The sequence below is a fragment of the Salvelinus alpinus genome, chromosome 22 (assembly GCF_045679555.1).
Source record: "Salvelinus alpinus chromosome 22, SLU_Salpinus.1, whole genome shotgun sequence".
Lineage (NCBI taxonomy): Eukaryota > Metazoa > Chordata > Actinopteri > Salmoniformes > Salmonidae > Salvelinus > Salvelinus alpinus.
This window is the reverse complement of record NC_092107.1, coordinates 27,150,476-27,222,564: the sequence shown is the minus strand read 5'-3', so window position 1 is coordinate 27,222,564 and position 72,089 is coordinate 27,150,476. Positions and strand designations below refer to the sequence as shown.

The following is a 72,089-nucleotide window of genomic DNA, read 5'->3' as shown; positions in this document are numbered from 1 at the left end:
CATGTAGCTGACGACCCTCCCAACTCCGCCCACCGGCATCCTAATAAGGAAACAAGAGCAAAGAGAGAGAAAACGGTAGACAGAGTGGGAGGGTCGTCACAGCTGGGTATCAGAATGGCGGTACCACGAAAGCACAGTGTTTCTACCCAAGGTTTCTCTGCGTTCAGGGGTATCAAGAGTACAGCATCGTCCAGATGTGGGCATAATAAAAAAAGTTCATTCCCCACATTCAGACACACGGTTGTTAAGGGTGGTGGATATGAAAACAAACATGAAAGAAAAATTATAAAACACAGTACCAGTCAAAAGTTTGGACACACCTACTCATTCCAGGGTTGTTCTTTATTTTTACTATTTTCTACATTGTAGAATAATAGTGAAGACATCAAAACAATGAAATAACACATATGGAATCATGTAGTAACCCCCCAAAAATGTAACAAATCAAAATATATTTTATATTTGAAATTCTTCAAAGTAGCCACCCTTCGCCTTGATGACAGCTTTGCACACTTGGCATTAGTTGGTTTTGCACCTGAGGGTTTGCAAGTTCAAAATGCTCACACTTTGCTGGCTATTGCAGTCGGCGCATCCCTGTGATTGGTTCATGTCCATAGATCTGAAGGATACGTACTTTCATGTGGCTATACATCTTCCCCACAGAAAGTTCCGTAGGTTTCATGTCGAGGGTGTAGCCTATGAATTTCTGGTCCTGCCTTTTGGACTTTCTCCCCGCACTTCTTCTATGATGCTGTGCCAGGGGATCAGAGTATTGGCCTATCTGGATGATTAGCTGGTCGTAGTGGAGTCAAGGGAACAGGTGGAGCTCCATACTGCCACGCTGTTTTCCCATATTCAGTCTCTGGGGTTCAGAGTGAATCACAGGAAAAGTGGTTTGACTCAGCACATTCAAATCCTGGACTCAGTTCTGAATCATGCGTTTTGGGCCCAACAAAGTAGGTTCGCATTCCAGCTCTGTCTGGTACAGTTCTTTTATGATAGCTATTGTGTCTCTCGTACTTCTGTTGATATGTCTGTTTCAGTGCTGTTGATGAGTCTGTTTCGCGGGATCTCTGTTGCAGGTGGTTCTCATGGGCCGGGTAGTGTCCCGCAGGGTGATCATGACAGAGTCATCCTTTATGAGATGGGGAGTACTGTGTGTGGGCTACTCGAAGAGGGATTTGGTCAACAGCGTAAAGGGAGTTGCATATCAATTACCTACAGCTACTGACTGTTTCGCTGGTGCTGAGGCGTTTCCTTCCAATGTTGGAAGGCCAGTATGTGATGGTAAGGTCCGACAAACAGGAGGGCGGTGGCGTACATCAACAGACAGGGGGGGTCTCGCTCTCTCCTAAACCTGGCCCGTTATTTGCTCGTATGGAGCAGTGCGCATTTCCTGTCACTCAGGGCAATGTATCTTCCTGGATCTATCAACTTGGGTGCGGATCTACTTTCCAGGGGGGGAGGGGGGGGGGGGTCCTATTGCACCCCTCGATGGTTGCCCAGATATGGAACCGGTTCGACAGGGCCTACGTAGATCTTTACGCTTCGTGAGAAAACACATGTTGTCATCTGTTCTTCTCAATGAGGGATCTGGGCACTCCGTTGGGAACAGATGCTTTGGCGCATCAGTGGCCTAGGATCCTGCTCTGTGCATTTCCTCCGGTGGACCTGATTCAGGCCACCGTGGAGAGGGACCGTCAGGAGGGTCAGTTGTTGATTCTGGCGGCTCCCTGTTGGCCCAGACAACCCTGGTTCCCGGAGATCATCCGCCTGTTGGGTGGGGACCCGTGTTGGGTTCTGTGTCATTGGGATCTATTGTCCCAGGCGCACGGGAGTTTGGCAACCACAACCGCAGATATGGGATTTGCGGGTTTGGCCTCTGAAAGGTTGAATTTGAAGGCTAGGGGTTTACCATCGAACGTGATTACGACTATACAGTCAGCGCGTGCGTCCTCTACAAGAGGGTTGTATACATTAGGGATGGTTAAAGGAGTTTCTCCATTTCGGAGCTCTTTGGTAGACATTTTGATGTTCTTGCAGGAGCTTTTTGAGCAGGGCCTTTCTTTTTCCACATTGAAGGTTTATATGGTAGGTGTCATGTAGGGATGGACAGCTCCACCCCGGGGACTCATCCTCCGGTGGTGTGGTTCCTAAAAGGCGTGTCGACTCATGGCGCCGACCAGGGACCGGGCCTTGGTCCTGGACGCTCAGCGTGAGTCTCCGTTTGAACCATTAGAGTCTGTGGACCTGAAACTCCTTACCTACAAGACTGCCCTGCTCGTGGCCTTGGCATCGGCCTAGCATGTTGGGGATCTCCACACACTCCTGTTTGGAGTCCGCACCTGCCGATTCCAAAGTGATGTAACGTCCTAATGCAGCTTTTGCTCCGAAGGTTGTGCCTATGTCTTACAGGTCCCTCACTTTTGACAAGGACAAGGGTTGCCTATAGGTTTGCATGCTCACTCCACTAGGGGTGTGGCGGCTGCTTGGTCATTGTTCAGGGGCATGATGATTGGTGATATCTGTGCTTCAGCGAGTTATGGTTCCCGACATACCCTTGTGAGATTATAACACTTGGATGTAACTTCTCCTCGTGTGGCTCATAGTGTTCTTAAGGTTGGGTCCAGGAGTGGGTGTTGGCAGCGTACAGGTTGCACATTTATCCGGTTTACCACAATTCCCTGTGGTTTGAGCCATGGGCTGCCTTGGGGTGCGGCAGCGCGTAAAGTGTGCATTATCAAGGTTACCACAGTAACCTTGCAGTGACTCATTGACTCTGGTTGATGCTATGCAGCACGAGGGTGCGCTTTACCATGTCACGACAGGTGTTCTGTTGTTTTGGACTTACGGTTCCTTGTACAAGTTCTGACATTTCAGGCTCACAAGGTAAGTATTGTTCTTGGAACCATGGGGTCTATGGACTTGGGCTGCAGTGGCAGCGTGTCAAGTTGCAGCAGATTCTGGTTCCCTATATGGGGCTCTGACAGTTCAGGCTTCATGAGGCTCTGACAGTTCAGGCTTCTCGGGTAAGTATTAGGGGGGAAAAGTGGCTTCTGTAGACCCTTTTTTGACCGGTAGAACGTGTGTATGCTTGGGCTGCCATCCGTCTCCTAGTTTGGTACCCAATGAGCCAGCTTGGGGTTTGATTGTATGTCCCCATAGCATGTTATACCAAGTGACCAACTGAAAGGGAATGTATGAAAATAACTACTGTTCAGTTAATGAGGTATAACATATTTTGCCCAGGGGATTTGGGCTCGCTGAAAAGCGTTACTGAATTGAAGAAATGAATGCCCTGGTATTATAGACAGGAAGGCGTGGTTTCCAAGGGCAGGCTTGGCATCCATTGGCCAGTTGGGCGTGATTTCAGTTTTCAGGGGAATATGAAAGGTTGTTGATTTCCCTTCAGGGAATAATAGTTGTATTCATAACTGTACGCTATCAATTTTGATTACAGAAATAATATTTGTATATCTGGCCAGTGGGCCATCCCCCAACATTCTCTGAAGCTCTAATTCTCAAAACAGTACTCAGAAGCCGACCTCCCAGTCTCTTCCATCTCTTTCCCATTGGCGTCTTCCTCTCTCACTCCCTGAATCCCAGGTCAACCCTAGTCCCTTCCCCCTCGACACTACATGTGAGAGGATTGGATAGGTGTCAGTAATATGGTGGAACCTTGCCCACTGATAGGTTAGGTGGAATTGCTGCTATATTCCTTATCTACAGTGCCATAAGAAAGTATTCATACCCCTTGACTTATTCCATATTTTGTTGTGTTACAGCCTGAATTCAAAATGGATTGTATTTTTGTTCTCACTCATCTACACATATTAACCAAGTAAAAACATGTTTTTTTAAATACAGATATATCACATTTACATAAGCATTCACACCCCTGAGTCAATACATGTTAGAATCACCTCTGGCAGCTATTACAGCTGTGAGTCTTTCTGGGTAAGTCTCTAAGAGCTTTGCACACCTGGATTGTACAATATTTGCACATTATTATTTTTTTAATTCTTCAAGCTCTGTCAAGTTGGTTGTTGATTATTGTATATTTGGCCTTGTGTGTTAGGTTGTTGTCCTGCTGAAAGGGGAATTTGTCTCCCAGTGTCTGTTGGAAAGCAGACTGAACCAGGTTTCCCGCTCGGATTTTGACTGTGCTTAGCTCTATTCCGGGTTTTTTTTGCCTAAAGAACTCCCTAGTCCTTGCCAATGACAAGCATATCCGTAACATGATGCAGGCACCACCATGCTTGAAAAAATTAAGAGTAGTACTCAATGATGTGTTGTATTTGCCCCAAACATAAATGCTTTGTATTCATGACATGTAGTTAGTTTATTCGGCCCATTTTTTGCAGTTTTACTTTAGTGCCTTATTGCAAACAGAATGCATGTTTTGGAATATTTTTATTCTGTACAGGCTTCCTTTTGTCATATATGTTAGCATTACGGTTTCCTTCCTCTCCGGCAACAGAGTTAGGAAGGACGCCTGTATCTTTGTATTGACTAGGTGTATTTATACACCAACCTCATTATGTTGAAAGGGATATTCAATGTCTGCTTTTTTATTTTGACCAATCTACCAGTAGGTGCCCTTCTTTGCGGGGCAATGGAAAACCTCCCCGGTCTTTGTGGTTGAATCTGTGTTTGAAATTCGCTGCTTGACTGAGGGAGCTTACAGATAATTGTATGTGTGGGGTACAGAAATTATGTGTCATTTAAAAAATCATGTTAAACACTATTATTGCACACAGAGTGAGTCCATGCAACTTATTATGTGACTTGTTAAGCAAATGTTTACTCCTGAAATGATTTAGGCTTGCCATAAGCAAAGGGTTTGAATTGACTCAAGACATTACAGCTTTTCAATTTTAATTCATTTATAACACAATTCTAAAAACATAATCCCAACTTGACATTATGGGGTATTGTGTGTTACGCCAGAGACCAAAAATCTCAATTTCATTTATTATAATTTCAGGCTGTAACAAAAAAATATGAAAAAGACAAGGGGAGTGAACAATGTTCCCTTTAAACTGCGCATGGGCGTGCAGCTGATCCGACACTTCCAAGCAGAAGAACCATCAGCCTACGCAGAGAAGGACGGGATTGAACTTCACTTAACTTTCTACAGTTTTTCCCCTTAGTTAACGTTTCCCTTTACTGTGGGAATTGTGATCAAATCAACGCAATATTAGTCACTTTCAACGCAACATACTGAAACAAAATGAACTACGCAAGACTTAGTATGCAAAGTTAACTATGCAAGAGATTTTGTTGGAAGCAGAACGCATCAGAGTACGATTCAGCACCAATCAGAGCTGCAGATAGACCAGTGCCATATATGGATCTGTGCCATTCTCTTTAAACTGGACTGTTTACAGCATGAGTGGTCGTGAGTAAATGCTCAGTTATAGATACACTATACAGTGCATTCAGAAAGTATTCAGACCCCTTGACTTTTTCCACATTTGTTACATTATTTTTGCGAAAGTATAAAAAAATACAAAACTGAAAATAAATCAAATAAAATCAAATCAAATCAAATAAATCAAATTTTATTAGTCACATACACATGGTTAGCAGATGTTAATGCGAGTGTAGCGAAATGCTTGTGCTTCTAGTTCCGACAATGCAGTAATAACCAACAGTAATCTAACCTAACAATTCCACACTACTACCTTACACACACACACAAGTGTAAAGGGATAAAGAATATGTACATAAAGATATATGAATGAGTGGTGGTACAGAACGGCATGGCAGATGCAGTAGATGGTATAGAGTACGGTATATACATATGAGATGAGTACTGTAGGGTATGTAAACATAAGTGGCATAGTTTAAAGTGGCTAGTGGTACATGTATTGCATAAAGATGGCAAGATGCAGTAGATGATATAGAGTACAGTATATATACATATGAGATGGGTAATGTAGGGTATGTAAACATTGTATTAAGTGGCATTGCTTAAAGTGGCTAGTGGTACATTTTTACATAATTTCCATCAATTCCCATTTTTAAAGTGGCTGGAGTTGGGTCAGTATGTTGGCAGCGGCCGCTAAATGTTAGTGGTGGCTGTTTAACAGTCTGATGGCCTTGAGATAGAAGCTGTTTTTCAGTCTCTCGGTCCCTGCTTTGATGCACCTGTACTGACCTCGCCTTCTGGATGATAGCGGGGTGAACAGGCAGTGGCTTGGGTGGTTGTTGTCCTTGATGATCTTTATGGCCTTCCTGTGACATCGGGTGGTGTAGGTGTCCTGGAGGGCAGGTAGTTTGCCCCTGGTGATGCGTTCTGCAGACCTCACTACCCTCTGGAGAGCCTTACGGTTGTGGGCGGAGCAGTTGCCGTACCAGGCGGTGATACAGCCCGACAGGATGCTCTCGATTGTGCATCTGTAGAAGTTTGTGAGTGCTTTTGGTGACAAGCCGAATTTCTTCAGCCTCCTGAGGTTGAAGAGGCGCTGCTGCGCCTTCTTCACAACGCTGTCTGTGTGGGTGGACCAGTTCAGTTTGTCCGTGATGTGTACACCGAGGAACTTAAAACTTTCCACCTTCTCCACTACTGACCCGTCGATGTGGATAGGGGGGTGCTCCCTCTGCTGTTTCCTGAAGTCCACAATCATCTCCTTTGTTTTGTTGACGTTGAGTATGAGGTTATTTTCCTGACACCACACTCCGAGGGCCCTCACCTCCTCCCTGTAGGCCGTCTCGTCGTTGTTGGTGATCAAGCCTACCACTGTAGTGTCATCCGCAAACTTGATGATTGAGTTGGAGGCGTGCATGGCCACGCAGTCGTGGGTGAACAGGGAGTACAGGAGAGGGCTCAGAACGCACCCTTGTGGGGCCCCAGTGTTGAGGATCAGCGGGGTGGAGATGTTGTTACCTACCCTCACCACCTGGGGGCGGCCCGTCAGGAAGTCCAGGACCCAGTTGCACAGGGCGGGGTCGAGACCCAGGGTCTCGAGCTTGATGACGAGTTTGGAGGGTACTATGGTGTTAAATGCTGAGCTGTAATCGATGAACAGCATTCTCACATGGGTATTCCTCTTGTCCAGATGGGTTAGGGCAGTGTGCAGTGTGGTTGCGATTGCGTCGTCTGTGGACCTATTGGGTCGGTAAGCAAATTGGAGTGGGTCTAGGGTGTCCGGTAGGGTGGAGGTGATATGGTCCTTGACTAGTCTCTCAAAGCACTTCATGATGACGGAAGTGAGTGCTACGGGGCGGTAGTCGTTTAGCTCAGTTACCTTAGCTTTCTTGGGAACAGGAACAATGGTGGCCCTCTTGAAGCATGTGGGAACAGCAGACTGGGATAAGGATTGATTGAATATGTCCGTAAACACACCAGCCAGCTGGTCTGCGCATGCTCTGAGGACGCGGCTGGGAATGCCGTCTGGGCCTGCAGCCTTGCGAGGGTTAACACGTTTAAATGTTTTACTCACCTCGGCTGCAGTGAAGGAGAGCCCGCAGGTTTTGGTAGGGGGCCGTGTCAGTGGCACTGTATTGTCCTCAAAGCGGGCAAAAAAGTTGTTTAGCCTGTCTGGGAGCAAGACATCCTGGTCCTCGACGGGGCTGGTTTTCTTTTTGTAATCCGTGATTGACTGTAGACCCTGCCACATACCTCTTGTGTCTGAGCTGTTGAATTTCGACTCGATTTTGTCTCTGTACTGAGACTTAGCCTGTTTGATTGCCTTGCGGAGAGAATAGCTACACTGTTTGTATTCGGTCATGCTTCCGGTCACCTTGCCCTGGTTAAAAGCAGTGGTTCGCGCTTTCAGTTTCACGCGAATGCTGCCGTCAATCCACGGTTTCTGGTTTGGGAATGTTTTTATCGTTGCTGTGGGTACGACATCGTCAATGCACTTCCTAATGAACTCGCTCACCGAATCAGCATATTCGTCAATATTGTTGTTGGACGCGATGCGGAACATATTCCAATCCGCGTGATCGAAGCAGTCTTGAAGCGTGGATTCAGATTGGTCGGACCAGCGTTGAACAGACCTGAGCGCGGGAGCTTGTTGTTTGAGTTTTTGTTTGTAGGCTGGAATCAACAAAATGGAGTCGTGGTCAGCTTTTCCGAAAGGGGGGCGGGGGAGGGCCTTATAAGCGTCGCGGAAATTAGTATAACAATGGTCTAGTGTTTTTCCAGCCCTGGTAGCACAATCGATATGCTGATAGAATTTAGGGAGTTTTGTTTTTAGATTAGCCTTGTTAAAATCCCCAGCTACGATGAATGCAGCCTCAGGGTGTGTGGTTTCCAGTTTACAAAGAGTCAGATAAAGTTCGTTCAGGGCCATCGATGTGTCTGCTTGGGGGGGAATGTATACGGCTGTGATTATGATTGACGAGAATTCCCTTGGTAGATAATGCGGTCGACATTTGATTGTGAGGAGTTCTAGATCAGGTGAACAGAACGACTTGAGTTCTTGTGTGTTGTTATGATGATCACACCACTTCTCGTTAATCATAAGGCATACCCCCCCGCCCCTCTTCTTACCGGAAAGATGTTTGTTTCTGTCGGCGCGATGCATGAAGAAACCAGCTGGCTGCACCGACTCCGTTAGCGTCCCTTGAGTTAGCCATGTTTCCGTGAAGCAGAGCACGTTGCAATCCCTGATGTCTCTCTGGAATGCTACCCGTGCTCGGATTTCATCAACCTTATTGTCAAGAGACTGGACATTGGCGAGTAGTATGCTAGGGAGTGGAGCGCGATGTGCCCGTCTCCGAAGCCTGACCACGAGACCGCCACGTTTTCCCCTTTTTCGGCGTCGCACAGGGTCGCCGGCTGGGATCAGATCCATTGTATTGTGTGGAAGGCAAAACACTGGATCCGTTTCGGGAAAGTCATATTCCTGGTAGGAACGATGATGAGTTGACGTTAATCGTATGTTCAGTAGTTCCTCCCGACTGTATGTAATGAAACCTAAGATTACCCGGGGTACCGATGTAAGAAATAACACGTAAAAAAACAAAATACTGCATATTTTCCAAGGAACACGAAGCGAGGCAGCCATCTCTTTTCGGCGCCGGAAGTAACACATTGACATAAGTATTCTGACCCTTTACTCAGTACTTTGTTGAAGCACCTTTGGCAGGGATTACAGCCTCGAGTTTCATTGGGTATGACGCTACAAGCTTGGCACACCTCCATTTGGGGAGTTTTACCCATTCTTCTCCTCAAATCCTCTCAAGCTCTGTCAGGTTGGATGGGGTGCGTTGCTGCACAGCTATTTTCAGGTCTCTCTAGAGATGTTCTCTCGGGTTCAAGTCCAGGCTCTGGCTGAGCCACTCAAGGACATTCAGAGACTTGTCCCAAAGCCACTCCTGCGTTGTCTTGGTTGTGTATTTTGGGTTGTTGTCCTGTTGCAAGGTGAACCTTCGCCCCAGTCTGAGGTCCTGGGTGCTCTGGAGCAGATTTTCATCAAGGATCTCTCTGCACTTTGCTCCGTTCATCTATGCCTCAATCCTGACTAGTCTGCCAGGACCTGCTGCTGAAAAACATCCCCACATCCCCTTCACCCTACGGTGAAGCATGATGCCAGGTTTCCTCCAGACAAAATAGTTCTTGGTTTCATCAGACCAGAGAATCTTGTTTCTCATGGTCTGAGAGTCTTTAGGGGCCTTTTGGCAAACTTCAAGCGGGCTGTCATGTGCCTTTTACTGAGGAGTGGCTTCCGTCTGGCCACTCTACCATAAAGGCCTGATTTGTGGAGTGCTGCAGAGATGGTTGTCCTTCTGGAAGGTTCTCCCATCTCCACAGAGTAATTCTAGAGCTCTGTCAGAGTGACCATCAGATTCTTGGTCACCTCTCTGACCAAGGCCATTCTCCTCCGATTGGCTGGGCGGCCAGCTCTAGGAAGAGTCTTGGTGGTTACAAACTTCTTCCATTTAAGAATGATGGTGGCCACTGTGTCTTTGGGGACCTCCAATGATGCAGAAATGTTTTGGTACCCTTCCCAGATCTGTGCCTCTACACAATCCTGTCTCGGAGCTCTACGGACAATTCCTTCAACCTCATGGCTTGGTTTTTGCTCTGACATGCACTGGTCAACCATATAGACAGGTCTATGCCTGTCCAAATCATGTCCAATCAATTTAATTTACCACATGTGGACTCCAATCAAGTTGTAGTAACAGCTCAAGGATGATCAATGGAATCAGGATGCACCTGAGCTCAATTTTGAGTCTCATAGCAAAGGGTCTGAATACTAATGTAAATAAGGTATTTCTGTTTTTTATAAATTCGCTTTGTCATTATGGGGTATTGTGTGTAGATTTCTGAGGATTTTTTATTTATTTAATCCATTTTAGAATAAGTCTGTAACGTCAAGGGGTCTGAATAGTTTCCGAAGGCAAACAACATTTTCAGTCACCTCCTTGTCTGAAGGACACGTGGATAAACAGGTTAATGTCAAGCCCTGCATGTTTTTTTCAAACGTGTCATGGACTGTAGGCCCACATTGAACACCACACATTGGCTGCTACTGTAGGCTGAATGATAGAACAGACATGTCCATGTTAAAATGTTATGGGATGCATTTTCTCCATTGTTTTTGATGGTAGGGAACTCTGTTAGGCTTACATTATGATCAAATAGCTACAGTAGCCTACTTGACCACTGTCTGAAACGGTAACTTAAAGCGGGTACAGCTTCAGTGTTCACAGTAAATGCGCGCTGGAAGTTGCACAGAATGTTCACAACGTTCAAGTTTGCTCTCAAGCAGACCTGAAAGTTGCTGTGATGAAAAAAATGGAGGGAACATTGGGTGTGAATACCCTTTGAAGCACTGTATATCCAATCCTCTCAGATCTCCAAAAGTTCCTAGGGGATAGGGACAAGGGTCTGAATTGGGATTCAGGGTCTCACTTGTAGGTGAGGTTGAAATGCTTCCACTTGTGGCCCAGTGGGTTGATGGCGTAGCGTCTGGAGCGGCTCAGTGCCGCTCCCGTCACGGGATGATGCTTCAAAGAGCTCAGAGACTCCACAGACAGTCCACCAGCTTCCTGAGAGAGAGAGAAAGAGAGATTATTTGTTTACTTCACTTTTGTTTTTGATCTATTTCACTTGCTTTTGCAATGTTGCCATATGTTTCCCATGCCAATAATGCCCTTTGAATTGAAATGAGAGAGAGAGAGAGATTAATAGAGGTGACAAGAAGAGCATGACATGACCATGAACAGGTGAAAACAGTGTATGTGTGTGTAGGAGAGAGAGAGAGAAGCTTTGCACAGTCCGTATGTTGCAGTAGAGAATGGTACAGCGCCCGAAACAAAGAACAAATTAGCAGTAGCCTGTGAAACAAGACAGGACTAAAATCACTTCAATGATGGCAAAATGTGCAATCTGCAACTGGGAGAGGATTTCAACTCAAAATAGTTAGTTAGAGTTGTTCATTCTATTTCTCCACTTTTTCCCCACTATTTCTTCCACTAGGAGTTAAAAAGGAATAAATGAAAGTCAAGTCATTGCATTTTTCAGGCTTCCTGGCAAAGGGAGCATGTCTGGCCTCCTCTAGGAAAACACACGTGGCACAAGTGCAAAAAGGAACCGAATCACAACTTAATCCTACACAGATGTGGAATCCTCCTCTTCTATCATCCCTTGACAGTCCCTCTCCATCTATCTACGCTAAAATATCTGTCACCCACATGTGAGCAGAAGCATACTCCTCCAGCCCTCCCCTCACCACCAACACTCCTTCCTTTCTTATCTTCTTTCCCCCCATTTATCCCCCTGTTCTAGGCTATTGTAACACTGATCAATGCATTAGTATAGATGGCTATATATATCACTCATCAAAAAATAAACATGCGCAAATATACATTAGGATCAAAACAGATTTTTTTATAATAAGTGTAGCCTACTTAGAACACGTATTTATTCTGTTAAAAACGACACCAAACACAATAAATGAATGCAAATGCGCGCGCGCACACACCCCCTAAATAAAAAATATAAATATATATAATTACCGTTTTCCTCCTACACGTCCGGAGTCCGCCGACCCCTTCCAACCCTACCAACATCAGCACTAGTAGAACAAGTATTGGACGAGTTCTGCGTATCTCGAACACAGCCACGAAGGAACTCATTAACTTCTGCTTCCTGTGCTCCATTGGAACCTGTAGTAGTTTTACAATTGACAGTCAATGGTAGCCCACAATCAATGTTGAGAGCACATGGTTCAGCTAAATGCAAATATTGAATACTTGGTATAAAAGAGATCGATCATCTCGGATAGGCTACCTTATTCAGGTGTTTTCATGCAGAAAGCATGAGTAGGCTATCCTCTCTCTGAACCAGAACACAGTGCGTATCACAACGTAGAAACCAAATTCTGCAGAGAATTGGGGATTTGTGCATGGAGCTCCAAATGATCCCTTACCATCAAACTCATATCATTCAGAATCCTGCGCTTTTCCCCTAGGATATAACTGTAAACTCCTACTTTTCCGCCGAGTCCTTCGTTAATTGCATCGCATTTGTATGTTTATTGGATAACTTTGGTACTTCCCTGCCTAGTCCATGGAGTGACTGAACGGATCAGCTGTCGGACATCCTTGTTCAGCACGTCAGTCGAGTGGTGGGGCAGAGAGAGAGCACCGCCCAGTCAGAAAACAACAATTTGGCTCTCAGCCTCTGGTCTCCTATTCACTCACGTGCTCTCAAACTTCACCCAGTTCTCACCCGGACGAATAGAGCGTAAAATGGTCAACTGTCTTCAACCTATTGTTGAGCTGTAAACTCTTACTAGGCCTAAACAACCGCTCGTGCAATGTAATGGTTTATCTCATAGGTTGAGGCCTCAAACCGCCAAGGCTAAAACAAATTATGAAAGTAAGTCATAGACTATTGGCTAAAGCCAATTCTTTTAAGGAAAATGTTTTCACATTTATTATGAAGCGTTATTTTACCCCCCAACACGTGACATCTACACCTGCAACCCTCAAAAATACACCGCAGCAGAGCAGGGTTTTTCTTCACGGTCAGTGCCATCCGGAATCCTTGGGTGACGGCCATAACAGCTAGACCCTAACTTTAACCCCTACCTTCAATGGGGGGTGGGTATGTCCCAAGGATCCCGAATTGCACGGACCGTTTATTCACCTGTTGACGCATGTAGCGCGCAATTCCAATAGTCAGCGCAAGGTAGGTGGGCACCATGGCAATATTGTTGCAAATAACATCCTTCCAGATGCGTGCATTTTTCTTCTCACGCTGGGACCCATTTTCCAATCCATCTGTTAAAACAGGCTCCATTAGTCCACTTCCTGGCAAGTGGCAACTCAAAACGACTAACATGGATGTCAAAAAGGTTAACTAACTCAAATAATTATTGAAAGCTAGGCATACTTCTAGCCTATCTCAACTCTCCCTGAGCCCCATCTAGGTGTGATAGCTCCTCAGCAAATGATGGATCATCCATTGAAGAGGAAGGCGTTTAGTAGTCTATCATGACTAGCCCACAGTATGCCCCATCCTGGTTAGGCTACAGCAATGTGTCACATCTGCAACGCTATGGCTCAGGAACAGGCTTTAGGCTTCACCAGGGATTTGTTCTAGCCTACCTCCCTTCAGGCACCTTCAGAAAGTGCCCACAGTGTCAACTCGAAAAGTCATTCCATTCTGCATGTGAAGTGTGCTCTCATAAAAAAAGATCCATTGTGCAGAATGAGGTAAAATGTTTTTCAGTGGAACTTTTTGGCATTGCCCATGGTCTGGCTGGCCAAGTGGTCCACAGTTTCCCCCTATCCCCATCACTCGGGCTGACCTTAGGAAGACCCCGAGACAGCCTGTGGTTTTCAATAGAAGAGGACCCCTGTGACTCTTAAAGAACATATAGAAAGAATTTTGGGGTTATGTTGCATGATATTTACGGATCAGGCCCAACGACAATGCTTTTGTTGTCCCGTCGTTCCTCCAATAAATTCCCTTACAAAAAATATTGCAGTTTTGAAACTGCAGTAAAAGTGCAGTAACTGCAATCGACTGTGGTATTTGGATGCAGTAATTGCAGTGTACTGCAGCTGAACTGCAGTTACACTGCACTCTAACTGCAGTTACACTGCAAAATTATTGCAGTAAAAAAAAGTTATTTTGGGCAGTTTTTGCAGCATACTGCAGGTTATACTGCACTCTGACTGCAATCTTTTTTCGGAAGAGTCATGATCAATTGATCCCTTTTTGACTGAGAAAGTTAGCTAGTTGCAGGCCTACGATTAACTTAAAATTGCCCTGACACAAAACCAGAAATGAGAGATGAGGAATACTGAAAGAACCATCAGAGAATATCACACATTTTTAAATGCTGCAAAACGACTTCTCTTTAACACATATCTAAACTATTAACGCATTAAAATAATATATTTTTATTTCTGTTTATATATTGTATGATATCACATTTTCTGTACATGTCTGTATGTATCAAGATATAAACCCAAAGAGTGCAGCCTAAGACGTCCACTTTGGTTCACATGAGGTAAAAAAAAAGAAAAGAAATGCTTTCTAGAGACAGACTTTTTAATAAAGGGTACCTGAATGGCGGTCTCATAACTTTTGCCCCTCACTGGACTTGGCCCTGTGCCCAGGGTCTGGCTGCACTCCAGGTGACTGCGGAACTCGGGGCGGCCTGACCCGACGATGTCACCCACCCTGGGAAGGAGCAGAGAGAAAATAGGAAAGGAAGGAGGAAAAAGGGGGTAGCTGAAAAGAAAAGCTGGACAGGAGATCTTTCATGGGGCCCTGAAAGATGAGAATTTAATTACACATCTCTTTATTCATCTGTCCATCCACACCAACACTGCACAAGCTAACTTTTCAAAACAGCCACCTTCCACACATTTGTCCAGTTAACCCCCTCCCTACGAACACTTTACAACCCATTCAAAGCTTATCCCCACATAGTTTTACTTAAAGCCTTTGCTTATAGCCACCGTTTTACTTTAAAGTCAGTAACACACTATTAGACTTAGCCTACACAACACTCAACCACGCTTAAACATTTACATTTTTTCCTTTTAAATTAGACAGAAAAATCACTTCGCTAACACATTGACGTTCATGAATGAACATTCATTAACTGTTCATAAGTAGTGTGTAGGCTACTAATGAGTCCTCCCCCATTTATGAATGATATATAAGCATTACAATTCATACACATTTGATGGATTATTATATAGTTCATTATAAACTGGGTGGTTCAAGCCCTGAATGCTGATTGGCTGAAAGCTGTGGTATATCAGCCGGGTGTGATCAAACATTTCTTTGTACTGTTCTAATTATGTTGGTGACCAGTTTAAAATAGCAATAAGGCACCTCGGGGGTTTGTGATATATGGCCAATATACCACGGCTAACGGCTGTATCCAGGCACTCCGCGTTGCGTCGTGGTAGGGAACAGACCTTAGCCGGGGTATATTGGCCATATACCACACCCCCCCGTGCCTTATTGCTTAAGTGTAAACATGAATATACAGTGCCTTCAAAAAGTATTCACACCCCTTTACTTTTTCCACATTTTGTGTTAAACTGGGATAAAAATGTATGTCATTTTTTGTCAACGATCTACACAAAATACTCTGTCCAAGTGGAACAAACATTGCAACATTAGTAAAAAAAAATATATAAAAAATGTAATAAAACACTAATATATCTTGATTAGAGAAGTATTTAAGCCCGAGTCAATACATGTTAGAATCACCTTTGTCAGCAATTACAGCTGTGAGTCTCTAATAGCTTACAACACCTTCAAGCTCTGTCAAATTGGTTGTTGATCATTGCTAGACAACCATTTTCAGGTCTTGCCATAGATTTTCAAGCATATTTAAGTCAAAACTGTAACTTAGCCACTCAGGCACAGTCACGGTAACAGTCAGTCTTCTTGGTAAGCAACTCCAGTGTAGATTTGGCCTTGTGTTTTAGGTTAATGTCCTGCTGAAAGGTGAATTCCTCTCCCAGTGTCTGGTGGAAAGCAGACAACCAGGTTTTCCTCTAGGATTTTGCAGGTGCTTAGCTACATTCCATTTATGTTCTTTTTTATCCTGAAAAACTCCCCAGTCCTTAACAATTACAGCCAGCATCATGTTATGGAGAGCGGTACTCAGTAATGTGTTATTTTGGATTTGCCCCAAACACAACACTTTCTATTCAGGACAAAAAGTGAATTGCTTTGCCACATTTTTTTGCAGTATTACTTTAGTGTCTTGTTGCAAATAGGATGCATGTTTTGGAATATTTGTATTCTGTACAGGATTCCACCTTTTCACAGAAACTACAATGTTTTTGATCTACCTCAGTTTTTTTTCCTGTCACAGCCATTAAACTAACTGTTTTAAAGTCACCATTGGCCTCATGGTGAAATCCCTGAGCGGGAACAGAGTTAGGAATGATGCCTGTATCTTTGTAGTGAGCGGACCAAGTATTTTTGGGACAGTAGCAGGTTTTCTTACATTGAACAAAATTCTCTATTGAAGTCTTTTTTTCTCCTCAAACAATCAAGGATGATCTCACAAGGATAACACAAATCTTCTTAACACGAATAAGGAACACACGGTGAGTAACTTTTAACTATAACATAAATCACGGTTGTGTCACCGCCTCAACTATCCATTTGTGGAGAGCTCCTTTCGGGTGGTGGTGCGGATCCGTAGTTGCCATTCCCAAGAGGTAATTTGTCCTCTTCTCCCTTCCGTCAGGTGAATCCGCTCCTTTGGAGAATGAATCACTCTTTTTTTTCCTCCAGTCTCCCTCTTCTCTCTTGTAGGGGGAAGAAAATAGGTGATTAGTACTGTCAGCTGTGCTTAAACTGCCTCTGATCACCTTTACTCACATGCCGGGCTGGGCTACTATCCGTGGGACCAGCCTGCCCCCTGGTGCTCCTTCCACAGTAGTGACTGGGTGTGTTGATGCCCCATCTAAAGTTTAATGAATAACTTCACCATGCTCAAAGAGATATTCAATTGATGCTTTTTTTTTGTACCCATCCACCAATAGGTGCTCTTCTTTGCGAGGCATTGGTCTTTGTGGTTGAATCTGTGTTAAAATTCACCTGCTCGACTGAGGGACCTTACAGATAATTATGTGTGTGGGGTACAGAGATGAGGTAGTCATTAAAAAAAGAATGTCAAACACTGTTATTGCACACACAATTAGTCCATGCAACTTATGTGACTTGTTATGCACATTTTTACTTCTACACTTTAGGCTTGCCATAACAGTGGTTGAATACTTGACTCAACACATTTGTTTTTTGATGAATAATAAACAATTTTAAAAAACAATTCGAGTGACAAAAAATACTATTTGAATCCATTTTAAATTCAGGCTGTAACAACAAAATGTGGAAAAGGTCAAGGGGTGGGAATACTTTCTGAAGGCACTGAAACTGCAAGGCAGAAACTGAACTTCTGCTGCAGAAATAAGTCAATAGACAAGATTCCAGTGGTTACACCTTTCTTTTTATTGGGATTACCTTGACAGTCACAAAGTTACCAAATGGAGCCCATTGAAACATTGAAGCGGAGGGGGCAAGCCCCCAGGACTCTCCCTCCCCATCTCTCAGGGTGTGGCATGATATAGTGGGCATTGACCAGAGAAAGAGACTAGGTCTGAAATGGCACCCTATTGCCTATATAGTGCACTACTTTTGGCCAGGACCCATGGGGTTTTGGGAATAGTGTGTCATTACAGACAGCCAGAGAGATAGGGTTTTTCAGAAGTTAGCAGAACCAATTTTAGTGTTAATTAGTAGAATGTAGTGACAGAGGAAAAAGAGAATGGAAACTTTGTAGTGTCACTCAGTGTTTGTTGCAACTGCTCAGACAATCTGATAGCCTTTGTTTAATACACACAAAAGCCATGATGGAAGTAGAAGGAATATGGGAGGAAGAGGAATGCTATCTCAAGCCGCACTCAGTGGAAATGTGGAATGTTTTAAAATGTTAATTTGAAATGCAAGCAGTCCAAGTCTAGTAGGCTGAGAGGAGTTGAGCACTCAGGGTGCTATTTGGGATCGAGACTAAAAGTAATGTACTATACAGGGAGCCATTTGGGACGCAGGCCATCTCTCGCTCTCTGGTAACACACACCATTGTTCCATAAATCCAAACCCCTTCATTAAACGGATTTCAAAATGAAGTTGTAAACAATATTTTTGTATGGGTGGGGGAATCAGTGCACATGGAGTATAGCGGTTTATTGAAGCTTAAAAGGATAGTTCACCCAAATTACGATTTGGTTTTCTTACCCTGTAAGCAGTCTTCGGACAAGGTATGAGAGCAAGCCATGCTTTGGTTTAGTTTCCCTGGCACCGTTGCTACATGCTAACATTTTAGCATTTGGGCCACAAGTCCCATTGAAGTCTTGGGACCGATATTAGCAATTTTTACGCATATTTTTTTTAATTGAACCTTTATTTAACTAGGCAAGTCAGTTAAGAACAAATTCTTATTCATCATGTCCAAATGTATGAACATGATGTATGACAAATGCCAATATTGGTCCCATGACTTGAATGAGATTTGTGCTAAAAATGCTAAAACGTTAGCACGTAATAACAGTGCCAGGGAAAGTAAACCAAAGCATGTTGTTGTCATACCTTGTCCATAGACTGGCTTACAGGGTAAGGAAACCAATGCCAGTGTAATTTGGGTGAACTATCCCTTTAACTGGACAAGAAATACACCCATGCTAATGTAAAGCGCATGGGAGGGTCAGAATTCCAGACTCCTAAAAGATGTTGAGCAGAACATGGTCCTGGGGAAGAATAGCAACACAGACACACACAGAGATCCGCTCAACTGAGTCTCCTAAACAGACACCGTCACTAACAGCAGACTCTTGAGACCGTAACAACTGGCTCTGCTCGATCCATACAATATAGAAATGTGTTTATATATATTTATATTCAGACAGATGTTCAATGAATTTTGTTTGTTCCTAAAACTGACAATTTCGGTCACACAGAATGAATCTCTGCAGCACTTAGACAGAAAACAACAGGAACCACAGATAAAACATCTTCATTGTTATATCTGCGTAAATAGAGGAATCATAAATGACAATGACACTAACTCACAGCTATTGAAATAGTAGAGGACTTGGGTGTAGGAAAAGACAGTGAGCGAGACGGAATGGGGGCCAGAGAGCTTTAGAGAAGCACGACAAAGCACTAATTACAAAAACACAAGACGATTCATCACTAATATACTAAAGGGAAGGCGGGGTGTTACAAAAAACAAAACGTATATAAAATGTATTGAAAATGGCATGACACTTAATGGATGCATCTACACTGCATACTGCTGCAAACTACACACTAGGCTAAAGAGGGACTCCACCGGTTGGATATACAGATACAGGGGCAGGGCTGGGGAGAGAGAGGTAGGACAGGAGAACAGAAGAGCGACACACACACTACTACACCAGCATCAAGAGAGGGAGGGTAGCAGTTACCCCTAAGCCAATGACACATGGTCAGATCTGTGGTTATTGGCAAGGGGTACAGTCATCCACTAATTCAGTGCCATGAGGAATAGACAGGTAGAACAGGAATAGTAGACAACTATGGTAATGTAACCTGTGGCTTTAATTTGACCAGAGCCCTATGTAGCTCTGCTCAGTAGTACTATATAAAGAAACTACATTTCATAGGGGTGGAATGGATTTTTTGTTTCGATTAAAAGAGGTCAAAGACCTTTTAGATGCAGATGGTATTTTTTGTACTCTACAGGACGTTTGCAGTATCTATACATTTATGTGTTTAATAATTTCATAATTTTCAACACTTTTGAAAGCATGGTCCTGTTTTTTAAAATTTGATTTCATTTGTCAGCCAGCCCATGGGGGAAAAACAGAATCGATGGGAAGGTAGCGATCCCATGTTGTTGTCTTTCGCTCCCTCCTCCCTGTTGCACCGCTCTTTCGGCCCGATCGCGAGGGGGGGGGCGGTTAGCAGCGTGTCTCGTAGATGCCGCTGCGGCCGATGTAGCGCACCCATTTGATGACGTCGTGGTCACTGTAGTTCAGCTTGGGCTCGAACACCTTCAGGTAGCGCACCTTGAGCCCGGACGGAGCAAATGGCACCTGGGAGACCATAACAGAACCATAATGACAAATGTCAGAAATGTTTGCACATCTGGGTCATTCAACCATAGGAGTTGGCTATACAGCACCAAACTGCTCTTGAACCCAGCTACAGTAGAGGTGACTGTGTAAAGGAAATAAAAGACCTAATCACCTCAAAGTTCATGGAGATGGGAGGGCGCGCCCACTTCTTCTTGTCGTTGGTGGGCAGCAGCTCGATCTCGGCACTGATCTGAGACTCCTTCATCCCTGCCATACGCTTGATCCTGCAGACACACATACCCACACACAGTTAACACCATTCCACAGCACACACACACTAGGGATGGGCACGGTTAATTCAAATGGTCGTTAGTATTCCAAGTATTAAGATATATATATATATATATATATATATATATACACACAGTACCAGTCAAAAGTTTACACACACCTACTCATTCAAAGGTTTTTCTTTATTTTTTTACTATTTTCTACATTGTAGAATAGTGAAGAGATCAAAACTACGAAATAACACATAAGAAATTATGTAGTAACCAAAAAAAGTGTTAAACAAATGAAAATATATTTTATATTTGAGATTTTTCAAAGGAGCCACCCTTCGCCTTGATGACAAGGCTCTTGGCATTCTCTCAACCAGATTCACCTAGAATGCTTTTCCAACATATGCTGAGCACTTGTTGGCTGCTTTTCTTTCACTCTGCGGTCCAACTCATCCCAAATCATCTCAATTGGGTTGAGGTCGGATGACTGCGGAGGCCAGGTCATCTGATGCAGCACTCCATCACTCTCCTTCTTGGTCAAATAGCCCTTACACAGCCTGGAGGTGTGCCAGTTTCATCATATCGCTTGATGGTTTTTGCAACTGCACTTGAAGAAACGTTCAAAGTTCTTAACATTTTCCAGATTGACTGACTTTCATGTCTTAAAGTAATAATGGACTGTCGTTTCTCTTTGCTTATTCGAGCTGTTCTTGCCAGAATATGGACTTGGTTTTTTACCGAATGGGGCTATCTTCTAAAATATATTTAGTTTTGTTTAACACTTTTTTGGCTACTAAATGATTCCATATGTGTTATTTCATAGTTTTGATGTCTTCACTATAATTCTACAATGTAGAAAATAGTCAAAATAAAGAAAAACCCTTGAAAGAGTAGGTGCGTCCAAACTTTTGACTGGTACTGTATATATCGATTTTTTGGGGGCCCATTTTAACAACTGAGAAAGCTTAGTCTTCATGAAATATTAAATATCAGCGCGACAAAACAAACCCCGGCAAGACGTCACAATGTGCTTTAAGAGTTCTCAAGCGTTGCTTCGATCCGTCAGTATGAGACAGCTGGTGTTCTCATTTGCATGTAGGCTACTCTCTACTGTATTATAAAAATTACAATTTACAAGTGGAGTCAGCTATGCACGTTACAGCAGTAAAATATCATTCTAATATATAATTCTAATAATATATAATATATAATTCTAATTTACAAGTTCAACAATATAGGCCAACAATATAGGCCACCTACCTCTTGCATTGCAAACACCTGCCTGGAAAAGTCGACCCTCAGCAACTATATATAGCATGTTTGAATTATAAAATTCGCCATCAAAAAAGGTTCCAATATTAAACTCAACATCCAAGAGAAAAACTAGCAACTAGCCAGCTAGCAACTCCAGCAAAGTTTTCAAGTAAGTGCGTTCACATTTATTAGGCTGTAGGCTAATCACCCACCGGTAGGCTATACACATTTGCAAGCAATGCGTGTGTGGATCTGTTTGCTAGCCAGCTAAATTAGCTAGCTAGCTTGCGTCACTTACTAGTCGCAGAGCTGGCTTAGTGATTATTATCCATAGTTTCCAGCATGTGGACACAGGTCTTGCAGAGGAGTCTAAAATATGGTTCAACTAACAAGTGTTGAGCTAGGAAAATATTCTCAATCCTTTGCTGAATGAAAATTGCCCACAATTCAACTCTCATTTATAATGAGTCTCATTTGTAATGAGAGGGACACAGCTAGATATACAGTTGAAGTCAGAAGTTTATATACACCTTAGCCAAAGATATTTAAACTCCGTTTTTCACAATTCCTGACATTTAATACTAGTAAAAATTCCCTGTCTTAGGTCAGTTAGGATCACCACTTTATTTTAAGAATGTGATAATGTCAGAATAATAGTAGAGAGAAGGATTTATTTCAGCTTTTATTTCTTTCATCACATTCCCAGTGGGTCAGCAGTTTACATACACTCAATTAGTATTTGGTAGCATTGCCTTTAAATTGTTTAACTTGGGTCAAACGTTTCTGGTAGCCTTCCACAAGCTTCCCACAATAAGTTGGGTGGATTTTGGCCCATTCCTACTGACAGAGCTGCCGTAACTGAGTCAGGTTTTTAGGCCTCCTTGCTCGCACACGCTTTTTCAGTTCTGCCCACAAATTTTCTATAGGATTGAGGTCAGGGGTTTGTGATGACCACTCTAATACCTTGACTTTGTTGTCCTTAAGCCATTTTGCAACAACTTTGGAAGTATGCTTGGGGTCATTGTCCATTTGGAAGACCCATTTGCGACCAAGCTTTAACTTGACTGATGTCTTGATGTTGCTTCAATATATCCACATAATTTTCCTATCTCATGACGCCATCTATTTTGTGAAGTGCACCAGTCCCTCCTGCAGCAAAGCACTCACACAACATGATGCTGCCACCCCCGTGCTTCACGGTTGGGATGGTGTTCTTCAGCTTGCAAGCCTCCCCCTTTTCCTCCAAACATAACGATGGTCATTATGGCCAAACAGTTCTATTTTTGTTTCATCAGACCGGAGGACATTTCTCCAAAAAGTAAGATCTTTGTCCCCATGTGCAGTTGCAAACCGTAGTCTGGATTTGTTATGGCGGTTTTGGAGAGGTAGCTTATTCCTTGCTGAGCGGCCTTTCAGGTTATGTCGATATAGGACTTGTTTTACTGTGGATATAGATACTTTTGTACCTGTTTCCTCCAGCATCTTCACAAGGTCCTTTGCTGTTGCACTTTTCGCACTAAAGTATGTTAATCTCTAGGAGACAGAACGCGTCTCCTTCCTGAGCGGTATGACGGCTGCGTGGTCCATGGTGTTTATAATTGCGTACTATTGTTTGTACAGATAAACGTGGTACCTTCAGGCATTTGGAAATTTCTCCCAAGGATGAACCAGACTTGTAGAGGTCAACAATTTTCTTTCTGAGGTCTTGGCTGATTTCTTTTGATTTTCCCATGATGTCAAGCAAAGAGGCACTGAGTTTGAAGGTAGGCCTTGAAATACATCCACCGGTACACCTCCAATTGACTCAAAAGATGTCAATTAGCCTATCAGAAGCTTCTAAAGCCATGACATACTTTTCTGGAATTGTCCAAGCTGTTTTAAAGGCACAGTCAACTTCGTGTATGTAAACTTCTGACCCTCAGCCACACACACACACACACACACACACACACACACACACACACACACACACACACACACACACACACACACACACACACACAGTCCGGCTTAGTTGATAAAAAACAAGAGTCTGCAGCTCTGAGGGCTCTGGTTAGCACTCATCGATCCCTCGAGTCGTGAAAAAAAAGTCCCCAATTTAAAAACTTTTTCCGGTCAGTAGTTTATAGATGACTGCGAAGCATACACATTCATCAGGCTGTCACATAACCTGGGTGGGGTTCATTAGGCACGAAACAGAAACAATTTACTGAAACAGGGAGGGACTCCCTTTACATGTCCAATATTTCCCCCCCCCCGGTTGCGTAATGTTTTCCAATGTGAGCCCTAATAAACAGGGCCCTGGTACTGATAACCTGAGAACAACAGTGAGGAAAACTTACTTCCAGACGATGGCGTTCTCGCTGGCCTTGTACTTGGCCTTGCCCTTCATGCAGATCACCTGGACCCCGCTGGTGTTGAGAGGAGTGGGGATGCGCACCTGGGTAGTAAAAACGTGGAAAAAGACATTCAGTGCAGTGGATCCATTCCCCATCTACAAACACTCATTCATTAGTTTATGGGTAAGACCAAGGGTGCATCCCGAAATGGCTATGTTGAGCACTACTACAAAAGTAGGTTATTTCAGGACTTTTACCTGACCACACGACCTGACCATGATGACCACGACCTGGTCAGGTACTGTGCCCAAAGCTCTATGCTCATATGGTACCCCTAAATCCCTCTGTAGCCATACCTCAATCTTCTGAGCCAGAAGCGAGGGCTTGAAGTTGGACTTAATGACCACCTTGACTTCAAGCTTGGTGCGGCCCACCTCCCTGACAAGGGGGATGACACGGAAGGGTAGGATGATGTCCTTGGTGGTGCGGTACCTGTGGAGAAGAAGAGGCAAACACACACACACACAAAACGGACACAAGGTCAGAGCCTGTGTGTGAATGTGTGTGTGCGTGTGTCCGTATCACACAAGCTCGTTACCTCATGAGTTCACACTCTCCGTCTGGAGGAATGAAGCTGATGCTGCGCTCAGCGTCAAACTTGCTGAGACGCACACACTGGTGGAATGTACAGTCGTCAATGGCTATGGATTGCTTACCGCCACCACCGCCACTAAGAGGGAGATAAAGAAGAGAGGGAGGGAGAGAAAGAGAAAGGTGTTTAAAGGGGACAAGAGGGCCACACACACACTGGAGGGGAAACCTAGCCTAATCATAATACACAGACATTAAAATGTCTGTGTATTACAAAATGGATGACAGTGAGATTAACTTCTAACACAAATTTACAAAGAGTATGAATTTCAAATTAGAGCTGATGCACACATTGAACTCCTTCATACTGAAATCCACAAACACACACAAAACAGATACAAATTGCCTGGTCAGTCTGACTTGCATGCCATGTCGCGTTCAGAAGGATGCAACATTTGATTATGAACACTACATCCAATTCTACATGTCAGAAAATCAGACACACAACATTGCTCTGTAGTGAACACAACCACGTGTAGACAAAACGATGGACAGACGCACACAGAGGCAGATTGAGGCAGACTGAGGATGGAGAGAGCAGTCTGATCGAGTGAGTGATGTACGCTACCTGCCCCCCAAATCACTGAGGTCCAGCACAGAGAGAGGGAGAAAATAAAAACACAAATCAAGGGGGGAACACACAGAGCTTGACACTGACACTTAAAATATTAGCACTCTAAACATAATGCCAGGAAATAAAAAAAATTAATAAAAAAGGTGATGAAAAATGATGAACAAAGTTTTTAAAAATCCACACTGTTATGTTACAGCCTTATTCTAAAATGGATCAAATAAAAATATTCCTCAATCTAGACACAATTCCCCAAAATGACAAAGTGAAAACAGGCTGAGAAATTGTTGCGCATTTATTACAAATAAAAAAAATGAAATTCCTTATTTACATAAGTATTCAGACCCTTTGCTATGAGACTAAATTGAGGTAAGGTACATCCTGCTTCCATTGATCATCCTTGAGATGTTTCAACAACTTGATTGGAGTCTACCTGTGTTAAATTCAATTAATTGGACATGATTTGGAAAGGCACACACCTGTCTATATTAAGGTCCCACAGTTGACAGTGCATGTCAGAGCAAAATCCAAGCCATGAGGTTGAAGGAATTGTCCGTATAGCTCCGAGACAGGATTGTGTTGAGGCACAGATCTAGGGAAGGGTACCTAAAAATGTCTGCCGCATTGAAGGTCCCCAAGAACACAGTGGCCTCCATCATTCTTAAATGGAAGAAGTTTGGAACCACCAAGACTATTCCTAGAGCTGGCCGCCCGGCCAAACTGGGCAATAGCTGGATAATGGCCTTGGTCAGGGAGGTGACCAAGAACCCGATGGTCACTCTGACGTTCCTCTGTGGAAATTGGAGAACCTTCCAGAAGAACCACCAATCAGGCCTTTATGGTAGAGTTCTAAAATCCTAAAACGTCTAAAACCTGTTTTCTCTTTGTCGTTATGGTGTATTGTGTGTAGATTGATGAGGGGAAAAAACGATTTAATCAGTTTTAGCCTGGTCCCAGATCTGTTGTGTTCTTGCCAAATCCATTGATGTCATTGGCAAGCCAAACATTGTGGAAACAGGAGGCACCTGAGCTCAATTTCGAGTCTCATAGCAAAGGGTCTGAATACTTATGTAAATAAGGCATTTCCACTTTTATTTTTAATAAATTAGCAAAAAAAAACATTTGAACTGTTTTTGCTTTGTCATTATGGGGTATTGTGTGTAGATTGATGAGGGAAACTTATTATTTAATCAGTTTTAGAATAAGGCTGTAACGTAACAAAATGTGGAAATAGTCAAGGGGTGTCTGAATACTTTCCGAATGCACTGTATATATTTTTTAGACCAGAGGAAAGAGTTCCTCCTACTGGCCCTTCAACACCACTTCCAGCAGCATCTGGTCTCCTATCCAGTGACCAACCCTGCTTAGCTTCAGAGGCAAGCCAGCAGTGGGATGCAGGATGGTATGCTGCTGGCAAATCAATCAAATAGAAATATACAAAGCCGGCCACACCCGTTGCCCCCTCACCTTTTGCCCGCCGCCTCCTCGGAGGCGCCCCCCTTGCCCTGTTTGTCGATGACGATCTTGTCGTTCATGCCAAATTTGCACTCCGGCATGCCGCTCAGGTAGCTTTTCATCACCACGCGGCCTGAGACGTGGGCGCTCAGCACCTGGCCTGATTTGAGCAGAGGAAGAGGTTACCACGGAGAAACACGGAAGGCAGGTAACCGGTTCAGGACAGCTGTCAAGGAGTGGTTTACACATTAAAAACAGGCAGGGGGGCGGCCTCTAGTGGCCACACTGGCACTATACCACTCCGCTAAATTTGCATTCATCGTCATATTTATTTAACTAGGCAAGTCAGTTAAGAACAAATTCTTATTTACAATGACAGCCTAGCGGAGAACAGTGGGTTAACTGCCTTGTTCAGGGGCAGAACAACAGATATTTACCTTGTCAGCTCGGTGATTCGATCCAGCAACCTTTCGGTTACTGGCCCAATGCTCTAACCACTAGGCTACCTGTCGCCACGAAATATAATAAATATATTGGCACCCTTGCACTTTTCTTATAATTCCCTATTTCTTCTAAAATGTTTGGTTTACACACCTTGTTATTGGATTTTTAACATTGCAGAACCAATTTCGGTGTTACACACAGGATTTTTTTGTTTCATTTTTGTATTGTAATTTCAGAAAATGTCCATAATATATCTGCAGTAATAGTGTAATGATAGTGTTTCACAGGTGTTACTTAACCACCAGTGTTGTGATTGGCTGTGATATTGGCCTATTGATTTCTCCCGCCGAAGCGGCATCTGTTGTCAAAATGGGAAAGCTGTTCCGACTTTGTGGCTGTGTTATCTAGCGGAAATCGCTCTGTCATTTCGATTTAGATGGTACAATGATTCCCTACAGTATTCAGTGCTTGATTTCTCACATAAACAGAAATTGAGCATACAGTGTAGACTTTTAGCAACCTGGATATTACACAGGATTTTCCACTAGATAACACAGCCAGAAAGTGAGAACAGCTTTCCCATTTGTACAACAGATGCCGCTTTGGCGGGAGGACTCAATAGGCAAAAATCACAGCCAATCACAACACTGGCACCTTTAAGTCTACACTTTTAATTGTGGGGGTGCTATGCTGCCTCTGGTACCTGGGGTCTTGAAAGTATGCAAGACATCATGAAATCAGCAGATTATCAAGGTGTTTTGGAGTCCAATGTTCAAACCAGTGTCCAGACACTGGGTCTCCATCGAAGGTTGTGGGTCTTCCAGCAGGACACATATCAAAAAGCACCCAGGAATGGTTCAAATCACATCCAAAACCTATGGTGAGATCTGGTGGAGGGCACCTCTCAAAAAATAATTAGAGCAGTTTGTTGCTGCCAAATTGATAGCAGAAAGGTACAGCAAGCTCATTGAAGCGTTTGTCTGAAGTAATCTTGGCCAAAGGCTGTGCAACCAGGTACTAGCTCCGGGGTGCCACCAATTTTGTCCATGCCATTTGTCTTTATTTTCTAAATTGAGTTTACAAAAATGCACTTGGTTCTGCAATGCTGAAAATCCAATAACATGGTGTGGAGACCAAAAGTGTTTGTCCATTTCAACTTATTTTAGAAGAAATAGGGACATTTTTACAAAAAAAGCGCAAGGTTGACAATATATTTGGCCGCGACTTTAAAGTGTAGTAGCCTCGTCTTTGTAATGTGAGATCGTGATAGATCATTGGATCACTGACCTGGTCTAGTCTTGGTGATTGTATATTGTGCATATATAGTGAGCTCCAAAAGTATTGGACAGTGTCACATACTATGTTGTTTTGGCTCTGTACTCCAGCACTATGAATTTGAAACATTACAATGACTATGAGGTTAACGTGCAGACTGTCTTTTTCATCCATTTCGAGTGAACCGTTTAGAAATTACAGCACTTTTTGCACATAGTCCCCCCCTGAAAGTATTGGGACAAATTCACTTATATGTGTATTAAAGTAGTCAGAAGTTTAGTATTTGGTCCCATATTCCTAGCACGCAATGACTACATCAAGATTGTGACTCCACAAACTTGTTTGATTTTTGTGCCCAATACAAATGAACAGTAAATAATGTATTTTGTCATTTCGGAGTCCCTTTTATTGTAAATAAGAATAGAAGGTGTTTCTAAACACTTCAACATTAATGTGGATGCTAACATAGTGAATAATGATGAGTGAGAGAGACGCAGAAATATCATAAACCCCCCCCCCCCCCCCAAAGAAAATGCTAACCTGTTCTGTTATTGTAATGGTGAGAGCTTTAGCATGTCTTGGGGGTATGATATTTGTAAGTCTAACTTTCTCACTCATCTTTATTCACGATTCATTCAGGACTATCCGTCATCATGGTAGCATCCACATTAATGTAAAAGTGTTTAGAAACATATTCTTATTTACAATAAAAGTAACTCCAAAATGACAATACAGTTGAAGTCGGAAGTTTACATACACTTAGGTTGGAGTCATTAAAACTAGTTTTTCAACCACTCCAAACATGTCCAATAGAATGTATTAATTCAAGCAAGGCCCAAGACCCGAGTCCAGTGTACGTTTGTCTTTGTTGATTTGTTTCAGTACACCAGTGTTACAAAGTCTTTGCTGCAAAACACAGACATCGGTATTACCTTGTGGAGACATCAGCAGGTTGACGCTCTCCAGCACATCCAGGAAGAGCTCGTTGCGACGGTACTTGATGCCCTCGCGCCGCCAGCCGATCTGCCCAGTCACCTGACTGGTGATCTGAGACTGCTCCTCCTTGGACTGGAGACAGAGAGAGGGAGAAAAGGAGGGATATAGACAGAGATAGAGGAAAAGGACAGGGAGGAGAGAGAAACAAGTGGTTGATAAAAGAGATGAAAAAGACAAGGAAAGAGGGTAAAAAGGAGGAATGGACAGAGAGGACAGCGACGAAAAGGACAGGGAGGAGTAGAGAAAAAAGGGATTGACAGAGAGGACAAGGAGGAGGAAAGAGAGAAGAGGGATGGAGAAGAGGGTAAAAGGACAGTGAGGAAGAAAAGTAGGGACAGAGAGAAAATGAGAATGTAATTTATTTATTCAGGCAAGTCAGTTAAGAACAAATTCTTATTTACAATGACGGCCTACCGGGGAACAGTGGGTTATCTGCCTTGTTCAGGGGCAGAACGACACATTTTCACCTCGTCAGCTTGGGGATTCAATCCAGCAACCTTTTGGCTACCTGTCGCCCCATGCCAGATTGTTATGCCCGAAACACTTTTGACCTGGGTAATTCTAACGACAACTCAATATGTAAAGTTGGACTCGGCAATATGTCGGTCATATATCCGTAAGGAGACAGTCACCCCGCTGTGCAAGATGTGAAACAGCCGAGTCTGCCTTTAAACAACCAGTACTCACATGGTGCTGGAGAATGAAATGACCAAGGGATAAACAGCAGCCACGTAGCACAAAGACAGAGACAGACACAGAGAGACAGAAAGAGAGACAGAGACATACAGATCGAGCGAGCGAGCGAGAGAAAAACACATTACACAAGTCTACATCGAATTCATCACTGTCATCAGCTCTGGCCGAAGCCATCCCTCATTCCCAACATCAACAGCTGAAAAGGTATACCACAGTGTGACTACCACGCAGTCCAAACTGGATATGAGAGATATCTTAAAATAATGGTCATGGTGCCCACCTGGCTCTTGATGCCCGTTTGAGTGATGAAGGTCTTCAGTGCGCCAGTCTCCGAGTTCTGGGGGTAGCCAAAGTCCAGGATCTCTACAAGGGACAAGGTGATCGTGAGACCACACACACTTCTGCTATGAGCTCACCAGATGGGCTCACAGAGAGACACCATCGTATTTTATGTAACCATTATTTGACCAGCTAAACTCAGAGACCGTGTTGAACATGAGTGACGATCTGGGAAACGGTTGCAGGGGAAGAGAAGGGTTGTTTCCAACTGTTACCCTCTTTAAGTCAAAAAAGTTTTTGTCCTTCCCAAACATCATATATCAGAAGAAAGTTGTACTTGTATGTTTTTAAAACACGTCCACTGCTGCATTTTCTGTATATTGCTATTCACCTAAAGAAAACGAATATGTGGCCTGGCTGGTCTAGGGGTAATGCCGCAGCCTCTGGCACACATGCACAGGCAGGGCATAGGTTTTAAATCTGGCCAACTGCCTTAGAATTATAGTGGAGAGGTTATGTCTATGTCACTATCTGTATAAAACATTTATTTAAAAAAAAAAATGTAAAAAGTAATTTTTGAAAAGAAAAGCAATCATAATAATATCACCAATATCTTGAGTGGATATTAGCAAGTCTGCAATGTCTGTCACCGTCACACAGCACACCTCGACGTCTGCCGGCGCTATATTTTCTTTAGGTTGAGATTTTCTTGCTTTAAAAGTCACAAAAATCTAAACGTAAAAAAACAACAGCACAGCAGAAAGGCTGACCGCGGCACGAGAGAACCACTTCAGGATGTGGCATGACGGTTGTGTGGAATTCCTGTAAAGTGTGTAAGGTTGTTGTAAAACGATTGGGGAAATAACACGCTGCAATTGAGAGCACACACACTAGGGATGGGCACAGTTATTAAACTATTCTAATATCTTAATCGATTTTAGTATTCGAAAGTATACTTTTTGGAAAAAAATCCTATTTTTACAATGAAAAGACTGTCCAAAATGAAATGATCTATGTGATATTGCTACTAGGGCTGACCCCATTTAGCCGACTAGTCGATTGTTTGCTCGATCGACTAGTCGATTGTTGGTCGAGCGAGATTTCTTTAGTCGAGCAGTGGCAAAAAGATATAGAATGGTGTACAAGACACCAGTCTGATTCGCGCTGAGTGGACTGACCCATTGTGGAGAACATGGGGGTGACACAGTCCACCAGTCTAAGACGTGCTACTGAAATTGTATATGGTTATATTACATAAGAACAAGGGTGCGACACTAATAACAATTAGATAACAAACGCGCTTTCTCCATCATTGGATAGTGGTCGCTGTCCAGTCCTGAAACACATCACTGCGCTGTTGAATTGCAGCATTTTCCTAGACCATGTTGCTATGTGCATAATAGCAAAGTTAACCAGCATATTGGTGTTGAGAACAACGCGGTAGAGGCAGCAACAGAATGTGGAGATGAGAAAACAGCCTTTTCCTTGTCTAAGAGAAGTGAGGAGAAGAAACCCCAACTTAATTAGATCAACAATCAATAGCCTAACTGTTAAATGTGTGTGGTGTTATAAATCAGCAATATAAATCTACAGAAATAAGGCAGATCCTGCTTCTGTTGCCTGTTTGAGTGTTTGTTGAATAGCCTACGGATTCCGAGAGCAACCAAGCCTAACGCAACAACGTCAAGTACACAATTGCACAAATTCGACTGTTTTTAATCTTTGTTATGCTGCAATAAACGTTTGACTCTATTTTTCGATAGAACATCCGCTCTGGTATTATTTATTAAGTGTTGCGTACATTGCTCCAAATTGTCAGGGAAATAATATTTATAATGATAACCACAACATTCCTTTTTCTTGACCTCCATATTAGTACAATTATTATGAATGGTAATCATCTTATCATTAGTTGGCTTAGTATAGCACCCATGTATAACCACCATTGAGCTGTAGGTAATGTCACTATCATTAGTAGACCTTAGTATAGCAGCCTTGTATAACCACCATGGAGCTGTAGGTAATGTCATTATCATTAGTAGGCCTTGTATAACCACCATGGAGCTGTAATTCTAACCACACATCCTGTTATGTGTTAATACCGTAACTTACTTAGACAATTCAATACTGTATCCATCAATCATTTATTTGTTAATGTCATCACACAGCATACGAGTCATTCATGATTTGAAATGCAATCAAGCATTTTAGTTTTTAAATCAAACAATGCGAGCCTTGAATAATTAGCTAAATAAACCATTCCATTTCAGAAATTGTATTCATTAATGAATGCAACTATTTTTAGTCTGCTGTAATAAATGCTTAACAAAAAAACGTTACTAAAGACTCTCTGGTACACTTATACTTAATTTAATGTTGTTCAGGGTTTGTTATAAACAATTTATTGATGTGATTATGTTACGCTATAGTTACAGCCTGCCCGCTCATTAGGCAGATTGACGAGGGCAGCATTTTCTAAGCTGAACTGAACTGGCCAAGACGCACCTACAACACATAAAACCTCACATAATTCTGCCAAAAAACAATGACAATTTCTCTCAACCAGTGGAATATGTTTTTTTTTAGGTGAGCGCTGATGCCGGCCTTTCATAAGCAGTAAACCACTTTGTCAAAGGCAGGGGCGCAAAATCATTTAGCTTGTCTTATTCCCAGCACACCTCTTGAGGGGGCTGTTGGAGAGATGCATCTCCGCAGCGCTCCACCAACGTTCAGTCCCAAAACATTCTAACATAAATCATGTAGCAGATATAGGATATGGTAGAAAGAGTATGTGGCCTTTTCTGAAGCCTATAGGCTGGAGATAAAATGTATGACAATGTAATGAGACGGACACTTTTTACATCACGCAGGTTTCTCCAGATCAAATAGCCTCACCTAAATGGTGCACAATCAAAAAAAAATGTTTGCTGTTAACAAAGCAACATATCCTAAAGACAAGACAGGTCAGAGTAAAATAGACATTATGGAATGGACAATCACAACTGTTGTCCAGGAGTTTCACCCCATTGTCATGATCAGTGGTATCAATCAGGATTTTTTTGTAACAAGCTAATCATAGCGAAAAGGAAAATAACTTCTGCATTTCCCGCCGTGTAAACATATTGCAAATAGGCTCACGATAACTCCTGATAAAGTTGGGTAGCTGATATTCAGAGATAAATAGCCAAATTGATTAGTCACAGGAATCAGGACAAATAAAGCAAACACAATGGCCTGTTTTACAAATGGTGGGCCTACCACGTGGATGGGCATTCATAAAATTCCATAGTGGGCCGACATGGTCCGACAAGGTCCTGCGGTGCCTAGCCCCACTCCCCAGGTGCTCTCATTCGTTGACTTCTGTAACCGTAAAAGCCTTGGTTTCATGCATGTTAACATTAGAAGCCTACTCCCTAAGTTAATTTTACTCACTACTTTAGCACACTCTGCCAACCCGGATGTCTTAGCCGTGTCTGAATCCTGGCTTAGGAAAACCACCAAAAACCCTGAAATCTCCATTGTCAACTATAACATTTTCCGCCAAGATAGAACTGCCAAAGGGGGCGGTGTTGCAATCTACTGCAAAGATAGCCTGCAGAGTTCTGTATTACTTTCCAAGTCTGTGCCCAAACAATTCGAGCTTCGACTTCTAAAAATTCACCTTTCCAGAAACAAGTCTCTCACTGTTGCCGCTTGCTATAGACCTCCCTCTGCCCCCAGCTGTGCCCTCGATACCATATGTGAATTGATTGCCCCCCATCTATCTTCTGAGCTCGTGCTACTAGGTGACCTAAACTGGGACATGCTTAACACCCCGGCCATCCTACAATCTAAGCTTGATGCCCTCAATCTCACACAAATTATCAATGAACCTACCAGGTACAACTCCAAATCTGTAAACACGGGCACCCTCATAGATGTCATCCTAACTAACTCGCCCTCCAAATACACCTCTGCTGTTTTCAATCAAGATCTCAGCGATCACTGCCTCATTGCCTGCATCCGTAATGGGTCTGCGACCAAACGACCACCCATCATCACTGTCAAACGCTCCCTAAAACACTTCTGCAAGCAGGCCTTTCTAATCGACCTGGAAAGGGGTATCCTGGAATGACATTGACCTCATCCCGTCAGAAGAGGATGCCTGGTTATTCTTTAAAAGTGCCTTCCTCACCATCTTAAATAAGCATAACCCATTCAAAAAAATAGAACTAGGAATAGATATAGTCCTTGGTTCACTCCAGACCTGTCTGCCCTTGACCAGCGCAAAAACATCCCGTGGCATTCTGCATTAGCATCGAATAGCCCCCGTGATATGCAACTTTTCAGGGAAGTTAGGAACAAATATACACTGGCAGTTAGGAAAGCCAAGGCTAGCTTTTTCAAACAGAAATTTGCATCCTGTAGTACAAACTCAAAAAAGTTCTGGGACACTGTAAAGTCCATGATGAATAAGAGCACCTCCTCCCAGCTGCCCACTGCTCTGAGGCCAGGAAACACTGTCACCACCGACAAATCCACTATAATTGAGAATTTCAATAAGCATTTCTCTACGGCTGGCCATGCTTTCCATCTGGCTACCCCTACCCCGGTCAACTGCCCGGCACCCTCCACAGCAACCCGCCAAAGCCCCCACCATTTCTCCTTCACCCAAATCCAGATAGCTGATGTTCTGAAAGAGCTGCAAAATCTGGACCCCTACAAATCAGCCGGGCTAGACAATCTTCACCCTCTCATTCTAAAATTATCTGCCGAAATTGTTGCAACCCCTATTACTAGCCTGTTCAACCTCTCTTTCGTATCGCCTGAGATTCCCAAAGATTGGAAAGCTGCCGCGGTCATCCCCCTCTTCAAAGGGGGTGACACTCTAGACCCAAACTGCTACAGACCTATATCTATCCTACCCTGTCGTTCTAAGGTCTTCGAAAGCCAAGTTAACAAACAGATTACCAACCATTTCGAATCCCACCGTACCTTCTCCGCTATGCAATCTGGTTTCAGAGCTGGTCATGGGTGCACCTCAGCCACGCTCAAGGTCCTAAACGACACCATAACCGCCATCGATAAGAGACATTACTGCGCAGCCGTATTCATCGACATGGCCAAGGCTTTCGACTCTGTCAATCACCACATTCTTATTGGCAGACTCGACAGACTTGGTTTCTCAAATGATTGCCTCGCCTGGTTTGGAGGGGGGCCTGTTTTGCGGACCTCTGGCAGTCTCTATGGGGGTGCCACAGGGTTCAATCCTCGGGCCGACTCGCTTCTCTGTATACATCAATGATGTTGCTCTTGCTGCTGGTGATTATCTGATACACCTCTACGCAGACGACACCATTCTGTATACTTCTGGCCCCTCTTTGGACACAGTGTTAACTAACCTCCAGACGAGCTTCAATGCCATACAACTCTCCTTCTGTGGCCTCCAACTGCTCTTAAACGCAAGTAAAACTAAATGCATGCTATTCAACCGATCACTGCCTGCACCTACCCGCCCGTCCAACATCACTACTCTGGACGGTTCCGACCTAGAATATGTGGACAACTATAAATACCTAGGTGTCTGGTTAGACTGTAAACTCTCCTTCCAGACTCACATTAAGCATCTCCAATCCAAAATTAAATCTGGAATCGGCTTCCTATATCGCAACAAAGCATCCTTCACTCATGCTGCCAAACATACCTTCGTAAAACTGACCATCCTACTGATCCTCGACTTCGGTGATGTCATCTATAAAATAGCCTCCAACACTCTACTCAACAAACTGGATGCAGTGCCATCCGTTTTGTCACCATAGCCCCATACACTACCCACCATTGCGACCTGTACGCTCTCGTTGGTTGGCCCTCGCTTCATACTCGTCGCCAAACCCACTGGCTACAGGTTATCTACAGGTCTCTGCTAGGTAAAGCCCCGCCTCATCTCAGCTCACTGGTCACCATAGCAGCACCCACTCTTAGCACACGCTCCAGCAGGTATATCTCACTGGTCACCCCCAAAGCCAATTCCTCCTTTGGTCGTCTTTCCTTCCAGTTCTCTGCTGCCAATGACTGGAACGAACTGCAAAAATCTCTGAAGCTGGAAACACTTATCTCCCTCACGAGCTTTAAGCACCAGCTGTCAGAGCAGCTCACAGATTACTGCACCTGTACATAGCCCATCTATAATTTAGCCCAAACAACTACCTCTTCCACTACTGTATTTATTGATTTTGCTTCTTTGCACTCCATTATTTATATTTCTACTTTGCACATTCTTCCACTGCAAATCTACCATTCCAGTGTTTTACTTGCTATATTGTATTTACTTCGCCACCATGGCCTTTTTTGCCTTTACCTCCCTTATCTCACCTCATTTGCTCACATTGTATATAGACTTATTTTTCTACTGTATTATTGACTGTATGTTTGTTTTACTCCATGTGTAACTCTGTGTTGTTGTATGTGTCGAACTGCTTTGCCTTATCTTGGCCAGGTCGCAGTTGCAAATGAGAACTTGTTCTCAACTAGCCTACCTGGTTAAATAAAGGTGAAGTAAAAAATAAAAAATACAACCTAGTAAGCAGGAAGCAGGAACAGACTTCAATACAACCTAGTAAGCAGGAACAGACTTCTTTTTTTGTTCCTGTTTGGACGTTGTTTTTTGGTGTTTTACAAACGGTAGGCTTACCACATAAATGGGCATCAACAAAATTCCATTTCAGGCAACACTGTAGACTACACCACAGTAAGCACCGACCGACGCCCTTTTTTTGGTGCAGTTCCGGACCGGCCTCAATTTCCACATCCACGGACATTGGTTTTTGGTCTGGTAGGGACCCCGCCCCTCTCCCGCCCCTCCCCCGGGAGCAGAGTGCACCGGCTCTTTCCTGAGTAGCGCCCCCCATTGAAGTAAGAAAATATATATATCATATTTAAAACATGCATTTCAATTATCAGGATATCCACTTTTTTTTTAAATATATTATTTGAATACTGCAATCAATTCAAATGCCCATCCCTAACACACACACACACACACACACACACAGTAGCAACATTAGATGACTGACACATCAGCTCTGCTCTTTCAAGATGACTCTTTCCAGACGATATCCTAAAAGAGTGGCAAAAGAAAAGGCTTCCGTTACCGTCCAGCAGCTCGTAGATTAACACAAAGTTGTTCTTGATGTTCTCCTCGCTGATCTTGCCGAAGTAGGCCGTCATGACGTCGCACATCTTAAGATGAGATAAAATCAGACCGTTCTTTATCAATCCCCAAGGACGAAACATTCTATTGCGCCAGCCAATACATACAACACCAATAAATATACCTTGTAGAGGAACTCGAACACCATGGCGGCGTTGACATTCTGCTTGGTGACCGCCGCCAGCCAGATGTTGGAGCGCTTGACGTGGAAGAAGCTGGTGCGGGCGATGTTGGTGACCGGCGAGCGCACCTGCTGCCGCGCGTGGATCACGTTCACGCGGAACGCATCCACCGCGTTGCGCCTGGATACACGAATACAAAAAAGGATAGGAGGGGGTCGTTAGGGACGTTCAAAAGCTAGATCGTGAGCAGCATGCACACACAGAAGAGGAACAGAGTGTTAGACACATTTAACTGTATTAGGCAAGTAAAGATATGAGATGATTGAACTGTCAAAGAGGGGGAGAGTGAAAAAGGACCATGAGATGCACGGGAGAAAAGAACCGGTAAAGGGGAATGTAGCCTACATCTGGAGAAAGAGAAACCAGGCTTTAATAGAGGGTTGTCACTGCAGCTGGCAGGCCCGGCAAGACACTTGCAGTCAGGAGATGATCAGTTGCCAAGCATCATCTTACCTATTCCAACGGTAGCCAATGGACAAGACGATGGACCATGGAGAGAAATGGCACCAGCAAAAAAGGGTGGACAGATACAGAAAAGATGAGGAGGAGCAGAAGAGGGAAAGGAAATGGATAATGAAAATGGGCAGAGGGTTCGGGAGAGATACACGAAGGGCGGGTGCAAGCACACCAGTGTTTCCATTAGCCGGTGTTGGGTTCTGAGAATATAAAATATACTTATTCATGTCACTGAGGGAGAAAGGGTCATGTATAACGTTTTCATGATTTCAGGATATGTTATTGCTAGCCATCAGGGATCATATGGGAGGGATCCTCTGGGAGGAGAAGAGAAGGTCTGGTACCAGTCACCATGACAGCCATGAGTTGGGGAGGAGTGAGCCGTTTGGGCAGAGGTCAGATGAAGTGAGGAAGAACAGATATCACTATGGTTCTGTCTAGCAACAGAGATGCATTGGCTGTTCAGATGTGCAGGAGGAGACTCAGCATAGGAGAACGGGTTAAATATCAGTGCTTGTGTGAATATGTCTTTGTCTGTTCAGCTGTTCGGTCCTTTGGGATGAATAAACTTGGTTAAAGCTTTCATAATGTCCGTTGAGTTCTTACTCTGATATTTAGAACCGAACACCGGCAAAACAAAGAAAAGCTATGAAATAAAATTGTAGCAAGCATCCCGATTTCATGCTTAAGCACCATTGTCTCACTTCTTATGCGCTGCCTTACATGCATGCGCCTGCTGCGAGAGAGAGAGAGAGTGTGAAGCCTTGGCCTTTTTCATTGAGGTAAAACAAAAGACAGAGGGGGGGAAAAAAGAGTATGCCTATAGCCTAAGGGGAATGTAGTGTATTTATTTTCATATTCATAATTATATATTATATATTTATTTTAGCATTATTATTGTAGGCCTATTTATTAATCTAAACCAGTTCTTTAAATATGTACTTGTTGTGTTTCATTCTGTTGAGACATTTTTGTTGGCTAAATTAAGTGAGATCTGTCTTTTTAATTGTTTGCTCCTTATTAAGTTATATGTAAGCCTGTTGTAAAATAAATAACATTAACCGATTGCTGTCAATTGTTGAGTACGGTTGGCACTAGCATTTGTTGGTAATCGCTGCACTACACTGAGTGTACAAAAAATTAGGAACACCTGCTCTTCCCTTGAGAATGAAAAAGTGAATCCGGGTGAAAGCTGTATTGATGTCACCTGTTAAATCCCCTTCAATCAGTGGTCACCAACCGGTCGATCTCCAAAGCATTCCTAGTCGATGGCCAAACATTTCTGTTAAAAAAAACAACGATAAACCTCGCGTTACAATTTTAAATTAGTCTCATGCGGTTGGTGCACCTGATTCAGCTGTCCTGCGCGCCGGGTAGGCGACGTGTCCCCAATTTACAATGAATGAGTAGGAAAGTGTATCGATAGGCTTGCATCATTATTAGCAGCTTGTGTCTTTTTTATATTAAGGAATATTTCACTTTCTCTGGTCATAGGAGTAACAACATGAATTTGTGCATGACGCAGAAATAATGCGGTGCGACTCGAGTTGCCATCAGCTAGAAGACAGTGTCCCTTTTTGGTCAGTGTCAACGGAGGACTCAAAAAGTGATCGACTCAAAAAAGGTTGGTGACCACTGGTGTAGATGAAGGGGAGGAGACTTGTTCAAGGATTTTTAAGCCTTGAGACATGGATTGTGTGTGTGCCATTCAAAGGGTGAATGGGCAAGTAAATATTGAAGTGCCTTTGAACAGAGTATGGTAGTACAGTGGTTGCTCCTTTAAAAGTTGTGTCATACTGCAGCACACCTTGCAGGCTGCTGCAGCATTCTGTGGCACGTTATTTCATTCTCAGCCATTTCTTCTGTTACTGCAAGTTATTGCTAGTTTGACCACCAGAGGGCATATTTGAGAAGCATTTGATAGTCTTCCATATTGGCATTACCAGAGAATTGAAAACCTTTCTTGTAATAACATAGTATATGGGATTGATTTTAAGAAATTTGGCATAAAAAATGTGATTAATACTATGGTGTTTCTATTCCGAGAAAAACGAAAAACAAAACGCTTAGGGTTTCCATTAGGATGGAATGGGGGAAAAATGGTACGGTTCAAGGTGACGGTCGGGAGTGGGCTCCAGCATAAGCGGATTGGAGGATTCTAAATTGTTTGCCTTCATTAGACAACTTTGCTCCAATATTTCTGTAAATCAGTTATATTTATTCCCACAATAACTAGTTATGGATACATAACTAAATCAACATCTGCATTTGAATGAGTATTTTTATAATTATTTTATTAACGAAAGCATAAAGATGCTGATAAAGAAATACGGTACTGTACAGTATATGCTTTTACATTTGGATAATAAAGCATTTAGAAGATATAAGCCACCTGCATTTGTTTATTAGGCTACTGTGCAGTCTGACAAGTAAACATAGCCTACAATACATACTGCAGTAAACATGGGCAAGTTACTAATTCCTTACATAAGGGAGAGCAGGCCATGTCTGTATTAAAGAATTCGGGCACGTGGGAGACCGGGGTTCAATTCCCCGACGGGGAGGAAGGAGTAGGCTGTCCTGGTAATTAAGAATTTGTTCTTAACTGATTCCATATGTTATTTCATAGCTGTGATGTCTTCACTATTATTCTACAATGTAGAAAATAGTAAAAATAAAGAAAAATCCTGGAATGAGTAGGTGTGTCCAAACTTTTGACTGGTACTTGCTTAATTAATTCAATTAATATTATGGTGTTTTTATTCCAAGAAAAAACAAAAAACCCTCTGGGTTTCCGTTAGGATGGAATGGAAAATATGTACAACGTGACGGTCGGCAGTACAGTACTGGGATATTTAGCTAAAGAATCCCTGTGTCGTGCGGTCAGGGCACGCGGGAGACCGGGGTTCAATTCCCCGACGGGGAGGAAGGAGTAGGCTGTCCTTGTAAATAGAAATTTGTTCTTAACTGACTTGCCTAGTTAAATTCAATCTGGAGTGCCTGCGCTCATAAATCCAGAGCGCTGTCAGATTGTCCGTTTGTAAATTCAGACCGTTTCGCTCTCGGAGCGCACACTGGACATTCGGGCCGAGGAGTAGGGTTGATTTGAGCGTTCTGGCCTTACAACGGCAGTCAAGCACCCAAGATGACGTTGGCTGGCTTGCTAGCTACTTCCAGACACAAATGAGACCACTCTGACCATTTTACTCGCCCTAGCAGAGCTGGTTAGGCAGTTTGTGTTAACCAGAGTGTTGGTGATTAACTGTGCTGCTGGAAACAATTGAATTCTGATTTTTTGCCGACGTTTACTGACACCGGCCATATTCAACGGGTGTCGAGCGCTCGTAAATGAATTATTCTGCGCTCTGGTACACCCAGACGAGGGTGCTCTGAAATTGGATTAGATAGCCAGAGCGAAAGCACCCGAAAGTCCATTGCGAACACACAACGACTATACCCTTTAGCTAAGCTAACAATGACGGGAATAATCAAGTCAATAAATGTTGGGTATTTAGATAGCCTATAGTTAATATACTGTCAAGTTTGATGTATAACTACTAACGTTAGGTAGATAGCTAACATACAGGTACATACTGCTGTAATGATATGCTATGTGGTTCGTAAGGACAGCGTAGCTAACAAATTGTCAGCCAACATAACGTGTAAGGTAACTTAATTGAAAAGTGATTACTTTATTCCATTGAGTAGCAAGCTACTGTGAGGATGCGCTCTATCGACTCTGCGGCTTGAGCATGCTTTTGGTGCACAGTCGATAGCGCGCAGGACATCGGGAAACCTGCTCCATGCTTGTTTTATTTGAACTCGTGCACAATTATCAGTTTATTATTTGGTTTATATTGCCCATTCATTGTCAGTTAGAGACACAGTAGTGCATTGGGACCCAAAAGAATAATCAGTGCTCAAACTCCTCTTGGTCGTTAGGGCAAATCTGGTCTGTGATAGGAGGGGGGGTTTTCACACCTAGCTCGGCTATTAGACTATTCTTTAGTAAAGGTTGAATAGTCTATTGTTCAGCTATTAGCCCCCCTCCCCAACTTGCAACAAACTGATGTTACTCCCATCTCGTTCCTCGCCCTCTTCCGCGTGTCATTCTCCACCTGAGTGGCTCGCTTGTGGGCATGCTGGCAGGATATGGCAGCACCTTCGGTTGTGCGTCAAGAATTCTGCATATCAAGTTTGTATGAAGGTCTGGTTATTCACAGGCAAATTGTTATTTTCTATGGAGGTACACTTGTGTCTTGTCGAGAGCAAAACTTTTCAATCAAAAATAATTGTTCTGAAAGCAACTTTTTTTAAACTTTTCAATCAAAAATAACTGTTCTGAAAGCAAAAATGAGGCTTCAAAGTGAAAAAAATTGCAATCAAATATTTTGTAATAAAGCGCAACACTTTATGCATTTTATTCCCCAAAAATATCTTGAGAATTTTTTTTATTGAAAACAAAATTTCGCTATCAACCACCCTCCATTTTGGCAATTACCCACTGGTGTATGGTGGAGGTTTTGACTGAGTGTCAGTTTGGCTACAACCAATACTGTTCAGCCTTTCTTTCCGACACAAAGGAAGTCATAGCGGACACCTACAAAGGACTGTGTGATGATGGCATGTCAGATAAGCAGGACTGGGCGTTCTTCCGTCCAACTTCTACATAGCTAGTAGTTAGTCCCTACGATTCAGTGTCGGTTCATAACATTCTACTATTTTAAATAGATACATACATACCGTAGAATGATAAATCATGCAATTATTATTCTCAAGCTAACCAAAAACATTTAGCTACGAACCTGTTCTCAACATTTTCGGTTGAATTCATCTAACTTCCTTTCATGGCAACTCATAAGAAGGCCATGTCCTATTTGTTTTATAGTTGATATATAATCATATTTCATGATAGTGTAACGGTTAGCTTTTTTTTAACATAAGGATGAAAGAACACAATATGTCTGTCAGGGAATGCTATTCTGATATGTCAGATGAAGAGTTAGACCAGAAAGTCAGGGCCATTAAGGCAAGGCTGCCCCATGCGGGCTTTAGAATGGTCAAAGGAAGTCTCCAAGCAATGGGCCATCGTGCACAATGGCGAAGAGTTAGGGAGTCTTTGCAGCGTGTAGATGGTGCAGGTATCATTGCCAGAATGATCCAGCTTCGTTGCATTGCTCAGCAAAAATACTCTGTTCCTGCACCTGTCTCTCATCCACATTGATACAAATCATAAATTGATAAAGGTACTCCGATATAATGTCTCCATCAAATCTAATAAGTTATTTGAACTTTTTTATTCTTATTTATTTGTAGACAAATGTTTAATGATTTATGAAATTAGAGTTGTTCTTCATCAACTGGTAATACATAAATAATGAAACAGGTTAATAGGTTAAACATTTCACTTCTAATTCCAATTTTCTTTCAAGATACAACATTGTCATCTTTGGATTTTCAAGGAAGGTAAGTATATTATTTTGTATGTATATTGCATATTTCCCATCACCTAATGAACAACCACAATGACAAGCTCTGTGCTTATTGATGTATCCTGAAAATGACATCTGCTGCTTTAGATTGTGTTGGAGAATCTCCAGTCTTCTGGTGATTTTCCAGTATCTATACTGTTTTCTTTGAAGTAGAAAGTCAAATCAATATACACCTGGTATTGGATACGACTGAAGAAAAAAAAATCCACAGAGATTCATACCTGAACCGCACCTTTATTTGCCAAGGAAGAGTACATGATTAGTGAATATATTCAATGTACAGGCTACAATGTGGGAATCTCATGTGTGGTAATAACTACAGTACATGTGTATATAGGACTTGCATCCTTGGCACAATAAAGTTATTATATTCTACTCTATCCATAGGCTTCATTAATGCCATTCAGACTTGAAGTTGATACAACTATGATAGCTGAGGTTCATAGATTGGTATGAATATTAATTCAGAACCTAACGTTTTAGGGTCCATACACAGATCGGCTACATACTGTAGCTAGCTACATATCCATAGGCATACAGTTATTTGTATCCTTCACTACACAATAAGCAAGTAAATAGTTAGCTAGCTACAGTTGAAGTCAGAAGTTTACATACACTTAGGTTGGAGTCATTAAAACTTGTTTTTCAACTACTCCACAAACTTCTTGTTAGCAAACTATAGGTTTGGCAAGTCGGTTAAGACATCTACGTTGTGCATGACACAAGTAATTTTTCCAACAATTGTTTACAGACAGATAATTTCACTTATATTTCACTGGATCACAATTCCAGTGCGTCAGAAATTTACATACACGAAGTTGACTGTGCCTTTAAACAGCTTGGACAATTCCAGAAAATTATGTCATAGCTTTAGAAGCTTCTGATAGGCTAATTGACATAATTTGAGTCAATTGGAGGTGTACCTGTGGATGTATTTCAAGGCCTACCTTCAAACTCAGTGCCTCTGCTTGAAATCATGGGAAAATCAAAAGAAATCAGCCAAGACCTCAGAAAAAAATTGTAGACCTCCACAAGTCTGGTTCATCCTTGGGAGCAATTTCCAAACGCCTGAAGGTACCACGTTCATCTATAAAACAATAGTACGCAAGTATAAACTCCATGGGACCACGCAGTCGCCATACCGCTCAGGAAGGAGACGCGTTCTGTCTCCTAGAGATGAATGTACTTTGGTGTGAAAAGTGAAAATCAAACCTGGAACAACAGCAAAGGACCTTGTGAAGATGCTGGAGGAAACAGGTACAAAAGTATCTATATCCACAGTAAAACGAGTCCTATATCGACATAACCTGAAAGGCCGCTCAGCAAGGAAGAAGCCGCTGCTACAAAACCACCATTAAAAAATCCAGACTACAGTTTGCAACTGCACATGGGGACAAAGATCGTACTTTTTTGAGAAACCAAAATAGAACTGTTTGGCCATAGTGACCATCGTTATGTTTGGATGAAAAAGGGGGATGCTTGCAAGCCGAAGAACACCACCCCAACAATGGCAGCATCATGTTGTGGGGATGCTTTGCTGCAGGAGGGACTGGTGCACTTCACAAAATAGATGGCATCATGAGAAAGAAAAATGATGTGGATATATTGAAGCAACATCTCAAGACATCAGTCAGGAAGTTAAAGCTTGGTCGTAAATGGGTCTTCCAAATGGACAATAACCCCAAGCATACTTCCAAAGTTGTGGCAAAATGGCTTAAGGACAACAAAGTCAAGGTACTGGAGGGGCCATCACAAAGCCCTGACCTCAATCCTATAGACAATGTTTGGGCAGAACTGAAAAAGTGTGAGCGAGCAAGGAGGCCTACAAACCTGACTCAGTTACACCAGCTCTGTCAAGAGGAAAGGGCCAAAATTCACCCAACTTATTGTGGGAAGCTTGTGGAAGGCTACCTGAAACATTTGACCCAAGTTAAACAATTTAAAGGCAATGCTACCAAATACTAATTGAGTGTATGTAAACTTCTGACCCACTGGGAATGCGATGAAATAAATAAAGTCTGAAACAAATCATTCTCTCTACTATTATTCTGACATTTTACATTCTTAAAATAAAGTGGCGATCCTAACTGACCTAAGACAGGGAATAGTTACTAGGATTAAACGTCAGGAACTGTGAAAAACTGAGTTTAAATGTATTTGGCTAAGGTGTATGTAAACTTCTGACTTCAACTGTATGTTACTTTAGCTGCATCATCAGCTGGCTAATGTTAGCTAGTCAGCTAACTTGCTAAATAGCGATTTTTGTAAATTAACTTTATGACAAAAAAATATGCACAAACGTTTGTCTCTACATTAAGTAACATAATCATATTTTTGCTTGACTTGTTATGACGTTATAATTACTTACATTTGCTTTCACCGTAATGTTTTGTCAGCCATCTTTGCTGAAGAAAGTCACCAGCGACGGGTGGCATAACGTCAAATTCGTCATTGGAACCACTCGATATGATTGGTCATATGAAAACCTTGTGACCCAAATGCATAATGAGTGCTCTAACTCCCACTTGCGGTGGTCTGGAGCAATGAAGCCGTGACGATGGATACCTCTAAGTCCCGCGGTGTAAGCTCGCAACCTTTAAAGGAGGAACCACTGTAGGTGCCAGGCACACCGGTTTGAGTGTGTCAAGAACTGCAACGCTGCTAGGTTTTTCTACGCTCAACAGTTTCCCGTGTGTATCAAGAATGGTCCACCACTCAAAGGACATCCAGCCAACTTGACACAACTGTGGAAAGCATTGGAGTCAACATGGGCCAGCATCCCTGTGGAATGATTTCAACACCTTGTAGGGTCCATGCCCTGAAGCTGTCCTGAGGGCAAAAGCGGGTGGAACGCAATATTAGGAAGGTGTTCCTAATGTTTTGTACTCAGTGTATAACCTGTTTTAAACCATTCTGTTGAGACATTTTTTTTGTTGCCAAATTAAGTTCCATATGTAATGTTGTGTTTGCTGCAATATAATAGTCTGCTTGTATTGTCCCTATAAACAATGGACTTGACTTACTTTTGATTTTACCCGAATAAAGTTTGAAACTTTTGTGACGGATTTGTGTGGTGTGGCTATAATTAGGCTATAGCCCTACTGCCGGGCCTTGAGGTGAGGAAGACCCTTTCAGGCCTACCAGAGGTACTCCTAGAATCTAACAATATAATGCTTATCTTTAAAAATATATATTTGGATAGAAAATGAACGAATTAGCCTCTGTCTGTACGCCTATATCTGTAAAGCAGACGCAGTAGCCTATCTGACAAGGATAAATAAATGCCTGTCGGTGTCGTAGCATGCTGCCGGCTTATCTCTATCTTTCTGGGGCTAGGCCTAAGCTTCTCTTACTATTTGTTTATATTACTATCATACATTAATCAATTATACAATCATACAATCAATTTGATTTTGTTTTTACCAATCTAACTACAAAATAACATAATGGTCATTTATTTGATTTGATGTATCTACTGATAAACTGGGTAAATCAAGATGTTCCCTAGGTCTATTCATAATACAGGTAAATGCATATTATTCAATAGGAGTGTGTGCATGCATTGAGTTATTGAGCTTGTTTGAGCCGATTTCATGGGGCTACGGACGACAAACAATCCCTTCCTTCCATTTAGAACTTATTTTATTGGCAACTGCTAGGAGAACATTATTTTATTGTACTGATCAACATTTGCATAGAAGCAGCAAGCTCTTCTTTTATAAAATGTTGCACTGTCTCTAAGAAAGTAATGACGTCATTCACAAGGCAGAATCTGGCTATGGAATCTAGTGGAAACCAGACGGGAGGTGAGGGAGACGAAGAACTGAATGAGTTTTTGAAAAAGTTTATTAATAAAGTTTTTGGTGACAATTAGCAAATCAGTATATTTTGAATTATCACAAACAATGTACTAGGTTAGTGAATTCAGCTGTAAGCTAGCAAGGAAAGTAACCCTACAATTAAAGCAGGAAGCCACAAGTATAGTCTCGCATTGTAAAAGTGTTCTAGCCTGTATTGGACATTGTTTTGCGAACAGTAATTAACAGTTTCAACTTTTCTACATCTTCTATTATTCAAGTGTTTGTGCAGCATGAGTGGGGAGCTAACAATGCAGCCCACACAGCCTAGCAATGAATGATTAAGAGGAGCAGGCACTTTGCCCTCACGCTATAAAGGGGATGGGAGACCAGATGCTGCTGGAACTGGTAATGCCCCAGGGCAGTGATTGGGGACATTTCCCTGTGTAGGGTGCCGTCTTTTCGGATGGGACGTTAAACAAGTGTTCTGACTCTCTGTGGTAACTAAAGATCCCATGGCACTTATCGTAAGAGTAGGGGTGTTAGCCAGGACACCGGGATTGAATTCCCAATCTGGCCTTCATAGCATCATGGCCACTTAATCATCCCCAGTTTACAAATTGGCCCATTCATCCCCCCTCTTCTCCCCAGGTTGTTGCTGTATATGAGAATGTGTTCTCAGTCAACTTACCTGGTAAAATAAGTGTTAATTGTTTTTATAAATAGACTTGATTCTCTCAATCATCTGAGACACACTTGACAGACGTACCGAACGTAACAAAAATGCTAGTACCGAACCGTTTTTTTTATATTGAAAAAGTACTGAAGTTTCCAGTATACCGTGCTCCACTACTCTGTGGACTTACCCTATGTCATCGCGGTAGACGCGGGAGATCAGCACCTCCCCCTTGTGGTTGTAGATGAACAATCCTCCAATCATGATGGCAGCCTCTCAGTCATAACAGGCCATGAGGATGACTGCATATGAGAGAGAGAGAGAGAGAGAGAGAGAGAGAGAGAGACTTTTTTGACTTTTTGTCTTTCTTTATTGAAACATTCTCATTTCATTTAAAACTCACCCCCCCCTAAAATAAAAAAACAAAAATATATCCTGTACTGCATACATGTACCATACTCACCTTTCCATCTACCACATGATACAAACCACCATCACCATACACAAAAACAATACCCTCTAATACAACCGTATATCCAAAACATCTTCCCCAGCAATACAGACAGCCCCCCCAACACACCATATCTCCTCAAACATCTCCACACATTTGATCAGTTTATAGAACTCAAACTCAACCCTAAGGCACGCAGAGACCATCCCATTAAACAGTAGTAAAGGGTCTGTTATCCCCCCACCTTTGACCCTGTTTCTCCTTGTTAGCCAAATAGCTAATTTTGCCTGAGCAAACAGAAAATTCAACAAAACACATTTTTCTTTCTCCTTACTCGAATACCTGTATCCCATTATAAACATCCCAACAGCAAAAACCACCCCCAACCTGTCACACAGACATTCCAACAGAGACATTAATGGCATTAACCTGGTGCACACAGAAAACACATGAATCACAGTTTCTTTCATTTGACAGAAAGGACACCCCTGCCCAATTCCCGGATCAACCCGTGCCAACCAGCTGTTAGTGGCCAGGGCTCCATGAAGAACCATCCACTGGAGGTCCCCTGACCTCTTTGGTACTGGGGGTTTGTAGAGCGCCCTCCATCTAAAACCCACCATACTCTCCGCCCCACATACCCCCTGCCACTGATGTGCCTTCACTCCTGTTAGGCTTCTAATGTTCCTAACCTTAACGCAGAGGTTGTAGAGGGCTTTACCTCCCACCCCCTCAAACTCCCCCAGGCTCGGAGTGTTAAAATCTAACAAGTCCTCCAGACCCCCTTGCCAGTCTCCAGTCTCTGCCGTCACCTGCAGTGGCGGAAACATTGGTGGCCCCTCTCCCTTTGGCCTCTCAAACACCCCCCCTTACCGGCTCAGACAGTGCCTCCTGGACCTCCTCCAGGAATCTCTCCAGCAGCCTAAGAGACGTTATTCCTGTTTGTTGCGCCAAGACCTCCGGGGTTTTCCACCCCTCCTCTCCCAGCAGTCTCAGGTCACCTAGCCTTTGTAAACCCCCTGCCATCAGTTGCCTCTGCAGGGTGGCCGACTGAACCGATCTCAAAGGGATGGCTGGGTTGTGGAAAATAGGCTCCTCCCACACCCACTGCCCAGGCTCCACACCCCCTTCTCGCGTGGGCCTTAGCAGCTGCCAGGCCCTCAGCACCGCAGAGTAAAACTCTGAGAGACCTGCTGTACTCAGCCTCTCCAGCTTCATGAGGAACAGCTGCCGGTCCAACCCTAATCCGCCAGCTCTCCTCAGCAGCGCGCATGCTGGTTCCCTCCAGCCAACATCAGTATGGTACAGCAGTCTCTGCACCGCCTTTAGCCGGAAAGCAGCCATCCTGCTCTCCAGTTCCACCAGGCCCTGTCCTCCTTCGTGGACGGTCATGTACAACACTGCTGCCTTCAGCCAGTGATGTCCCGACCAAAAGAAGTCCACCAGCTTGCGTTGCAGGTCTGCAAGCAGACCGGCGGGAGGGTTGAGGACAGCCAGTTTATGCCACAAGGAAGATGCCACCAGGTTGTTGATTATCAGCACCCTCCCTCTATATGACACTTGGGACAGGAGCCACCTCCACCTGGCCAGTCTTGACACCACTGCCTGTGACAGCCCCTCCCAGTTCTTGCTGAGCCACCTCTCCGAGCCCAGGTACACCCCCAACACTTTAAGCCCTTCACAACCCCACTGCAAACCCCCTGGAAGCAGAGGAGGAGCCCTATCCCCCCATGCCCCACATAACAGAGCTTTGCTCTTTCCCCAGTTTACCTTAGCTGATGAAGCTCCCTCGTACACCTTCAGACTGGTCTCTAGTTCCTGCATATCTTGCCCATCCCTGACCATCACAGAAACATCATCTGCATATGCTGAGACTGCTATTCCTGTCACCACCTCCATGCCTGTCCAGCACACTCCCCGCATTCTCCTGCGTAGCAGTCCTAAAAAAAGGCTCAATGGCTAGTGTGTACAGCTGCCCAGATAGAGGGCATCCTTGTCTAATGCCCCGTCTCACCCAGACAGGCCTACTGAGCGCCCCTCCCACCTTAACCATACATGACGCCCCAGCATACAACAGCTTCACACAGTTCACAAAGCTCTTCCCAAACCCAAACATCACATTAAACAGATACTCATGATCCACTCTATCAAAAGCCTTCTCTTGATCTAAAGAGACCAGTCCAAAGTTCACATTAGAACCTCTCGACAAGTCCAACATGTCCCTAATCAAGAACAAGTTGTCCGTGATCGAGCGTCCCGGTACACAATATGTCTGGTCCTTGTGTATTATAGAGTCCAGATGGGACTTCAGTCTGTTAGAGAGGACCTTGGCAAATATCTTATAGTCCGCACAGAGTAATGCCACAGGCCTCCAGTTCTTAAGTTCACACAAGTCCCCTTTTTTGGGCAGGAGAGTCAGAGCCGCCCGACGGCAGCTCATCGGCAACTCTCCTACCTCGACGCATTCACGCAACACGCAAAAGAAATCCTGTCCAATAGTTCCCCAGAATTTTTTGTAAAACTCCACTGGAAGTCCATCGACCCCGGGTGCACGACCGGGGGACATCTGGGTTACGGCCTCTGCCAGTTCATGTGACAACAGAGGAATGTCCATTTCATCCCTCTGTGCCCGAGAGAGCTTAGGGAGTCCTGCGAACAAGACCTGAGCACACATAGGATCACACATTTCTGCCCTATACAATTCAGTATAAAACTCCACAGTCCGCTCCCGCATCTCCCCCACCACAGAGGTCACCCGCCCATCAGACAGCCGTAGACAATGCATACCCTTGGCTTCACTGCTCTGTCTTTCCAAACCAAAGAAGAAGGAGCTGGGAGCATCCATCTCCTTGAGCATGGAGAACCTAGCTCTTACAAGTGCTCCCTTTGCTTTAACCTGGAAAAAACTACCCAGGTCCCTACGTAATTCGGCTAAGTTAGCCTGGAGGCCTACATTGCCTTGCCCCACCATCTCTACCTCCATCTCACTAATACACCGCTCTAGTTCCCCCAATACTCTCCTAGCCTCTGAGGATGAGAGAGCTGTGTACTGTTGACAGAAAAGCCGAATTTGCACTTTCCCCACATCCCACCATTGACTCAGAGACTCATACTCCTCTCTTCGCTGCCCCCATCTTTCCCAAAAAGTCTGGAAACCTGAGCAAAAAGTGGCATCTTGTAAGAGCTTTACATTGAACTTCCAATAAGATGCCTGCCGGGGCCCTGGTGAAATAGACAGCCGAGCCATGGTTATGTGGTGATCCGAAAACCCCACTGGGAGAATGGTAGCACCCAGCAGCCTATTGCTCTGATTCCTGGACATGTAAAAACGATCAAGTCGAGCTGCACTCACCCTAGCCCCAAAAACCTTCACCCACGTATACTGTCTTGTGTTTGGATGTTTAGTTCTCCAAACATCCACTAGGTCAAACTGATTAAAGATGTCCCTTAACACTCCCACTGACACTGAATGAGGCTCTTCCCCATTTCTGTCTTTTGTAAAATCCATTGTACAGTTCCAGTCACCTCCGATCACCAGCGTCTCCTCAGGCGCTACTTGTGAGAGTTCCTGTCTAAGACTCCCAAATAGAACCCCTCTTTCTCTCCCTGTGTTAGGCGCATACACATTTATAAAGACAAAACCCATGTTGTTAATTTCTGCTTTAACAACAAGCAACCTGCCCCTACACACCTCCTTTGAGGAGCAAATTTTTACAGCCAGACCCGGTACAAAAAGGACTGCCACCCCTGCACTAAGATTTGTCCCATGGCTCAACACACTTCACCAAATCACTATGCGTCTCCTGCAGAAACAACACCTGTACTTTCTTTTGTTTTACATATTCACCCAACACACTCCTCTTTCCCGCATCTCTGGCGCCATTTATATTGAGCGAGCCTACCCGAAGAGTCTCCATAAGAAGTGGGAGAAAAGCCAGCAGAGAAATAGACCAATAGGAAAGCTCAAAAAGCCCCAGTGTCAGTAAGAAATTAAACATTTAAACAGTGTCTGAAGGTAAACCTTTACGCACTGTTGTGACCCACTTCCTCAACCTAAACCGTTTCTTGGGTGAGAGGACACCATGCCCCTCATTTCTCATAGCATGTTGTACTGATCTTACAAACTTTCTAGAATCAGGAAAAAAAGCCTCAAGATTAACTTTTTTCCCCTTAGTCTCATTCAGGAACCTTGTCAGTTCTCTCAACGTGTACTTAGACCCCTCTGGTTGACTGGCTGTCAGCTCCGGGCCAATTGAAGAGGAGTCTGAAAAAAATTACTCCTCATCCTCTTCCTCAGACTCACTTTCCTCCTCTTCTCTATCTCCCACCCTTACCACCTGCCCTTTCTCTCTGGTTAGGGCCTCACCCACAGCAACAGGCAACATTTCCATGGTGCCTTTGTCCACACCCTTTTTCCTTTTCCTCTTGACACCCTCCTCCTCCCCCCCTAATCTCTTACACTTCCCCACTATACTCTCCTCATCCACTAGAATAACCTGACTAGACCCAGTATCATCTACACCACCCTCCATAGCATGACTCGGCCCAGCATCATCTGCACCACCCTCCATAGCATGACTCGGCCCAGCATCATCTACACCACCCTCCATAGCATGACTAGGGCCAGCCTCAGCTACCCCACCATCCATAGCTTGACTAGACTCAGCCTCTGCTATACCACCATCCATAGCCTGCCTAGACCCAGCACCCTCTACACCACCCTCCATAGCATAACTAGGCCCAGCCTCAGCTACCCCACCATCTCTAGCCTGACTAGACCCAGCCTGTGCTTCCCCACCATCTCTAGCCTGACTAGACCCAGCCTCTGCTTCTCCACCATCTCTAGCCTGACTAGACCCAGCCTCCACTACCCTACCATCTCTAGCCTGACTAGGCCCAGCCTCATCTACACCACCATCTCTAGACTGACTAGGCCCAGCCTCTGCTGTCTGCATCTCCTTACCCCCTGCATTTTGACCTCGATTTCCCCCATTTGCGCTTGTATCCTCACCTTGTCTACGGCCTTTATGTGGGCACGCAAAGCTCTTGTGCCCCAAATCCCCACATTCAAAACACCGTAGACTATCTGTGCTGGCAAAACCTGCAGAGCCCCTCCCCATGCCTCACTTTAAAATGCACATTTAGCTGTTGCTCATTATTGTTCAGAAACATAAACACTTGCCTCCGGAACGAAACAACGCGTTTAACGGCATCTGCCTGAAACCCTACTGACAGTACACGGAAACCGCTAGCAAACTTACCAAAACGACTCAGCTCTTTCCTAATTTGATCATCCGTGATAAACGGAGGCAAATTTGCCACTACAACTCTTGTTGAAGGGGTAGAGAGAGGTGAAATTGACACCAACACATCCCTTACAAATATTCCGCTAGCAATTAGCCTACCGACCAAATTAGCCCTTTTCATGAACACAACCACAGCTTTGTTCATTCTAGAAGCAGAATGTATAAACTCAGCTCCTACCTGTTCACCGACCGCGAGCAGAACCTCCTCCACCTTAACTCCGTTCTCAGGAACACAACTGAAACCATGCCGTATCGACAGCGTCTCCTCCGCGCTAGGCTGAGAAGCCATTGCGCACACTACACCTTCCAACCCCTAGGAAAGTTACTCTGTCCTCTTCCACCCTAACTTTGAAAAAAAAACTTTGGATACCGCCAAAAACAAATATTGCATTAACCCTCCACCATAGAAAATAACATGTAAAGAAAAGAATCAAGAAAGTTAGTTAGGATAGAGCTTTCCACACCAAACACTCAGACTCCAAAAACACCCAGCATGGATGGACGGACGGACGGACGGACGGACGGACGGACGGACGGACGGACGGACGGACGGACGGACGGACGGACGGACGGACGGACGGACGGACGGACAGACAGACAGACAGACAGACAGACAGACAGACAGACAGACAGACAGACAGACAGACAGACAGACAGACAGACAGACAGACAGACAGACAGACAGACAGACAGACAGACAGACAGACAGACAGACAGACAGACAGACAGACAGACAGACAGACAGACAGACAGACAGACAGACAGACAGACAGACAGACAGACAGACAGACAGACAGACAGACAGACAGACAGACAGACAGACAGACAGACAGACAGACAGAGAGAGAGAGAGAGAGAGAGAGAGAGAGAGAGAGAAGGGATCAGCAGTCAGCACAACAATATAAAAAATCAGAGGGGGAAAAAGGCTTCTTTAAGAAACATCTTCTTGGGTCAGGAGGAATTCAGAAATAAATAACATATCTGCCTAAAGAGGCACAGAGAGCCACTCCATTCATCTAGGTTCTACTAGGCAGGAAAGGCGGAATAGTTTAAGAAAGTGCATGATACACAACAGGAAAAGCCCTGGATGAACTAACCCTCTTCCTTCCCACTCCTCAGGAAGACCAAATAAAATAGGCCTATACCAGATTACTGCTCCAGGAAAGACATGACTATAGTTAACACACAGAAAACAAGGAGGGGAATCAGGGTGGTGTTCATTAGGTCCCAAAATGAAGAAAGCAGACAAACGGGGAGGGTCCTACCTAAAAAGCCAATGATTGATACATGTGTTTTGGTGCAAATAGTTTAAAACATTTACCATTATGCGCCCTAATGAACACTACTTAGAGGAGCGATGTCGTGTAGGCAAATTTGTTAACGAATTAAAAACATCTGCCATTTCATTTGAACTTCAGTTGCCATATTCAGAAGGACACATCCAAAAGCTTGCAAGGGTCCAGAGAACTAATTTGACGCATATATCTATTCAAACATCATAAAAGCCAGACTGATAGGGTTGAGATATGCAAGTCAGCGTAATAGTGTTTGTGTGTTCCACAAGATCTGGCCTTGGGTCTCTCTCACTTCAAGGTCAAAGCATAGGAAGCAGAAAATAATGCTGTGCTTGATTGGATGACTCATCTAGGCCTCGGACAGATAGGCTAATCGTCAATGCACTGACAAAACGGCAAAATCAAGACACCTTTCAACAGATCCTTGTATAAACAGACAAAACGTCTATGGGCTTTAGAGCAGAGAGCTGGCTAAAGGCCTTTGCAGACTGTACGATTTTAGCCGTCTAATGCCACGATTTTGCTGTCCTAGACAATTTCCACGTGGTAGGCAAATTCTTAGGACGTAAACGATTGTCAGACGTCTTGGCTCGTTCAGTGTGACCGGATCTAGGTCTGCCGATTAAGTACCGCTACCTACGGTCGTAGGCTATGACAAAGTTCTACCAGTGTCAGATCTGTTTTGCCTTTATTGTGTTAAGCCGATCCTGGTGAATGACAAATAGGAAATGGCCGGCACAGAGTGTGCACACAATAATACAATTATTGTGAATAGTCAGATTAATATAATAGTTTGGTTTAAATGCTTAGCCTACATGCTGTGCAAGAACGATTTCCCGAATAAATCTTGTTTACATGACACATCTGAAATTTGGCTGCCTGATGGGATTTTTATTACTCTAAACAAAACTTTATATCGTGTTATTTAAGGGAAGCATATTTGATTTGGAGATCAGACAAAGTTTATGTAAAAACTATGTCTAAAGATGCATACTTGGTAACATCGCACAGTGTGACGTGATAACTGTAAAAGACTGAATCCTACGTACAGTCTGCAAAGACTGTAAGATGACAACCAGGGTGGGCTGTCCGCTTCTGCTCCCTATAGAAGGGCAACAATAATAGTGAAACAGTTGGCATGTGGCCAGCCAGACACAGTCAAGCTTGTGTAAAGAGCTGGTACATATGTATGTGTGTGTGACATTATGTAAAGAATGTCACACTGCTGGCTTAGAGTACCGCTTCCGCTCGATTCGGCTCATACAGAGGCTCAAACCCAGGACCTCTGCCTCGAAAACACACGTGACTGCCCTCTTGAAGCGTCTAACGCAGTCGCACCACCGAAAAGCTGGCTATTTTGCAGTGCAAGTGGGGACACTTTAGGCTGAGTTGTAGAGTTGTAAATAAGGAAACACCAACAACAGTTTTCAATGTAACAGAGGTGATTTGTTGACACTAGTGTAATGAGTAGGAATAACCTTGCCTTTAGATCTGAAGAATGGTGTTAGCTCCTAGGGCTAATGCCCAGGCTTTAGCTCAGTGGGATATTTACTAACCTTCAAGATTCACTTCAATTTTGGCACTTTCCACTCCCCATAATTTACAAGGGATTAAAGGCACTGCACCGCAGTGCTAGAGGCGTCACTACAGACCGGGGTTTGATCCCGGGCTGTGTCACGGCCGGCCGCGACCGGGAGACCCATGAAGTGGCGCAGAATTGGCCCAGCATAGTCCGGGTTAGGGGAGGGTTTGACCAGCCGGGATGTCCTTGGCTCTCGACCTTCGCCTCTCCCGAGTCCGTACGGGAGTTGCAGCGATAGGACAACTACCAATTGGATATCACGAAATTGGGGAGAAAAAAGGGGTAAAAAGTACAACAACAAAAAAAAGAATCGCCCAAAAAAAGGAATAATCCACCCAACACCACAAATTCCTATAATGTACAGTGTTCAGTACCGCGAATATGTGAGAAAACTGTTGTAAACAAATGTTTAATTATGTCGTTATATTAAAATAGGGAGCAACGTGTAAATCTGTTGCAGCTAAGTGGACAATATATAGTTACTTCAATTACCTCGTATCTTGCACATAGAGTCGGTACTAGTTGTCCCTGTATATAGTCATGTTATTTTTACTCATTATTTGAATTTCTTATTTACTGTGTATGATTTCCTCGTCACTATTTATATTTTTTTATTTTAAAAAATGTAATCGTATCTTTAACTCTACATTGTTAGAAATGGACCAGTAAGTAAGCATTTCACTGTTAGTCTACCCCCGTTGTCTAAGAAGCACGTGACAAATAAAATGTAATCTCTCCCTGGTCAAAAAAGCAAGCAGACTGAGCTACACACAATACCAAAGTCAGTATCAGCGTGAAGTAGCTAGTTAGCTGTAGGTGTACAATTTCACCATGTTCAACGTGGTAGTCTCGTGTGTCCCTTGTGAGTGGGCGTTGCTATGGAAACAACCTATTCCCACAGCAATACACAGGAGGACGAACCGAGAAGAGAAAATCGCGTTGTGTGATGATACTTCAAGGAAAAAGCACTAAAAGCATTATGAAATGTGAATTTGTTATCCCCCATCTCCAATGACGAGAACCTTATCATGACATAGCATGTCACGTTTCATTTCTAGGGTGGACTATAGGCTTGGGTGGTATACCGTATACCAGGGTATTTGGAAAAAGCCAGAGGATGGTATTTCAATACCGTCAACACTATTTCTTTGAATTTGTTCAATAAATGTGAATATTTGTAGCTACTTTTTTAAGTTAATACCTTCAGTCAACTTGTGAAATATGTTAGGAGATAACACAATCTGCTTTTAATTTCACCTGTCACATTCTGAAGTTTACTGTAGTTCCCCAGAACAGCTGAGCCAGTCATATGTTTGTTTGTAAAAAGCACAATGGAAGAAAGCGAGAGCTGGTGAGTCCATGGCATTCTATATCTATTGGCAGCCTCTGTTGTGCGGTGAGGGCTGTTGTCCGGCGCACATGAGGTGATGAGGTTACACTTGTATGGGCTGGGCGGTATACCGTATTCTATGATATCCCAGTATTGATGCAGGGACCGGTTTTTACTTTACCTTCTATACCGGTATTTTAATATTTGGTTTGTTAAATGTGATACGCAATGTGTAATGTCAATTTTTATAGTTTACTTCACTACTTGAGTCATCTCTTTTCTCTACACCACTTTCCACACAGACCTAGCCACGCCCCCTGTCACTCAAGGAGCACATTTGATGTTCCTCAACCACGAGTTTTCATGGTCAAAGCAGCACATGCAACAATGTTGATGACAACAATGCTGTTTTCCCTTTGCTTCTTCATATAAATCCACTTGCGTTCTATAATGACACTATTAGTTTGTGTTTCTTACATCAGCAAAACAGCTAGTTTGTCTTTTCTTAGCAAGTTGCCCTAAATCTTGTGAGATGCTAATTGTTAGCCGCTAATGCTAATAGCTAGCTAATAAATGTACTGAGTAAGAGCAAACGTAGCTAGCTAATACAGCCTGATAATACCAGTGATGGTATAGACCTAAATCAGTATGTTGTTTGTGCAACAGTATCGTCTAAATCAAAGAGGAATATGCAAAGCAATAATATGTTAGCTACATGAAGTAGCTAAGAGTAAACATGCAATGTAGCCAAAGCTTATAGGGTCACCTAGGAAACACTTATCAACACTTTAGTTCCTACCCTGTCACAATAACTCCTCACTGGCATTTTAATTCGTGGTCATCTCAAACAACACTGTATTAAAAGTGCCCACTATTATATTCTAACTATAGAATTAGAATAGTCATTCTATTTCCATGATTCCAACAGTTTTGCACTAATTCGCAAGTAAAATCGCAATTGCAACATATGGTTAAAAATAAGTCCTAGATTATTTGCCCATATTGTGCAGCCCTACGTGGCAGTGTGGAAATGATCTTGAGCAGTGGTGTAAAGTACTTAAGTAAAATATTTGAAAGTACTATTTAAGTCATTTTTTTTGGTATCTGTACTTTACTATTTTTATTTTTGAAAACTTTTTTTTTAACAAGAAAATGGTGCCATCTGGTTTGCTTAATATAAGGAATTTGAAATTATTTACACTTTTACTTTTGATACTTAAGTACATTTTATCAATTACATTTACTTTTGGTACTTAAATATATTTAAAACCTAATACTTTTAGACTTTTACTAGTACTTTATTGGGTGACTTTCACTTGAGTCATTTTCTGTTAACTTATCTTTACTTTTATGCTTGTATAACTTTGAGCTGGATTTGCCGGTCTGCAATTACTTTGTTTTCGCTCATAAGCATTTAGCTAACAGAATCTATGTGATTTCGCTATTACTTGTGCTAATTTTGTTAGCATTCTGGTACTAGAGTACCAATGGGCAATTCTTGCGTTTTTCGCACCTACTTGTTTGCTATGCCGGTAATACCATAAATCTCTGGATACCGCCCAAACCTAGTGGATTATCTCTTTAAATAAAGCTAGAAAGAATGGAACACATCTTCAGTCATTGCTGAAAATAATATAAGGGTCATTAGTAGTGATGCACCGATATAAAAAAAAATGTCCGATACCGATATCCAATATTTTCCTTGACAAAAAACCCCGATACCGATAACCGATATTTAACATTTTAGCTGCCTTTTAAGCATTCTAGTACATTCTAGTATAGTTAACACAAACAAATTGGACGCAGCGGTCTAAGGCACTGCATCTCAGTGCAAGAGGCGTAACTACAGTCCCTGGTTCGAATCCAGGCTGTATCACATCCGGCCGTGAATGGGAGTCCCATAGGGCGGCGCACAATTGGCCCAGTGTCGTCCGGGTTTGGCCAGGGTAGATCGTCATCGTAAATATGAATTTGTTCTTAACTGACTTGAGAAGTTAAATAAAAGGTTACACACACACACCAAAAATACATTTTGTTGGCATTTACGTATGTCCCCATTAACAGTAAAACATAATCAAAACCTATTTCTTTCACTTACTTGCTGTGCTGTTTCGTTGTTCATTTGTTTCATTCTCAACCAGGATTTCTGTGGAACACCACTTGGGTCTTTGCGTGTCAGGACCTGAATATGACTGCACGTCACATAATAATTTAACACGTTCATACATTTTTGTAATAGTTATTACATATTGATTAGGTGTCATCATCTAAAATAACCCTAATTTATAAGACAGTTCTTATTTGATTAATGATGGTCGGTAGCCACAATAAGGATTAGCCACAATAGTGGACTTCGCGGTTGGCCTTCAAAATAAAAGTATGCAAATGACAGTGATGCAAATTAATATAAATAGTAGAATTATGCCATAATTGAATAGATCATGCTAAATGAGGTTGGAATGTTATATTTACATTTAAGTCATTTAGCAGACGCTCTTATCCAGAGCGACTTACAAATCAACAAAAGACAATAATTTGTTAATTTGACAAAAATCTGTTGAAATCACACTGGATGTATTATACTTTAGAATTGCATTGGGGGCATACAAATTTCACTGTACAGCGTTACCTACCGATTGTGGATCAATGACATGGGGTATCAGTCTACTCAGTGACACCCAGAGAACATTAGCGTCATAGCTCTTACTGTAGGACTCTGAAACAATTGTGAATTGAGCAACATTTATTGTCAACCTATGTGTATTGAACACTATTCACGAGGAAAAACAATACTGCGTGGCTGTTTTGGAGTCTAATAACTCTGAGGAGGACGTTGGGAAAAAATATATTGTGTATTGAGTAGACTGATAGCCCATTTCATTGATCCCCAATCCTTAGGTAAAGCTATACAGTGCAATATCAATGTCAATACACACAATTGGCTGACTGGGGAGGTGATTTCACAGCCACAGTCCCGCGATAAGAGCTACAACGCTAATATTTGCGTAAACTCTTCAAAATTGTGTTCTGTGGGTGTCACCGAGTAGACTGATACCCCATTTAATTGCTTCACATTCCAACCTTGTTTAACATGATCTAGTCTAAATATGGTATGATTCCACCAATTGTAACCTCTGCATCACTTTCAAATAGGTGCTTTTATTTTGAAGGCAAACCTCAAATCCCACTATTGTGCCTAATCCTTATTGTGGCTAGCTTCACAACACATAACCCGGTCCGGCCGAGCCTCACTAGCCAGATGAAGCTAGCTGGCTGCTTATAACGTTAGTTTTGGGCAACAGGGTTAAGTAGCTGGCTAGCTATTTATTTTCATGAAGTTCAATTTCAATAGGCAAACAACAACACTTACAAGGATTCCTAAATCATTGCTAAGAATAATGAAAATGACTGCAGTTTCTACTGGTCATTGTTTTCAGGCTGGTTGTATTGGTCCTTGCTAGGTAACAAGCTAAAGCTAGCTAGCTACCCCAGAAGTTGAGGTGGAAAAAATAATGCTTTATTATTGTAAACATCGTTCGTCGCCGGTGTTTGCAGACTTTTTTGTACAGCTTTGACAGTGCTACTGATTGTAGTTGTGGCGCTTGGCTTGCACGTACAAATTCAGAACACACAGCATTCTATAATAGAACTGTGTTATTTGACGCGTCAAATTAAAAGCTTATTTAACGCGTCAAATAGTGCTATTGTCAAATAGTGTTATTTGACGTGCATCTTATTTTGGCAAAGACCCAAACGGCGTTCCATAGTATGCCGTGAAGCTAATAGCAGTGACGCTATTACTGTGTAACTCCGGTAGGGCAACATCTGAAAAATAGCGCACTTGGTAGGGTGTACCGGTGCTCAACCAGTCGCGAAAGCCAACATTACCCACGACAGAGAACGGTTGATTGTCAAGGGCAATGAATTCCATTATTTTGGCGTTAATGGATTTGGACTGAGTTGTCTCGCTGACTTTTTCTTACTCTTTCAAATGACTGCTCGACTTGTTGACTGCTCAATCCACACTAGAGGTTGACCGATTAATTGGAATGGCCGATTAATTAGGGACGATTTCAAGTTTTCATAACAATCGGTAATCGGTATTTTTGGACACCGATTTAAAACATATATATATTTTTTTTTTACACCTTTATTTAACTAGGCAAGTCAGTTAAGAACACATTCTTATTTTCAATGACGGCCTAGGAACGGTGGGTTAACTGCCTTGTTCAGTGGCAGAACAACAGATTTTTACCTTGTCAGCTCGGGGATTTGTTTTTGCAAACTTCCGGTTACTAGTCCAACGCTCTAACCACCTGCCTTACATTGCACTCCACAAGGAGCCTGCATGGCAGGCTGACTACCTGTTACGCGAGGGCAGCAAGAAGCCAAGGTAAGTTGCTAGCTAGCATTAAACTTATCTTATAAAAAACAATCAATCTTAACATAATCATTAGTTAACTACACATGGTTGATGATATTACTAGTTTATCTAGTGTGTCCTGCGTTGCATATAATCGATGCGGTGCCTGTTCATTTCTCATTGAATCACAGCCTACTTCGACAAACGGGTGATGATTTAACAAGCGCATTTGCAAAAAAAGCACTGTCGTTGCACCAATGTACCTAACCATAAACATCAATGCCTTTCTTTAAAATCAATACACAAGTATATATTTTTAAACCTGCACATTTAGTTAATATTGCCTGCTAACATGAATTTCTTATAACTAGGGAAATTGTCACTTCTCTTGCGTTCCGTGCAAGCAGTCAGGGTATATGCAGCAGTTTGGGCCGCCTGGCTCGTTGCGAACTGTGTGAAGTCCATTTATTCCTAACAAAGGCCGTAATTAATTTGCCAGAATTGTACATAATTATGACATAACATTGATGTTATGTAACAGCAATATTTAGACTTAGGGATGCCATCCGTTAGATAAAATACGGAACGGTTCCGTATTTCACTGAAAGAATAAACATTTAATTTTCTAAATGATAGTTTCCGGATTTGACCATTTCTGTGTGTTATTATGTTATAATGATATTTGATAGAGCAGTCTGACTGAGCAGCTGCAGGCTCGTAAGCATTCATTCAAACAGCACTTTCGTGCGTTTGCCAGCAGCACTTCGCAATGCTTCAAGCTGTTGCGCTGTTTATGAACTCCCGAGATTAGGCTGGTGTAACCGATGTAAGATGGCTAGCTAGTTAGCGGGGTGCGCGCTAATAGCATTTCAAACGTCACTCGCTCTGAGACTTGGAGTAGTTGTTCCCCTTGCTCTGCAAGGGCCGCGGCTTTTGTGGAGCGATGGGTAACGATGCTTCGAGGGTGGCTGTTGTCAATGTGTTCCTGGTTCGAGCCCAGGTAGGGACGGAAGCTATACTGTTACATTGGCAATACTAAAGTGCCTATAAGAACATCCAATAGTCAAAGGTATATGAAATACAAATGGTATGGAGAGAAATAGTCCTAAAATTCCTATAATAACTACAACCTAAAACTTCTTACCTGGGAATATTGAAGACTCGTGTTAAAAGGAACCACCAAGCTTACATATGTTCTCATGTTCTGAGCAAGGAACTTAAACGTTAGCTTTTTTACATGGCACATATTGCACTTTTACTTTCTTCTCCAACACCTTGTTTTTGCATTATTTAAACCAAATTGAACATGTTTCATTCTTTATTTGAGGCTAAATTGATTTGATTGATGTATTATATTAAGTTAAAATAAAAGTGCTCATTCAGTATTGTTGTAATTGTCATTATTACAAATAAACAAATTCATTAAAAAATAAAAAATAATAAAAAATAAATAAAAATCGTCCGATTAATCGGTATCGGCTTTTTTTGGTCCTCCAATAATCGGTATCGGCGTTGAAAAATCATAATCGGTCGACCTCTAATCCACACAGCAGACATTGTGGTCTAGGTTAGGAATGCTGTGTTGCACGTGTAGCGCAACATTTTACCTGCCGTCATTACGTCATGTACCTAAGTTATATACAGTTGAAGTCGGAAGATTACATACACCTAGGCTGGAGTCATTAAAACTTGTTTTTCAACCACTCCACAAATTTCTTGTTAACAAACTATAGTTTTGGCAAGTCAGAGAGGACACCTACTTCATGCGTGACACAGGTAATTATTCCAACAATTGTTTACAGACTTGTTTACAGTTTACAGGCTGTATTCTCGGCTTGCAGACAACGAGGTAATTTTAATTGATCCAAAAATTCATTCCCAAATGTATCAGATTTTGAATGCAGGCTGCCACTTTGGAAACCATATACCTAATGACTAGGGATGCATGATATATCTGTGAACATATCAAAATCGGCCGATTTTAGCTAAAAATGCCAACATCTGTATTGGCCCAACTCTAGTTTAACACCGATATGCAAAACCGATGTCAAAGCTCAGGTGCATACCTACAGTTGAAGTCGGAAGTTTACATACACCTGTTTACAAATACATTGACACTCAGTTTTTCACAATTCCTGACATTTAATCCTAGTAAAAATTCCCTGTTTTAGGTCAGTTAGGATTACTACTTTATTTTAAGAATGTGAAATGTCAGAATAATAGTAGAGAGAATGATTTATTTCAGCTTATATTTCTTTCATCACATTCCCAGTGGGTCAGAAGTTTTCATACACTCAATTAGTATTTGGTAGCATTGCCTTTAAATTGTTTAACTTGGGTCAAACGTTTCTGGTAGCCTTCCACAAGCTTCCCACAATAAGTTGGGTGAATTTTGGCCCATTCCTCCTGTCAGAGCTGGTGGAACTGAGTCAGGCTTGTAGGCCTCCTTGCTCGCACATGCCTGTTCAGTTCTGCCAACAATTTTCTATAGAATTGAGGTCAAGGCTTTGTGATGGCCACTCCAATACCTTGACTTTGTTGTCCTTAAGCCATTTTGCCACAACTTTGGAAGTATGCTTGGGGTCCATACCCATTTGCGACCAAGCTTTAACTTCCTGACTGATGTCTTGAGATGTTGCTTCAATATATTCACATAATTATCCCTCCTATTTTGTGAAGGGCACCAGTCCCTCCTGCAGCAAAGCACCCCCACAACATGATGCTGCCACCCCGTGCTTCACGGTTGGGATGGTGTTCTTCGGCTTGCAAGCTTCCCCCTTTTTCATCCAAACATAACGATGGTCATTATGGCCAAACAGTTCTATTTTGGTTTCATCAGACCGGAGGACATTTCTCCAAAAAGTACAATCTATGTGTGCAGTTGCAGTTGCAAACCGTAGTCTGGCTTTTTTATGGCGGTTTTGTAGCAGTTGCTTCTTCCTTGCTGAGCGGCCTTTCAGGTTATGTTGATATAGGACTCATTTTACTGTGGATATAGATACTTTTGTACCCGTTTCCTCCAGCATCTTCACAAGGTCCTTGCTGTTGTCCTGGGATTGATTTGCGCTTTTCAAGTACGTTCATCTCTAGGAGACATGCGTGGTCCCATCGTGTTTATACTTGCGTACTATTGTTTGTAAAGATGAACGTGGTACCTTCAGGCGTTTGGAAATTGCTCCCAAGGATAAACCAGACTTGTGGAGGTCGAAAAAAAGATTCTGAGGTCTTGGCTGATTTCCCCATGATGTCAAGCAAAGAGGCACTGAGTTTGAAGGTAGGCCTTGAAATACATCCACATCCAAATACATCCACAGGTACACCTCCAATTGAATCAAATTATGTCAATTAGCCTATCAGAAGCTTCTAAAGCCATGACATCATTTTCTGGAATTGTCCAAGCTGTTTAAAGGCACAGTCAACTTCGTGTATGTAAACTTCCGACCCACTGGAATTGTGATACAGTGAATTATAAGTGAAATAATCTGTCTGTAAACAATTGTTGGAAAAATTACTTGTGTCTTGCACAAAGTAGATGTCCTAACTGACTTGCCAAAACTGTAGTTTGTTTAACAAGACATTTGTGGAGTGGTTGAAAAACGAGTTTTAATGACTCCAGCATAAGTGTACGTAAACTTCCGACTTCAACTGTATATAGAGATTCATCAATATTGTCTGTTGATGCCGAAAAGGCTTGACCGGCTTGAATGGATTTCAATTCAAAACTTTGTAAGTTTAACTTTCCAGTTGAAATATATTTAATAAAAATATTATAAAATGTCCTAAAGCAAAAATATACACAGATAATACATTATCTGATGACATTGCTTTAGAAAAGGGGCACAAGACAGGGATGTCTCCTATCCCCCCCCCTGTTTGCACTGGCAATTGAACGGCTTGCAGAAAGAATTAGACAGGACCCAAACGTAACAGGTATCAGTATTGGTGAACAACTTATTTGCAGATGATTTTTTGATATTCCTGACCAATATTGAAAACTCAATGCCCACTTGGCTAAACATATTTTCAGAGTACTCTAAAATCTCAAGATATAAAATTACAGTGAAAAAAAAGTATAGTGGCAATAGGAAAACTCATGATATACATTAATCTTTTAAGTGGACCACAAAAAAATATTACAATACTTAGGATGCTTAATGAGTGACAACAAATACACTTAACAAAAACAAAATGCAATATGCAACAATTTCAAATATAACAGTTCATAAGGAAATGTGTAAATTGAAAAATTAATTTGTCCCTAATCTATGGATTTCACATGACTGGGAATACAGATATGCCTCTGTTGGATACAGATAACTTTACTTTTTAAGGCTAGGGGGCAGGATTCGGAAGTTTGGATGACTGAGGTGCCCAAAGTAAACTGCCTGTTACTCAGGCCCAGAAGGTAGGATATGCATATGCATGGTAGCATTGGATAGAAAACACTCTAAAGTTTCTAAAACTGTTAAAATAATGTCTGTGAGTATAACAGAACTGATTTGGCAGGCGAAACCCTGAGGACAATCCATCCAGGAATTTTGTTGTTGTTGAGGTCATTAGACTTTTCAATGCTTTTCTATGGGAAAGTATAATAATTAGGACCCAGATTGCATTCCTATGGCTTCCACTAGATGTCAACAGTCTTTAGAAATTGTTTCATGCTTGTTTTTTGAAAAATGAAGAAGTATTCGTATTCTTTCGAAGTGTCCCTCAGAAGGAATCTAGTCTTTTGGCACGCGTGAATGAGTGCGCGCTCCTCGTTCTTTTTCTCCGGTATTGAACACCGTATATTACATTTTAGCAATTATTTACATATTAGGGTACCGGAGGTTGGATTATAAACGTTGTTTGAATTGTTTGGACGAAGTTTACAGGTAACTTTTTAGATTCCTTTGTAGGCAGTTGGGTAAGTTGGAACAGGTGTGGATTCCTTTGTAGGCAGTTGGGTAAGTTGGAACAGGTGGATTTCTGAATCAAACGCGCCAAATAATATGACATTTTTGGGATATAAAGAAGGACTTTATCGAACAAAACGACCATTCATTGTGTAACTGGGACCTTATGGATTGCAAAAAGATGAAGATCTTCAAAGGCAAGTGATTTATTTTATCGCTATTTTTGAGTTGTGTGACACCTGTGCAGGTTATGAATTCTTGTTAATGCAGGAAGTGGGTGAGGCACTGTCCTCAGACGATCAAATGCTATGCTTTCGCCGTAAAGCCTATTGTAAATTGGACAAAGCGGTTCGATTACCATGATTCTAAGCTAAAGAATGTTGTATAACACTTGTATTTTTATGAATGTTTATTGTTACTACTTTTGTTATTTGAATTTCGCGCTCTGCAATTTCACCGGATGTTGTCGAGGTGGGACGCTAGCTTCCCAATGATCCGAAAGAAGTAAAAAATATATATATATATTTAAAGTAGTGGCATAGATCAGAAAACCCGTCAGTATATGGTGTGACCATCATTTGCCTCAGGCCATCCTCCTGCTCCTTCGCGTAGAGTTGATCAGGCTGTTGATTGTGGCCTGTGGCATGTTGTCCCACTCCTCTTCAATGGCTGTGTGAAGTTCCTGGATGTTGGAGGGAACTGGAACATGCTGCCGTACACATCGATCCATAGCATCCCAAACATGCTCAATGGGTGACATGTCTTGTGAGTGTGCAGGCCATGGAAGAACTGGTACATTTTCAGGAATTGTGTTCAGATCCTTGCGAAACAGGGTTGTGCATTATCATGCTGAAACATGAGAAGATGGTGGTCGTTTGGTCACAGACCCATTACGGATGCAGGCAATGAGGCAGTGATCGCTGAGATCTTGATTGAAAACAGCAGAGGTGTATTTGGAGGGCGAGTTAGTTAGGATGACATCTATGAGGGTGCCCGTGTTTATGGATTTGGAGTTGTACCTGGTAGGTTCATTGATAATTTGTGTGAGATTGAGGGCATCAAGCTTAGATTGTAGGATGGCCGGGGTGTTAAGCATGTCCCAGTTTAGGTCACCTAGTAGCACGAGCTCAGAAGATAGATGGGGGGCAATCAATTCACATATGGTATCGAGGGCACAGCTGGGGGCAGAGGGAGGTCTATAGCAAGCGGCAACAGTGAGAGACTTGTTTCTGGAAAGGTGAATTTTTAGAAGTAGAAGCTCGAATTGTTTGGGTACAGACTTGGAAAGTAATACAGAACTCTGCAGGCTATCTTTGCATGTCACATATCAGTTTGTAAATATATATATAATTGAGTTAATAAAGCCGCATGCACACGGTCTCTTTTTTTGTTTTCTTGAATAAGGCAGCTACAAAATGCAGGTGTTTCAGCCTTGCTTTCTGTGGTGGTGGGGCGAGTCAGCAGAAAACAGGAGCATTGCGCCGTAATGGGCTCAGTGTTCTGTCACTCATGGGGACACTACGTCATCGCCAAGTTTAAGTCCTTAGTAAGTGTAGACATCCAAAATGTCAGCCCTTTGGGTCCTGCCATAGAGTTATATTACAAGTGCCCTTCCAAGAAGACTCAAGGTCATTGGCCACAGATAAAATTACATCAAATCACGTTATATGTACAGTAGTTTTGATTGGACTGATCATGTCAACATCTTACTTTCAAAGCCTTAGCTAGCAGTCATCATCATGAATCAAGTCGACAATCTACTGGCAAATCCTTTTTTATCCTTGTCATATGAAGATAATTAATGAAGAGAAATTATAGATAAAACGTATCGGTGCTCATCGGCCATTGTACATAAAGATAACACAACAAGTTGGAAACCGTAAATTCAACAATGAGTCATTTAGAAGGGATCAGAATTGCAAAGCAACCACTAGCCTGCTATTCAGTGGAGTGGCTGTGTTTTTTTCTAAGTTCCCACCATAAGTCCAGAGAATGACAGACTTTGATGACAAAGTTTGATGACAAAATGTGCCCACAAAGGACCTGCGCGCCACCTTCATGTTTAAGTGAGCACATCACAAGCCAAGGGGAGTCCAAAAATGTCTCGTATGCTGCTGCATAAATTATGTAATATGCAAGGGAGATATGTATACTGTAGTTAAGAAAGTAATACTAAGTATATGTTGTGTAGTAAGCTGTTAGTAGCACATGTGCCTCGCCCTAATAATTTGGTATATTTTCACCTCTTAATTTCGCCTAACGTTACTGTTCTGACTCCTGACTCCTGTTTTTGAGAAATGTCATCATCTAATATTGTAAGAGGTTTCATTGTTCGCTTATATGTCCCATTTATTTATCCTACGGTTCTGACTTGGTGTACAGGGAAAATACTGTAAGAGCAGCCCATGTTCTGCATTCTGTCGCTGTACATTTCAAAAGTGCTGAAAACATAGTTATATTGACTACGTCCGTCTTAGCTCGCTCATGAATGTCTTAATCGAAATTACGGAATGCCTCTTATCCGCTCATCGTTCCCTTATGCCATAGTTTGTACATCTCAATTGTCAGTAGAAACCACATTTGTTTAAGAAAGTCAGCCATATCAGCATTTTTTTTTTTTTTAAAGGCAGTAAACAAAGCTGATGAATTGTTGCATTGCCAGACAAGGCTCTGCTGACAGCCAGGTGTAGCAGTGGTAAGGATTCACTCCATGGTGCTGAAAAGAAAGCTCTACTGTTGGGACCGCTTTATGAAGGCCCTAACAGTCTGTGGGCACCGCTTGTCGCTGATATTGTGCAATTAATGTATTGTTTAGTGTTGTGTAGTGTCTTTGCTGGCATGCATCTAAAAAAAAATATGAGTTTGCCCCATCAAGATTTACATGCTAAAATCGCCACTGGTCACACGAGATACTGACTGGTTTTCTGATCCACGCCTCTCCCTCTTTTTATTTTTTTTTATCTGTGACCAACAGATGCATACCTGTATTCCCAGTCATGAGAAATCCATTGATTAGGGCCTAATGATTTTATTCCAATTGACTGATTTCCTTATATGAACTGTAACTCAGTGAAATTGTTCCATGTATATTTTTGTTCAGTATAATTTGCTAATTTTCTTCATTTTTAAGTCTGCATTGTTGGCAAAGACCTCGTAAGTAAACTGTTGTATTCGGCGCATGTGACAAATCAAATGTAATGATTCATCCATTCAAACTGGATCAACACAAATCCTATTAAACTACTAATTTCATGCATCAATCAACATGTCTTCAGCGTTCTAGAATAGCCTAGCAGTTAACGTCAACCATAGTAACTACTTTCAAGGCATTTGGTTTTGTGTCCATTTTGACAACTTGACATTGCAATGGCCTGTGAACATCATTAGTGCCAAAGGGCGCTGACACATGAAATACGAGTTATAATATCGTTATTAAGTCGATTCGGATGGGGATTCAGCAAACCAATGTACCTAGTTTGCTAATGTCAGCTAACGTAAGAGGTTTTGAAATTAGCTAGCCAACGTTACTACAGCTAGACATCTGCTTGACCGGAAAATTTCCTAACGTTAGCTTATCACCGAAAACTAGCTATCAATTTTGTAGCTATCACCGTTCAGGTATTCTGTCCTATTGTGCATTCCCATAACCATGTCCCTTTTTCAAAATCACTGAACACAACACTGTTCTTGGTTTCAAATGGCCTTTTATAATCAACTTGCTTGCATTCGAAATGTGTATGTTAGCTAGCATAGTTAGCTATCAAGATACTGCAAGGTTGTCACGACTAGTTCGCTCTCGTCTCGGTCAAATTGTACTGCATTGCTACTGTTCCCACCGGTCTCCCTCGAACTCACCTGAAGATGCACAGGCCCGTTTAGATCACAAGACTTTGCTACGTGTCCTGAAAGCAATACTTTTTAAACAGTATGGTTAAGATCAAGGTTTTTATTTCACTTTCTTATTCCAATTCAAGATGTCGACCGCTTCAAAGAGCCTCTCTGTCAGCTGACTCTGACGCGGCTTTGGGAAGTGAGAACACCCACCACTACTAGCTAGCACTGCTGGATTTATATATTAAAACGGTAGTATTTTGCTGTCAAGAATTATCAAGACTGGTATATACATTTAGTTTGGTGGAATAAACCACACATTTTTATTTAAATGGTGTATTATATAAAACTAAATCAGGCCCAATGGGAAAAACCTGGTTGAAAAATGACGTTTTTTTAATGTATTTTTATTGACCAGAATATTACGTTTTTTTCTAACTACCATACTACCAGTTTGTCATAATTGTAACCTCTCTGCATCTGGTCATAATTCTGCCCACTATACTATGTGCTATATTATGAAGCCTACTGTTCATAGTTAAAGATACAATATTCAGAAATCGGTCCGCCATTTCCTGGTTGTTAAAATTCTAATAGTTAGCCTAATTTCAGTTTATGTGACAAAACAAGCAGTCACTGTGTAGAGAATCATTGTACCATCTTAACTGCTGTGAAATATGTTTTCCATAACCAAAAATATTGTATTTTTAGCTGTTTGAAAGTGGTGTACAAAAAGTAAAAGACACTAAACTGAAATGTAAGAACGGGAAGCATAGAAATAGCGCACATAGAACAGATCTACCACTTCTTAGACTCTAAAACTCACTTGTCTATATGAATTTGGTCGGGTCGCCCTACAAGTTACATATTGCTGATTTAAGACCTCATCATAACCTGGTAATGAAATCAAATCAAATGTTATTAGTCACATGC

The 72,089-nt window shown here is 42.6% G+C and overlaps 2 protein-coding genes across 4 annotated transcripts in view; both read right to left on the bottom strand.

Moving 5' to 3' along the window:
* LOC139549336 (matrix metalloproteinase-23-like) overlaps positions 1-13,018 on the bottom strand; it is a 26,656-nt gene extending 13,638 nt beyond the window's left edge. The window contains exons 1-3 of one of the 2 annotated variants that reach the window (XM_071359730.1): positions 12,254-13,018; positions 11,980-12,129; positions 10,874-11,010 (exon numbers count right to left, since the gene is read on the bottom strand). In XM_071359730.1, coding sequence (XP_071215831.1) covers positions 10,874-11,010; positions 11,980-12,123 — 281 coding nt within the window. In that variant the 5' untranslated portion in view covers positions 12,124-12,129; positions 12,254-13,018. The remainder of the gene's footprint in view (positions 1-10,873; positions 11,011-11,979; positions 12,130-12,253) is intronic. The other variant, XM_071359729.1, reaches the window with a different exon arrangement.
* Positions 13,019-17,440: 4,422 nt separating this feature from the next.
* LOC139549334 (AP-2 complex subunit mu) lies at positions 17,441-71,356 on the bottom strand. 2 transcript variants are annotated; one of them, XM_071359725.1, is made up of 13 exons: positions 71,181-71,356; positions 48,294-48,405; positions 37,625-37,802; positions 37,442-37,529; positions 30,313-30,395; positions 29,273-29,408; positions 26,634-26,781; positions 25,164-25,178; positions 24,543-24,674; positions 24,301-24,436; positions 23,948-24,045; positions 20,243-20,354; positions 17,441-20,088 (listed from the first exon to the last, which is right to left on the bottom strand). In XM_071359725.1, exons 2-13 carry the CDS (start codon positions 48,365-48,367, stop codon positions 19,954-19,956), a joined length of 1,335 nt encoding a protein of 444 aa, XP_071215826.1. In that variant the 5' UTR covers positions 48,368-48,405; positions 71,181-71,356; the 3' UTR covers positions 17,441-19,953. The 2 variants fall into 2 exon arrangements, with proteins under 2 accessions (XP_071215826.1, XP_071215827.1); XM_071359726.1 differs by lacking the exon at positions 25,164-25,178.
* Positions 71,357-72,089: the final 733 nt, after the last annotated feature.

What these genes read in the sequence shown, in the direction of transcription:
- LOC139549334 (XM_071359725.1), bottom strand. Translation starts at nt 48,367, where the DNA reads ATGATTGGAGGATTGTTCATCTACAACCACAAGGGGGAGGTGCTGATC. An exon ending in GGAGAGTGTGAACTCATGAG is followed by an intron (nt 24,437 to 24,542) that starts GTAACGAGCTTG and finishes TCTTCTCCACAG; the next exon opens with GTACCGCACCACCAAGGACA. An exon ending in GAGAACGCCATCGTCTGGAA is followed by an intron (nt 20,355 to 23,947) that starts GTAAGTTTTCCT and finishes GTGTGTCTGCAG; the next exon opens with GATCAAGCGTATGGCAGGGA.